Source organism: Plecotus auritus, assembly GCF_963455305.1.
Source record: "Plecotus auritus genome assembly, chromosome: 6".
In the NCBI taxonomy this organism is placed as follows: Eukaryota; Metazoa; Chordata; class Mammalia; order Chiroptera; family Vespertilionidae; genus Plecotus; species Plecotus auritus.
The window spans coordinates 90378106-90445233 of NC_137773.1; the positions used below are offsets into that span (position 1 = coordinate 90378106).

General features: G+C 44.1%; 1 protein-coding gene across 1 annotated transcript; it reads left to right on the top strand.

The window, feature by feature from the left end:
• The first annotated feature begins 11797 nt into the window (after nucleotides 1–11797).
• On the top strand, nucleotides 11798–47260 carry LOC308252262 (uncharacterized protein). Its single transcript, XM_080676619.1, has 4 exons — nucleotides 11798–11924; nucleotides 41868–41994; nucleotides 42883–42955; nucleotides 43792–47260. Exons 1-4 carry the CDS (start codon nucleotides 11922–11924, stop codon nucleotides 45410–45412), a joined length of 1824 nt encoding a protein of 607 aa, XP_080532745.1. The 5' UTR covers nucleotides 11798–11921; the 3' UTR covers nucleotides 45413–47260.
• The last annotated feature ends 19868 nt before the right edge of the window (nucleotides 47261–67128 follow it).

A 67128-nucleotide genomic window follows, 5' to 3' on the forward strand; every position in this document is an offset into this window, starting at 1 on the left:
TGATTTTCTGTCTGGGTGATTTAGCCATAGATTTCAATGGGATGTAAAGTACCTTACTAATACTGTCTTACTGTCAGTATCTCAATCCTCCCCCTCCCCCATACTCCCTTTCTATATCATTTAGATTCATAAAAGTTTCCAAGGCTTATACTTTCTTGTTGGATTGATCACTTTGTCATTATGAAATGTCATTCTTAGTCTCTTGTTATAACCTTCGTTGTAAAATCTATTTTGTCTGATATAAGTATTACCGGACCTGCTTTTCTTTCATCCTCACTTACAAAAAACATCTTATTCCATCTTTTTACTTTTAGGTAGTGTGTGTCTCTTTCAATCTCACATGAGTCTCTTGTAGGTAGCATATATATGTTTTGATAAAAATCCACTTAGCCATCCTATGGAGCATTCAAAACATTTACATTTAAAGTAATTATTAATAGAAATGTCCTTATTACCATTTTGTTATACATCTTTTTATTTATTTTCTTTAAAAGAAGTCCCTTTTGCTTTTTTTGTAAAACTGGTTTCATGGCATTCGACTTCTTTAACCTTTTGTTGTCTGGGAAAGTATCTGTTTTTGTTTTTTTTTTAAAGTTCTGAATTATAGTCTCACTGGGTAGCATAATCTTGATTGTAGGTCCTTTCTTATCATTACTAGGAATATTCCATGGCGGCCCTAGCCAGTGTGGCTAAGTTGGTTGGCCATTGTCCTGCACATGGAAAGGTTGTCAGTTTGAGTCCTTGTCAGAGCACATACCCATGTTGCTGGTTTCATCCCTGGTCAGGGTGGGTGTGGGAGGCAACCGATTCATGTTTTTCTCCCACGTTGATGTCTGTGTCTCTCTCTCTGTTGGTCTTCCGCTCTCTCTCTCATCAATAAAAATATATTCCAGGCTTAAGAATCCAGCTGACACTTTTATGGGATTTCCCTTGTATGTAACCAGCTGGTTTTCTCTTACTGCCTCTAAGATGGCCTTTGTCTTTGATCTGTGGCAATTTAATTATGATGTGTCTTAAAATGGGCCTTTGGTTCACCTTGTTTGGGACTGTCTGTACTTCCTGGACTTGTGCCTATTTTCTTTTGCCAGATTACAGAAATTTTCAGTAATTATTTTTTCAAAAGGGTTCCAATTCTTTGCTTCCTTTCTTCTCTTCTGCTATCCCTATAACACAAATGTTGTTTTGCCTGATGTCATCGCAGTGCTCCCTTAAACTATTTTCACTTTTCAAAAATTGACTTTAGAGAGAGAAAGACAACATCGATGTGTTATTTCACTCATCTATGCATTCATTGATTGCCTCTTATTTGTGTCCTGACTGGGACTCTCACCTGCAACCTTGGGGTAGCGGGACAACTCTCTAACTAGCTGAGCTCCTTGATGAGGGCTGTATGCACATTTTTCTAAGAAAGGAACACTTTTCCTGTTTTATTAAAATATTTTATTGCCCTAGCTGGTTTGACTCAGTGGAGAGAGCATTGGCCTGCAGACTGAAGAGTCCCGGGTTCGATTCTGGTCAAGGACACATGCATGGGCTGTGGGCTCAATCTCTCATGGGGGGCGTGCTGGAGGCAGCTGTTTAACGATTCTCATCATTGATGTTTCTGTCTCTGTCCCTCTCCCTTCATCTCTGAAATCAATAAAAATATATTAAAAATAATATTTTATTAACTTGTACTAAGCCATAATGTTGCAGAAGACCAAAGAAATACCAAGTACGGGTGGGGTCCCTAGGCCTAATGGGTGATCAGGGCTGGTCAGGGCCAGGCCAGTCGGGGCCCAAGGACCCGGTGGGGTTGGGAGAGGAGGTGACAGTCACTGGGCCAGGGGGGTAAGGAACAGAAGGCAGACACCGATGCTGCCCTCGGTGCCCTGCCACCCTGCAGTTCCCAGCCTCCTGCCCTCCTCCTTCCCTTGGTGCCGTGCCACCACTAGGGGCCGGCTGGCCAGGGGAGGGCCAGGGGGAAGGACCAGGGGAGGTTTCAATCCCCAGTTTGGAACATGCAGGAGGCAGCCAATCAATGATTCTCTATCATCATTGATGTTTCTATGTCTATTTCCTTCTCCAAAATCAATCAAATATATATTTTTAAATGCATGGTTTTTAGAGGAAGAAAAGTAGGTCAAGGGAGCTATTGACAGTGGGGCATTTGAGATCTGCTCACATTTCAGATAGGATAACGTAAGCTGGTCCTCAGGTGGTGACAGGTGAGGAGTGGCAGTGGGTGGAGCAGGGCACTGTGGGCTGAGGAAGGGCCTGTAATGACTGGGAATGTCTGTGACAGTGACCCCGAGCCTGTGTTAGGGCCATCCCTGGGATCATTCATCCCCAAGAGGTTTTGATTCCAGAGGGGAGGAGAAACACGGAGATTAGTGGGCCTTTCTTAGCCTAGAAGGTGTGGCTGGTGGCAGGAGTGGGCTGTCCTGCTTCCCTACAAATGTGAACACACAGTGTCACTGCACATGGATGGTAGTCAGCAGCCAAATCAATACCCAGCCAGCCCTGGTGGCTATGTCCTGCCACTCTCTGGCTGTGCTGCGGCGCTATTGGCTGGGGAGGCCAAAGCCACACCCCCAAACACATGTAGTATACGAAGGGCGGGCAGGAAGCCAGAAGCTAGAAGTCAGAGCTGAGGCAGCTTGGCAGTGCTGCATCCGCTATGGAGCTGGATGGGAGCAGATGTCGGTGCAACTGGCTTTGGAGTTGGAGGGGCTGCGCTTCCTGCACGTCTCCAGTGAGTTCCAGGGAGCCCACAGTGCACCAGCTGGGCCAGGCAGGGGCTGGGAGGCCTTTCCCTCCTGTAACCATTCTTCCCAGGGTGGCAGTGTCAGGCTGCTTTTTTTTCAGTTTATTTTTTTTTATTGGAAAGCAAGCTCTGGGCTTTCGGTGCCTGGAATCCCTGGTCCATAGCATGGGCCTCCAGGCCTCACTGCATCGCCCCCTAGCCCCCGCCCACTTCTGCTTTGAGCATCTGGTTCCTGGTGGTCAGTGCGCATCATAGCGACTGGTCAACTAGTCGTTCTGGTTGTTCCTCCATAATGGTCGCTGGGCTTTTATTATATAGATAGAAGATTGTTCTGGTTAAAATCACCAGTAAATTGCCAAATAGAAGTGGAAAGGACTGGCATCCTGGTTTTATTCCTCATTTTCATGAGAAAACATCCAGACTTTTACCATTAAACGTAGAATTACCTATGGATGCCCCATATTCGCTCATTCTCAGGTTCAGAAAAATCTCAAGTCCTGATTTGCTGAGTATTTGTATCATGAAACGGTAGTTGGGTTTTGTCAAAAATTTCCTCTGAGTCTTTTAAGATGATCATGATATTTTCGCTTTTTACTCTATTAATCTGATGTATTACATTAGTTGATTTTGAGATGTAACCCACCCTCACATATCTACCTGGTCATGCTGCATACTTCTTTTCCGATGTTGCTGGATTAGGTCCTACTATTGATTAAGGTATTTTCTTTTTTAAAAAATATATTTCTTTATTGGTTTAAGAGAGAAAGGGAGAGGGAGGAAGAGATAGAAACATCAATGATGAGAGAGAACCATTGATTGGCTGCCTTCTGCAGGGCCCCTACTGGGGATCAAGCCCGGGCATGTTCCCTTGGCCAGAATCGAACCCGGGACTCTTCAGTCCACAGGCCAATGTTCTATCCACTGAGCCAAACCGGCTAGGGTAGTATTTTCTTTTTTTATAATCTATATTCACAGAAGAAATATGTCTGCAGTTTGTTTGTTTTTGTGTTGATGAATCTGAACTGCCCTACTGACAGCCTATGTAAGTGAGACAAGTCATTTAGCGCCTGAAGTCTCAGTTGCCTCTCTAACCAAAGGTGAACAGATTAGTGCTTCCATGTTTAGGAGTCTGTGAAGATGAAAAGTACTGAGCCAGTCCTGGCAGATTTGACTATGTGGTTAGAGCATCAGCTTGCAGACTGATGAGTCCCGGGTTTGATTCCAGTCAACGGCACAGGCCTGGGTTTCAGGCTCCATCTCCAGTTGGGGATGTGCGGGAGGCAGACAATCAATGCTTCTCTCTCATCATTGATGTTTCTATCTCTTTCTTTCTCTCCCATCCTCTCTGAAATCAATAAAAATATATTGAAAAAAAAAAAAGTACTGAGCCAATCCTCCCATGGTGCTGAGTGTCTTACACTTAGTAAGCCTCTATTAATGCATTTATTTTAATTATTCATTTTTATATATTAGTTTGGGTGTACTGCTCAGTGGTTAGATGTGGGGAAGCACAGGACTTGGTTGGAATGTCTATAAGTATAATTCTCCAAAAGGTCAGGGGGCCTTGCTGAAGGTGGCAGCCCCTACCTGGACTTTTCCAAACAAATCCGATTCCCTGGGGTGTTTTGCTAGAATCTCTATGTTTAGTCATTTAGACCCGACCTTGTAGAAGCATGTGCTTTCTCAAGGATGCTTACCTTGCTGATTGTATCTAGAGGTTAATTTTAGTTCAAGCTGTTATGACAATGAAGGCCAAAGGAGGCAGGCGAACGGGGCTACTTGGCACCGATAGCCCAGTAGTGCCTTAGCCCTCTCTTGCTCAGGGGCTGCTGGTCAGCCCTGCCAAAGTGGTGCTCCCATGAGGAACCAGGAATGCAACGAAATGTGAGGGAACCCTTGAAAACTAAGCATAAGAAAATGAAAGTAACTGTGCAGTAAGTCATTGGGGCGCCCTTGGGATTTCCAAGTTGGAGGGAATTGTTTTTTAGCTAAGGAAGACAGGGTGCTTACAAGCATTAAATCTTGCCTTCTAACAAGGCGTAGGGGACAGGATGATAAAGGGGAAGGTACTAGGGTGAGGAATGTAGCTACCTGCAGGCCTGGGGTCTGTAGGCATCAGGTATTGTTAGGCGATGGGATGATGTTGATGAGATGATGTTGACTCCTGGTGGGTTGGTCTGACCAAGCTTATCAGTTCTACTTGCTGGATTCACAGCTGAATTACTTCCCTAATTACTTCACACAGGCCTTGAAAAGAAAACTTTAAGAAAAACTTAATCCCTTACTCACATATAAGTATATGTGTTCTAGGATTTAAAAGAATACGATTACTTTTCAGATTAATTCAGGTGCTCTATCTATTGGATTTATTATTCAGTATATTTCTAATTCCCTTTAAGATTTCTTTTTATAAACATTTTATGACCTTTATAAACATTCTTATAACTTTTATAATAAACATTCTTATAACTTTCACAAAGTATTCCTACTCTAATATCCTTTTTTCCTGTTATATTTCTTTCTTTATATCCCATCTCACAATTTTTATTTCCTCAACTTGAGTTATTTTTTACTTGTACAGACCCTTTGTAACTTATACATACCTTTTACAATTTATATATACTTTCTGTAACTTATATATACCTTTTGTGACTTACACTTACTTTCTTTAACTTTCATTGCTGTCATTGTAATTCTCTTTGTTTTTCTTAGAGTCTACAAAATCAGAACTTGAGCAGTGAATGCACTTCACAGACCCTGACCTTCCAAAGCAGAAAGTTCACTGCCTCGCTCTGTCTTCTACAGCCAGCAAAACAAAAGGGGGGAGATGTGGGGAAGCACAGGAGTTGGTTGGAATGTCTGTAAGGAGGATTCTCCGAAGGTTGCGGGGGGCCTCTGAGAGGACCTTGCCGGAGGCGGCAGCCCCTACCATGACTTTTCCAAACAAGTCCGATTCCCTGGGGTGTTTTGCTAGAATCTCTATGTTTAGTCATTTAGACCCGACCTTGTAGAAGCATGTGCTTTCTCAAGGATGCTTACCTTGCTGATTGTATCTAGAGGTTAAGTTTAGTTCAAGCTGTTATGACAATAAAAGCCAAAGGAGGCAGGCGAATGGGGCTACTTGGTGGTGATAGCCAAGTAGTGCCTTAGCCCTCTCTTTCACAGAAAAAAGGGTCAGAGTAATCATTCATCCCTCGCTCAGGGTCTGCTGGGTCAGCCCCTGCAGTTAGACAGTCATATACCATACAAGTGTTTGTGTCTTAAATTGTCTTGATTATTAGTGTTAGTATTCCTGTTCCTATTCTCATTGTCATGGTCATTATCCTATATAATAAAGAGGGAATATGTAAATTTACTGTCACTTCGCTGCAAAGATGGTGGCACCCACAGTGGGGGGGGATGGTTCTGTAACACAAAATGGCTGCACCCACAGCGGAGGCTGAGTTCCTGTGACAAGCCTTAACAAGCAATCAGCAGAGACCTGAGGCTGCGCTCCCCCCCTCCAAACACTCTCCCCGTGGGGCTTGACAGGGGACCTCAGGCTGCTCCCCCTGCCCTGGTGCCAGGCCGGGGGACCTCAGGCCATGCTTGCTGCCTGGTGGGGCTTGACAGGAGACCTCAGGTTGCGCACCCCCACCTGGCAGGGCTTGACAAGGGTGGGACCGGTTGGATCTAGCCCAATGGGGGTGAGGACGGCCGGGTCTGGGTATCTTGTGATTTTGAGGCGCATGTGGGTGGGTGGGGACTTGACTCTGGATCCCGTGGTGTACTCCGGACTCTGACAGGAGGAAGATTTCCATATTCATTTTACTAATTTTCTTTTATCTCTGACACTTCTATTATAGAGAAAGGGCAAATAGCAATATTAAAATATTTCCTACAATGAATCCCCTTTTAATGTGCACTAATTTCACAAAGGCCTGGTGCATGAATTTGTGCATGGGTGGGGTCCAGCCAGCCTGGCCCGGGGAAGGGGACACGGGCAGTTGGCTGGCCTGCCTGCTAGTCGAACTCCTGGTCAAGGGGACAATTTGCATATTAACCTTTTATTATATAGGATATACACTGAGTAGCCAGATTATTATGCGTTCAGAGATCATAAAAATCTGGCCACTCAGTGTGTGTATATATATACTGTCGGAAACTGCCCATTGTCCTCACTGGCAGAGAACCCGGAAGGCTGGTCAACCTTGAAGCTCTGAAAGGTCAGAGCCAACCACTCCCTGTCTAATTGAGACAATGATAGCTGAAGCAACTTCCCTACCAAACAATGATGTAAATCCTTGCTGATTGGCTATTACTGGAATTGCCTGCCTCTATGGGTGGATCCCAAACCTTAATAAAAGGGGTAGCAAGGCTGGAGCGCGGTGTATTCCTTCCACCTGGCCCCCAATATCGCCAAATTAATACTTCTCTAGTCTTTTTCATTTGTGTGCAGCCTTCTCTAGAATCCTAACCCTGAACCTGAATGCTGAAACATGCAGGACGTGAAAGGGGTTCCTGCAATAGACATACATATATATCATTTTCGAAACCTAAATCGAAACTGGCCTGTAAAATAACTATGAAGTAATGCTTTTATTTTTATAATTTTTATTTTTTTAAATAAATCTTCATTGTTCAGATTATTACAATTGTTCCTCTTTTTTCCCCCCATAGCTCCCCTCCACCCGGTTCCCACCCCACCCTCTGCCCTTACCGCCCCCCCCCCCTCCAATGTCCTCTTCCATAGGTGTACGATTTTTGTCCAGTCTCTTCCCGTACCCCCCACACCCCTTTCCCCACAAGAATTGTCAGTCCACTCCCTTTCTATGCCCCTAATTCTATTATATTCACCAGTTTATTCTGTTCATCAGGTTTTTTATTCACTTGATTTTTAGATTCACTTGTTGATAGATATGTATTTGTTGTTCATAATTTTTATCTTTACCTTTTTCTTCTTCTTCCTCTTCTTAAAGAATACCTTTCAGCATTTCATATAATACTGGTTTGGTGGTGATGAACTCCTTTAGCTTTTTCTTATCTGTGAAGCTCTTTATCTGCCCTTCAATTCTGAATGATAACTTTGCTGGTAGAGTAATCTTGGTTGTAGGTTCTTGCTATTCATCACTTTGAATATTTCTTACCACTCCCATCTGGCCTGCATAGTTTCTGTTGAGAAATCAGCTGACAATCATATGAGTGCTCCCTTGTAGGTAATTAACTGTTTTTCTCTTGCTGCTTTTAATATTCTCTCTTTGTCTTTTGCTCTTGGCATTTTAATTGTGATGTGTCTTGGTGTGGTCTCTTTGGATTCCTTTTGTTTGGGGTTCTCTGCACTTCCTGGACTTGTAAGTCTATTTCTTTCACCAGGTGGGGCAAGTTTTCGGTCATTATTTCTTCAAATAGGTTTTCAGTATCTTGTGCTCTCTCTTCTTCTGGCACCCCCATAATTCGGATGTTGGTACGCTTAAAGTTGTCCCAGAGGCTCCTTACAGTATTTTCATATTTTTGGATTCTTTTTGCTTTTTGCTTTTCTGGTTGGGTGTTTTTTGCTTCTTTCTATTTCAAATCTGGAGACACCCTTATGAGACAAGAGTGTGTCCCTTATGGATTTGAGGAGTTGTAATCTGGATGGTCCCCCTCTGACCCCTGAGTACACTGGCTCTTGGATCTCCAAGGAGGTGCTAATTTAGCCTCTGCCTGAGGCCACCCAGCAGGAGCTACAGAGAGATCTGCAGATTCCTCTTCTTTGTTTGGGTTTTGGAGGTGCCCAGATGAGGCCCAGCTGTGAAGCAATGCAAGCTGCTGCGGGGCCTTGGGCCTTCTTTTGGATGTTCTGGGTCTCACTGACTCAGCTGCAGTTTGTTAGGTAAGATTAGAATTCAAAGGACCAGGCGATTCATATGCAAAAGCCTCTGTGCTCACCTTGGATGGGACACAGTCTCAGGGCAGAGCAAACAACAATGGCTTCGTGGGGCGGGATCTCAGGGCAGAGCACACAGCAATGACTTCCTGTCAGCCCTGCCCTAAGAGGCCCCTGGGTCTCAGTGTCCTGCGTTAATTGCTGCAAGCACCTCTGAGAGAAAGCTGCCCTCGAGTTTCCCCACTGCCAGACAGTCCAGTTTCTCCCCAAATGAGTCTGGGTCCCCAGAGTCTCACCTGGAACTGGAGTTCAGAGCAGTCAGAAGCTTTTGTCTCCCTCCTGATTGAGAAAGCCAGCTGTGTACTCAGTTGCCAGCCCTCTCTGTGTGCATGCCTCCGTATCTCTCCCTTCTGCAGCTCCTGTGAGTCTCAGTGTGCTTTTCTCTTTCCTTCTAGTTGTAGAATTTCCACTCAGCCAGCCTTCCTGTAGTTCTGTATGATGTCCGTTCTGTCTTTTAGTTGTAGTTTTGAAATTGTTGTGCGAGGCAGCAGTTTAGGTGTTTACCTATGCCACCATCTTGGTTTCTCCTCTCTGAAGTATTGCTTTTAATATAATTCTGTGATGACTGTTTTGATTTCATCTATGGGTGGTTATTTTTCCTCCTCTGAAATCTTCAAAATACATGCTGTGATTAGGATGTATTGCCTTCTTAACTAGATAGAAAAATGTCATTGATTCTTCCACTACTGCTTCAAACACCATGTCTACATTTCAGTCAGACCACAAGGAAAATATTTTTAAGTACAAACAAATATCTGTTCTTCTGCCATTTAAAGGATCCATTGCTTCCTTATTTTCACTCAGATATAAGAGATGTTGGTGTGCAACTTGGGAGTTCTTCAGTGAGCACTGAGACTGGCCCTCACACATGAAGGAAAAGGAAAGACCAAAGAAAGAGACAGACCACTCCAGATTTTTAAGTGGCCGTTCTAATAAGCAAAGGAACTTGCATACTAGGGAGGTCTTGGGTGGCCATTAGAGCAGTAGACCTCCACACTGCCCACCAGAATCTTCAAAGTTTACCTAGAAGCCTTCATTGGGTCACTCAGTCAGATGGGGTCAGCAATGCATTGTTCTCTCAAAGCTCCATCCTTGAAATGGCCCTTAGTTCTCCATCAGTGGGCAGAACATATATCCCAAGGACAGGGGTGGGAGGAAGGAATCTGATTGCCCAGTTATAGCTCATTGGTTGACCAGCAGTGGCATCTTCTCAGTGACCCTCCCACAGAGCAGCTGCTTGAACCGTGTGTGACTCTTTCCATTAGAGCCATATGCCAAGGCTACGGGGAAAATCTCTCTATACATACAGGAACTCCTTGTGCCTTTTCAGTGGAGCTCTTTGATGAAAAGATCATCTTGTAGGGTGAGTCTTGAGACCTCATGGTTTCCATGGTGCAGGTGGATATAGCAACACTAAGTCTACTCTGGCCCTTGTGTTTGCCATGATGGAGACTACAGGAACCACCTGCTCTTACCCCCTAATGTATCACCAATGGGTTTCATGTAACCCACTTGGATCTTCTCTTCTGATTATAATATATAAATCTAGAGGCCTGATGCACGAAATTTGGGCAAGAGTAAGGCCTTCCTTCCCCAGTTGCCGATACTGGCTTCCCTCTGGTACCTGGGACCCAGGCTTCTTTCTGGCTGCCAACAGGCACCTGGGACCTTAGCTTCCCTCCCAGCCCTGGCTTCATTGGGAAGGACATCTGGTCTAATTAGCATGTTTTTATTATTATAGATAAGGTACAAAACTTCATTCCCCAGAACAATATCTCAATCCATTGACATTTTGCTTCCTGACAATAAACTCACAAAAATTCTCTTTAGGTTTGAATGATTCTTATATTGACAGATGGAACCAAGTTTTCTGATGAATCTCATTATTGCTGGATTAAACAGTGTAACTGTGGTAGGCAACAGGAATGGCACCAGGTGTCTGACTGGGCTCAGACCAAATGTGGGTTCAGCAGCCTGGGTAGTTGGGTTCTGGCTAGGAAAGAATTCAGAACAAGATCAAAAGTGTGAGAGAACATTTTTTGTGTAAATTACAGAGGTGTGAGAAGTAATTCTTAGAATAAATGGGCTTAGGAAAGGAGTTAAAGAGGTAAGGAAGGGCCCTTGGAGCTTGGGAGTGCAAGCTAATGGTAACCTGCCTGGGGGGGGGGGGGAGAGGAAAAGGAGGGGGGAGGGAAAGGTACAGGTGTGCTCCAGGGAGGGAGAGCCCACTGAGTCCTCCTTCCTAAAGGCTTTAAGGGTGGAGATTTCAGGGGAGGTCGAAGGGGGAAGAGTGAATGGAATATTCTGTAGCTTTCCAGGTGTGTCCATTCAGGGATGTGGCCTCCACTGATGGATTGGCCGGCACCAGAGCAAGGGTCATTATTCTATACAGCTGGTCCTGATGTCAGCCCTGGCATTTTGTTCCTTATCTGGGCCTGGAGCTAGAGGAGGAAAAGTCACTCTGAGGACAAGGTCCCACCCTACAATTGATTGTCCATTGCTAGACACCTGGCCTTCCACACTGGTGACCTCTGTACCTGGCCCATCTCCCTGCTCTGCGTAGGTCTGTGGAACTGCCTACAAGATAACCATAAGTAAGGGGTGGCTCGTGACCTCAGAGGACCGTGACTGAATCACCAGTGGGAACACATTTTTTATGTGAAAAACATTTTCTAAAGGTAACCATTCTAAATACGCAGAAGTCACTTTTCCCACTGGACATGATGGCTTGTTTCTGGTTTCAATGCTCTTTCTGGGAATCTGGCTGTAGTTCTGGAAGGATACCACCCTAAGGCATCCCTGGTCCCTGAGCCTGGGCACCTTTTTGCAAATGCACACGTCACACTCCAGTTATCAACAAAGATCAAAATGGAGCCAGATTCATTAGGTGCCTTTTAAGTGTGTGTGTTTGCAAGAAAGGAACCCTGTTCCCTGGGGACTCTCAGCCCTGCCTCTCAATGCAAACATCCCTAGACAGCAGATCTGCTTGCTTTGGGCTCAGGCCTGTGCACCTCAGGCGCTAGGGGGCGTGTGGTGCGAAGTGTCTGTCATGTGAGCTGGGCGCCAAGTGGGTGGTGCTGCTGTTGCGGTGGGGGGTGGGGCTACGATGTGGGTGGGTCTACTCGGGACAGGTGGGTGGGGCTATGCTCTGCTGACACGCGGAAGTTCACCGAGATCACATTTCCCTTGCACTTCCGTCTTTCGTCCTTCCGAGATCTGTTAGGTCCTGGGAGCTGCAGGCGGGACTCAGGGAGGCCCAGGAAACTAGAAATGGTGAGTGTGCGGCCGGGCGCGGAGACGGGCAGGAGGGGCGGGTGGAACCGCCGTGGCTGGACAGTCTCTCCACGGTCAGGTCCGGAGCCTGCGGACCCCAGGCGCCCGGGGGCTCCGCTGAAACTGCAGGCCTCTCAGGCTCGCAGTGTGGGGCCCAGCCGGGACCCGGGCGTCCAGTTTGTCCCCGCGGCAGGGCCTTCGGCTGCGGAGCGTGTCTGGGCAGCTCTGCACCCACATCCCCGCGGCTCCGCAGTTGGTGCGGTGACCACGGGGAGGGTCATTGGGGACAATGGTGACTCGGTCTCCGCGGTTCGTGCATGGGAGGAGTGTGGTCTGTGGGGTCCCCTGTCCCTCCTTTCTCCCCAGAAGGATCCCGTTTTCTCCTGAGTTTTGATGTTTGTGGAGCAGGCTCTCAAGTCCACTCCCTGTCCTCCAGGCCTAGCTCTGCAGCAAATGCCTGCATTTCCAGTCTCTCCCCCGAATCCTAAACGCCATCTTCCCTTCTCTGAGTCACAGCATCTTTATCAGCTATTTGTTTTGTGGTGCTTTTCTGTGGTGCGGTGTTTCTTCCTTTTCCGGTCCCGCACGGAAAGGGAGAAAGACAGGTTCCTGAGGGGAGGAGCTGGGAATTAAGAAATTAGAGAAAGAAAGAGACAAGAGACAGAAATAGATTCAAGCTGGGTGCCGGGTGGCTTCCCGCCCTCTGATAGAGAGACAGTCACACTCACCTCAGACAACACAGCATATTTATTGGTTTCCAAAAGGGATTTTATGATAAAAGGGAGTTTCGGGTGTGCCCAAATCCTATTTATCAGGATCTGAGTAAGCTCCTTATTTGGAGTGGGTCAAGGTCCTTTTTGTTCCTCATTCCAAGTACATGGATAAGGATACTGATAACAGGATTCTGCCAGTGCCCTTGGGCTCAGCTGATAAGAATTAAAAAAGTATCCATGTGCCTTCCCAGACGGCTCTCTACATCTCCCCCATTTTAATTTTTTAAAAGAAATCTTGCATTTATAAACATATAAGAACAAAAAATGTTTAGGTCCCAATTTCAATGTTCAAAAGTTCCGAGTCCAAATTTTAATGTCCAACAGTTCTGAGTCCAAGTTTCAATGTCCAAAAGTTCCAAGTGTACACTTCAGCAATGACATCTGGATGGTGGACAAATGGTGGCAATGCAGGTTTGACCTCTGGTTTGGTCCTGGGAAACCTGCAGTGACAGCTGCTGACTGCTAGCATGGAAAGGTGTCGTCAGCATCTTCCATATCTGGACTGTTTCTCCTCTTGTCTTCATGGCTGAATTATTTCCTGCTAATTCCTCTCTGTTGCAGGAATCCACATGGTCTTGGAGTTTTTGGAAATATAAACATATTCTCGTCCAAAGGTTAATAAATAAATCTTTTTTATGAATTTTGCTTGGGATCCTTTTAATTTTTTGCCCAAAATTATGACTGCTTTAGGGTTCATTGCATGTTAAGCGATTTTAACATGAAATGAACTACCAATAGAAATTTTGGTTAATACTTTAGGAACAGCCTTTTGTACAATTAGATTTTCTTGAATATTCCCTTATTTCATTTAGCCAATTTAAATTAATCTGAAAACTTGACTATTTTACTGTCAAATTTAATACTTTAACAACAATTTTAGTTAATGGAAAGGATTATGTGCATCCTTGAGAAAGCCCTGAGCACTCCTGGATTTAGGCTAGATTTAGGTATAGGGCAGCTGCCATCAACCACTTCTCTGTTGCCTGGGTCTCGGTCTTAGCTGGGCCAAGTCTCTTGTTTGTAACTGGGTCTCAGTCTTAGCTGGGCCAAATCTGTTTGTTGCCTGGGTCCCAATCTGAGCTGGGCATGGGAAGCACAAAGCAGCCATGGGGCAGGAGACCTCTCTCAGAAGGGGCGAGTGTTCAAGCCCCTGTAATGTTGGGGGGTGAGGATCTGTGCCACACCTCTGTTGACCCCCAAGTTCTCTCCTGATGGCCCCCTGCGACTGTGCCTGTCTTAGGTTACCCCTCCCTTGAGGAGTCTTACCTGTCATTGACCAACCAGCCATCCTCCCGCGCCAAGCAGGGTGATGTAAGGTTCAGTTCTGTCTCCTTGGTAGCCTATGCCCCTATGGCCTCCATGCCCAGCACCTGCCTTGGGATCCCCCCACTGGTGGGGGGCCCTGGCATTGATCATATATCTTGGGGAACCCAGGTTTCTTCTCCAGGGAGGGCCCAGCTCACACCATGGTGCGAGAGACAGATCTATGGTACCATCCAACATGAGGTTTCAACCTCAAAATGAACTGAAGACTCAAGCAACAGCTGTGGGCAATTGAATTGTGAGAAGAGGGTTCCTTTTGACAAAAAGGGCCAATATAGAATGCTCAAGTACCTTCCCAAGGGGCCTTTCACACAGTGGAAGGAATTGAATCCTTTCATGTCCCTTTTAAATTGCCGCCAAACATTAAAAAAAAAAATTAAAAATTTTTAAGTTTGTTTGGATTAATTGTACAATATGCTGTTTGTAAAATAGCAAAAATTATAATGACACTGTAGAATAATACCATGCAATTTCAAGTATATTAGATGTTTTAAAAGGATTTCTTTTAAGAAGAGAGAATAATTTTCTTGTATTACTCTGGGCCCTTGGAGCTTTACAAGAATCATCTCTGTTAAGGCCTTGAAATTTTAACATGGAAAAAAACCATCAAACAAATATTTATATTCATATATGATTTACTAGTTTTTGCATCTGCCATTCATATGCAAACTTGTTATCTACTTCCTGCTGGTTACTTGCCTCAGCTCGGGAATTTCAAAAGGGGCTGCTTAAAATGCCTTGGGAAACTAGCTTTAATTTGTCTCCCAGTTCATCTTCGCCATCTTTAAAGCTAAAATCTCTAGGGTTTTTATTCTGTACACAGAAAAGTGTCAAGCCCAGCTCAAAAACTATGCGCACTCGTTTTTAAACTGGCCTTTTCGCTTTACATGAGCACAGAAATCCCTGATGCATTTATGAATTTGTAAAAACTTTAATTCATTAGCTGGTAAAAGGAAAGATGGCGAATATGAGGCCTCTTATGGTGGCTTTCTTGGGGAGTGGTATCTATATAGGATTGCCACATGTCTCTCCCTTCCCCTACATCCTGCTTACTTTAGGGGAAGTTTTTGCAACAGATCTGGCCACATTTTTTCATGCTTAAAAGACAGATCTCAAATTTTTTCTTTATAACTAACACCCAATTTGGCCAAGATCAGAATCTTCCTGCGGATTATTTTTTAGCAGGATAATGACTTCCAATTTGACCAGGATAATTAGCAAGAGCTGTTTGCCAATTAATAGAGTATTGCCATAGCCAACTTTGCTGTGCGGTGGGAAATGGCACTATAATGAGGGAAGGTTCTTGCCCTTCCAATTGAACTAGTCTGCCGTACTTTTGCTATGAGCTGAGAAACCAAATCATGGAAAGGTGTTAATACTTTGGCTGGAGAATAAGCCAGGTGAAGCCATTCTATTACACCTGGGTCCTGCCAAATGACTCCTGTGGGAGTATGAGTAGTAGGGAAAATCAATACCTGAAGGGGTTTAGTTAAATCTACTCTTGGAAGCTGAGCAGCTTCAAGGGCAGCTTCAACTTTGGTTAAAGCAATACCAGCTTCTGCAGTTAATTGTCTAGGAGAAGATGGTGAGGAATCTCCTCGAAGAATACTATACAAAGGAGCTAAATCTGCAGTAGTCAATTTTAATGATGGACGAACCCAATTAATGTTCCCAAGTAATTTTTGAAAATCATTCAAAGTTACCAATGAATCCATCCTAATTTGTAAGCGTTGAGGACGCACAGTACGTCCTTCAATTAAACTACCTAGATATTGAAAAGGAGAACTTTTCTGTACCTTTTCTGGTGCGATACACAGTCCCAGAGTTAAGAGATAGTGTTGTAAATCTGCAAAAACTTTATGAAGAGTGTCCACATTCTCATGAGCCAACAAGATGTCATCCATATAATGGATGATGTATGCTTGGGGGTGCTGCCGTCTTATGGGGCGGATAGCTGCATCTACAAAATCCTGGCATAACGTAGGACTGTTAGCCATTCCCTGCGGCAGCACTTTCCAGCAGTATCTCTTTGCTGGCTCTTTAAAGTTTATTGTAGGGACACTAAACGCAAATCGTTTACAGTCATCTGGATGCAAAGGGATAGTGGAAAAATAATCCTTTAAATCTAGAATGAGTAGCTCATAATTAAGAGGAATAGCAGTAGGTGAGGGCAGCCCCGATTGAAGGGGGCCCATAACCTCCATGGTTTTATTTATTGCTCAGAGATCTTGTAAAAGTCTCCATCCACCTGATTTTTTCTTAATTACAAAAATAGGTGTATTCCAAGGACTATAAGTAGGTTCAATATGACCAGCTTCAAGCTGTTCTTGTACTAGAAGTTGTGCTGCTTGAAGCTTCTCTCCAGTTAAGGGCCATTGATTAACCCAAACAGGGTCGTTAGAGAGCCATGTAATCTTTGCAGCAGTCTTCTGGGTTGGAGAGATGACCAAGGCCCCTAATGAAAAAGCTGCGGCTCACTGTATCCTAACACTCTTCCCCCTGGCTGGGTAGACGTGGGGATAGGGGATAGGCTGCCTTGCCGCCTTTTGCCTGATCCTTTAAAGGGATAACATCCTTGATTTAATGTTTGAGTTGTGAGCATTGGGACTCATTAGTAATACTCCCATTTGCTCTAAAACGTCCCTTCCTCAGAGGTTAATAGGTACATGATCAAGCACATAAGGTGTAAAATATCCCGTATTTCCTTCTAAATCTTCCCATTTGATAAGCTGCGCACTCTATTGAGGCTGAGAGACTTGGCCAGTGCCTTGTAGATTGGCAGTAGCTGTATTAAGAGGCCATGCAGGGGGCCAGTGCCTGGAGGCAATCACGGAAACATCTGCCCCGGTATCTATTGTTCCTCGGAAAAATTTCCCATTTAATTTTAACTCTAGCTCTGGCTGCCCTTGTTTAACTAGCTGTGCCTAGTACATTTGATTAGAGGATCCAAATCCTCTTTCTCCCCGAAGCTCTGAGGAGAGAAGTTTCCCAGCCGTACAATAGGGCAAGATTACAATCTGGGCTATCCTAGTTTCTGGAGAAATTTGAATTATGGTACTTGTTATCTGTGCTATAACTTTCATTTCACCAGTATAGTCTTGATCTATCACACCTGGTAAAACTTGAAATCCTTTCATAGATAAGCTACTTCTTCCTAAAATAAGTCCCATGGTGCCCTTAAGTAATGGTCCATAAATCCCTGTAGGGATTGCTTGTGGACCCGTATCAGGAGTTAGTACATATTTGGCGGTGGGACAGAGGTCCAATCCTGCACTTCCTGGGGTGGCGCAGTAGAGTTCCCTGATAGTGGACCGGTTGTTGGCAGGCTGATATGGTACGACAGTGCCCCCACTGTTTGGCGGGGCCCGGGCCGGCCCCATTTGCCGTTTCCCTGATGTGGGTCAAGAGGCTGGCCATCAATGCCTCTCTGGGAGCGGCAGTTATTGGCCCAGTGTCTTCCCCTGCCGAAGCAGAGGACAAAACCCCAACTGCGGAGCAGGGAGACTAGGAGCTGAACTTCCTTGTCCCCTTGAGGCAACCTGTTGCCAGCAATTCTTTGCAATATGGCCTGGCCTTCCGCAAGTGAAACAAGTCCGTTTTTCTTTGCTCCCTGAATGGTCCCTTTGCAGAGACTCCTTCAATGCAGCAGCCAAAGTCACTCCCTGAACATAGGATGGCCCAATATCAGCACAAATACGGAGGAACTCAGAAATTGACCCCCTTTTTCTGTAGGGGCATAGAGCCTCCTGACATGTTCTATTGACATTCTCAAAAGCCAGTTGCTTCACTAACAGGGATCCCGTATTGGAATCTCCAACCACTCTGTCTACTGCCTGAAGCAACCGTGCCACAAAGTCCTGATAGGGCTCCTCTGGCCCCTGTATAATTTTTGTAACGTCCATGCTTTTTTCTCCCTTAGTGGGCAACTCCCTCCAAGCCTTAGTGCCACAAATATTTATCTGCTGATAAGCTTGCAAAGGGAACATCATCTGAGCCTGTAAGCTGCTACATGTTCCAGTTCCTATTAACATTTCAAGAGTGATAGGCACACCTTGTTGTTGATTTTTAGCTGCCTGTTTTTCACTAATTTCAGTCCAATTGGATTTCCACAGTAAATAATCTCCAGCGGAAAGACATGCCTTAGCCAATGTTTGCCAGTCTTGAGGAGGCAGAGCTTCACTAATTACAGTGTCAATCAAGCTCAAGACAAATGGAGAAGTGGGGCCATATGTGGAGACAGAGGTTTTAAACTCCTTGAGGGTTTTAAAAGGAATGGCCTCGTGCACTCTCAGTATCTGCCCTGGGTTGGTAGGGTCTGGCCTTTCTAGGATCGGATACATTGAAAATCCTGTAATATCCTCTCCAGCTCGTCTTGCCTCCTGTAAGGTCAGCTGTAAAGGGGATAGTACCGGTGGCACAGCAGTTGTAACTTTCACATTTGGCTGTGTGCCAATTTCTGGCCGTAAAGGCCGGGGGGTTAGGGTTGTTTTTTCAAAACTGTGAGCAAGATCTTCCTCATCATCTAAATCATCTCGCTCATGGTAATGTTTGTATCTCCTTTTCTCAATCTCTGGCTTCCGCTCATATTTAGGAGGTAAATACCGTGTTTCCCCGAAAATAAGACAGTGTCTTATATTAATTTTTGCCCCCAAAGACACGCTAGGTCTTATTTTCAGGGGATGTCTTATTTTTCCACGAAGAAGAATACGGTACACATTTATTGTTAAATGAAAATAAAGGAAATTTATTACCTGTATGCAGTACGGTAGTACGGTAGTTGTCAACACAAACCAGACAAACTGTGAATCCTACAGTATCAAGAATTTACTCATTTATTCAATGACAATCATGTCATCATCTTCTGGAACATCATCATAACAATGCAATTCCTGAATTTCCTGGTGAATTTCTTGTGACTCCATTTCTTTCAGAATCAGTGGACCAAATCTCTCATGTTTAGCAATAGCACTGTCTTTAAATGAGCACTTCTTGTCAAGGTAGCCTGCTCGCAGTGCATTTGCAATGCAACTGTCAGTAATTTTCTACCATGAATTCTTCACCCAAGTCACAACTTCTTGCAGTTTAGGTTTCACAAAGTTTCCACGCTGATTTCTCTCCATTCTATTTTCAATGTAGTCATTAATTTCCATGCGCAAATTGTCTTTGAATGGCTTGTTTATTGCAATATCAAGAGTCTGGAGATAGGCTGTCATTCCTATGGGAATCATTATCTGATCTATTTTTCTTTCATGAAGAAATGTCTTCATGTCTTTAGCGTGGTGAGTGCTGGCTGCATCCCAGACTAGCAGACCTCTTTGGCTCCCTCGCATAACAAGCGGCAGCATTAAATCGACCCACTTCCTTATAACTGCTTGTGTGGCCCAGGCTTTTTCAGTTTCAAGAATAAAAATGCCCAAAACACGTTCAATCTTTTCCTTCTTGCCCTTAGAAATGATTAAAGGTGGGATTTTAGTGCCATCCAGACGAATTGCCAAAATACAGGAAACACGTGCACTTTCGTAAGCAGTGGAGGGAATGTACGCCAAGGAGGCACCCCGCTGTTCAATTGTTGTTTGAGATGATTGGCCCATAAACACTGCAGTTTCATCCATAGCAATCATGTTGGAAAGATTGTATTTAGAGAAGTCAGCATCATCAATAAAGGACTTGAATGCAAGTGCTCGCTTAATAACTTGAGTATCTTCCAACCTAAACAATGTTGTAGATCTTCTTAAAGACAGTTCACTTCGCTGAAGGAAATTATCCAGCCAGTGTTGTGATGCTTTGAAGTCTTCGGGGGCTATGTCAAACTGTGGTGCCATTGCAAGGGCAAATTCTTGAATCTGAGCCCTATTCACAACCAAAGCCTTTGCTCTCCTGTCAACAACCCATTCACAGATCAGGTCTTCCAGCTTGGAAAATAATGGTGGCCGACCTGATCCACACTTGTGCTTTTTAGCATTTCCCTTGTCCACTTGTTCAATGAGGTTACCATACTCTGCTCGCCATTTTTGGACCAATCGGATACTCAACATCTTCTCTTTGCAGAAAGCAGTAAGATTTTGGCCCCAAGAGTCTTCCACGATTCCTTTCTTGTACTCCACGGAGTAGCTTTTTCTTTTTGCGCTCATTTCTAGGGGTAAAAAAAAAGGAATTGGGGTATCAAGGTTGGGGGAGGGGGATCACTCAAAATGACACAGGGGGGATCAGAGGGGGGAATCAAAATGGCACAGGAGAATCAGAGGGGTGATTACCATTTTAGTAACCCCTTTTGATCCTCCTGTGTCATTTTGATTGTCCCCTCTGATCCTCCTGTGTCATTTTGATTGCCCTCTCTGATCCTCCTGTGTCATTTTAAGTGATCCCCCTCCCCCCACACCTGTGCCACTGAACACCTTCACCAGACATCCCCCCTACCCCTTTATCAGACATTTACCCCCTGGGGCCTGCCTGGGGACTGTCACTGGGCTTGCTGGTGCCTGGATCTGGGCTGGAGCAGGGTCTGCCACTGACTGAGAACCTTCAGTCATCATGAAGGCGGCCGCGAGCATCAGGTAGTGTCACCAGAGACAGACCAGCACTCAGCACCTTCGCCGCGTCCCGTCCGCTCTAATCCTCCTGTTCTTCTACACGCATCTACGAAAGTCTCCTCCTCTCTCCCGCCCCACGCTCACCGCTCACTCCGACCTCCGCTCCGCCTCCACACAGCAGTGACGTCAGGACTCCGTGTAACGTCACTGGTCGCTAGACACCAGTCGGGGCGGCCCTAGCGACCAGTTTACAGTAAATTAATTTTCATTCTGAGACAGAGCCTGGGGCCTTATTTTCAGGGGATGCCTTATATTTCACTCAGAAGGAAACCTGTAAGTAGGTCTTATTTTCGGAGGATGTATTATTTTCGGGGAAACACGGTACTTGTTAGTCCAACTCTTAAGAGCAGCGGCAGGAGCGGCAGTGGATGAAGTGGGGGAAGGTGGGGGTAAGGAGAAAGAGGAGGAGGAGGAGGAAGAATCTCCTTTCCGAGACTCTGAATTACCCATGTTTATACCCGGTTATTCAAGTGAATTCACAATTCACAATACACAATACACTTTCCAAAAACTTACCTTAACCTGCACGAATGTCGTGGAAGTGACCCCCTCGCCTATTTTTCCTCCGTACTCAGGTCCCTGTTTGGGTGCCAAATGTGGTTTGGTGTTTCTTCCTTTTCCGGTCCCGCACGGAAAGGGAGAAAGACAGGTTCCTGAGGGGAGGAGCTGGGGATTAAGAAATTAGAGAAAGAAAGAGACAAGAGACAGAAATAGATTCAAGCTGGGTGCCAGGTGGCTTCCCGCCCTCTGATAGAGAGACAGTCACACTCACCTCAGACAACACAGCATATTTATTGGTTTCCAAAAGGGATTTTATGATAAAAGGGAGTTTCAGGTGTGCCCAAATCCTATTCATCATTATCTGAGTAAGCTCCTTATTTGGGGTGGGTCAAGGTCCTTTTTGTTCCTCATTCCAAGTACATGGAATCAGTACTGATAACAGGATTCTGCCAGTGCCCTTGGGCTCAGCTGATAAGAATTAAAAAAGTATCCACGTGCCTTCCCAGACGGCTCTCTACACTTTTCAAACTGTTAAAAACAAAATTCAGCTGAACAAATTGAAAAGACTAACTGGCTTGATTCCCCATTCAGGAATCAGGCAGCATCCCATCTAGGAAATAGAGTCTGAGCGGCTGTTCAAAACGGAAGGTTTTTACTATTGTAGGCCGAAAGGAAGTGGCTTTGAGAGGTTGTTATTGTCCCCTTTTTTAATAGAACAGACTCAAAATTTTATTTATTTTTTTTATTTTTTTTTAAATAAATCTTTATTCAGATTATTACAATTATTTCTCCTTTTTCCCCCCATAGCTCCCCTCCACCCCTTTCCCACCCCACCTTCTGCCCTTACCTCCCCCCCACTGTCCTCATCCATAGGTGTATGATTTTTGTCCATTCTCTTCATGAACCCCCCCATACCCCTTTCCCCCTGAGAATTATCAGCCCACTCCCTTTCTATGCCCCTGATTCTATTATATTCACCAGATTATTCTGCTCCTCAGGTTTTTAATTCACTTGATTTTTAGGTTGGCTTGTTGATAGATATGTATTTGTTGTTCATAATTTTTTCTCTTTACTTTTTTCTTCTTCCTCTTCTTTAAGAATACCTTTCAGCATTTCATATAGTACTGGTTTGGTGGTGATGAACTCCTTCAGCTTTTTCTTATCTGTGAAGCTCTTTATCTGCCCTTCAATTCTGAATGATAGCTTTGCTGGGTAGAGTGATCTTGGTTGTAGGTTCTTGCTATTCATCACATTGAAAATTTCTTGCCACTCCCGTCTGGCCTGCATAGTTTCTGTTGAGAAGTCAGCTGACAGTCGTATGGGTGCTCCCTTGTAGGTAATTAACTGTTTTTCTCTTGCTGCTTTTAATATTCTCTCTTTGTCTTTTGCTCTTGGCATTTTAATTATGATGTGTCTTGGTGTGGTCCTCTTTGGATTCCTTTTGTTTGGGGTTCTGTGGGCTTCCTGGACTTGTAAGTCTATTTCTTTCACCAGGTGGGGGAAGTTTTCGGTCATTATTTCTTCAAATAGGTTTTCAGTATCTTGCTCTCTCTCTTCTTCTGGCACCCCCATAATTCTGATGTTGGTACGCTTGAAGTTGTCCCAGAGTCTTCTTACATTATCTTCAACTTTTTGGATTTTTTTTTTTGCTTTTTGCTTTTTCGGTTGAGTGTTTTTTGCTTCTTTGTATTTTAATTCTTTGACTTGATTCTTGTGTTCCTCTATTCTGTTTCTGGGTCTCTGTATAATATTTTTTATTTCAGTCAGTGTATGTTTAATTTCTAGTTGGTCCTTTTTCATATCTTCGAGGGTCTCGTTATATTTATCGGCCTTTTCTAGGATATTCTTAAAAAGTCTTATAACGGTGGTTTTGAATTCTATATCCAGTCGTTTGTTTTCCTCCATTTCTTTCATTTGTGATCTGATTCTTTGACCCCGCATTTTCACTGAATCCCTGAGTTGGTAAGGTAGATATTTGTGCTAGGTTTCCAATATGGCCCAGTGGGTCTGCTTCCCCAGTTAACCTGAGGTGGACACTCTTGGTGCACCCCTTTGTGGACTGTGTGTACAGCCTTGTTGTAATTAAGTCTTTATTGTTGTTGGTATCACTGGGAAGAATTGACCTCCGGGCCAGTTGGCTGTAAGGATCAGCTGTGTCTATGCTGGGAGAAGCCCGGTGCTGGAGACAGCCTTATAGGATTAGACTTGCCAAATTGCAATAGCCTCTGTGCTCAGCTTGGATGGGGTGGAGTCTCAGTCTTGGCTTCCTGTCAGCCCCGCCCCTGCGCGCATGTGCGCTTTCAGTCCTCCGCCTTCCCCAGCTCGAGTCTCCGCCTGAGAGTCCAGACTCCCCCCACAAGAGCGTGGGTCCCCAGGGGCTCGCCTGGAACTGGGGTTCACTGCAGTCAGAACTGGGGCTCGGTGCAGTCAGAATCCTCTGACTCCCCTCCACTAGGGAAAGCCTGTGGCGACCCCCGCAGCCTTTGTGCGCACCGGCGCGGCGCGTGTGCGCACTTTCAGTCCTCCGCCTTCCCCGGCTCCTGAGTCTCCGCCCGAGAGTCCAGACTCCCCCTACAAGAGCGTGGGTCCCCAGGGGCTCGCCTGGAACCGGGGTTCACTGCAGTCAGAACTGGGGCTCAGTCAGGATCCTCTGACTCCCTTTCACTAGGGAAAGCCTATGGCTACCTCCGCAGCCTTTGTGCGCACTGGCCCGTGTGCGCCTTCAGACTTCTGCCTTTCCCAGCTCGCGGTCCGAGGCTTCCTTCCCCCTTCCTCCAGAGGAAGTCAGCCAAGCTCTCAGCCACCCTTCCTCTCTGCGCGCACAAAGCCCCTTTGTCGTACCTCCAATTCTCTGTGAGCTTTTCTCCTTCCTTCTAGTTGTAGAATTTTCACTCAGCCTGCTTTCCTGTGGTTCTGGATGGTGTCCGTTCTGTCTTTTAGTTGTAGTTTTGAAATTGTTGTGCGAGGCAGCAGTTTAGGTGTTTACCTATGCCGCCATCTTGGTTTCTCTCCAGACTCAAAATTTTAATTGCTTATTATTTTTCCATAATCAATGAATGGCTGTCTTTAAAAAGTGTATTGTGTGTGTATGTATTTACAGGTAGCAAATAACCACCTGGAAGTAATTTGCATCAAAGCTTTGTGCTTGTCTTTCCAGGATCTTTCCTGGGGAACAGAAATCCTATGAGAAGTCCTTTGGGTGGTTACTCTTGGGTAACTTTCTGGATGTTGTACATCAGCCCTGCTTCTCCCCAAGTTTGTCACCTTTAAACATTTTTTCACTTGATTTGAAATAAAATATTTTATTGTTACACCAGGGGTCCGGTGCACGAGATTCGTGCACTGTGCTGGGGGGTGGTGGTGGTGGTGGGTGTGGGTGTGTCCCTCTGCCTGGCCGGCATACTCACCATCTGGGACCCCTTGGGGGCTGTCTGCCTGCTGGCTCCAGGTGTTGGGCCTAAGCCAGCAGTCAGAAATCCCTCTCTCAGTCCAGGTCTCTTGCAATCTGAGACCCCTTGCTTCTTACCGCCTGCCTGCAGCGGAGGCGGGAGAGGCCTCCGCCACCGCTGTTGTGCTTGCCAGCCATGAGCCTGGATTCTGGCTGAATGGCGCTCCCCCTGTGGGAGCACACTGACCACGAGGGAGCAGCTCCTGCATTGAGCATCTGCCCCCTTGTGGTCAGTGCACGTAATAGCAACCCATTGGTCTGCTGTTCCATCAATTTGCATATTATGATTTTATTATATAGGGGGATTGCATGTAATAAATTATTGTTTGGCTTGTTTCCTCCTAGTGTGGGTAGGAATATTTTAAGGTCTATTATTTTGAGTGAGTCAAATGGATTTTTAGAACTTAGACTAGAAGTATCAAAGTATGATTAATCCTATCTATACCAATAGAAGGGTAATATGTTAATTAGACCGGACATCCTTCTGGACAAAGCTGCAGTGGCTGCGAGGGCCAAGGGCAGAGGGCAGGCAGCTATGGTGGCGGCTGCCAGGGCCGAGGGGAGGCAGCCATTGCGGCACCTATGAGGGCCAAGGGCAGGCCGCCCCAGAGGCCGGCAGTGGCAGCAGCAGCGGGGCAATGGGGGTAGTGCCTCCCCTGATCGCCTGGTTGCCTCCCACAGAGGGAGGCCAGAGGCAGCAGCAGTGGCAGGGTGATGGGGGCTGTGTCTTCCCCTGATTGCCTGGTCGCCTCCCGAAGAGGGATGTCAAAGGTAGCCTCAGTGGCTGGGGTCATAGGGGCAGTGCCTTCCCCTGATCAGCCCAGTCACCTCCAGCAGAGGGAGGCCAGACTGCGGCTTAGGCCTAAGCCATAAGTAGGACTCCCCTATGGGCTTCCAGACTATGAGAGGTGGTAGGCTGGGCTGAGGGTGCCCCAGGTCCTGGGTGCCTGTGGCCGGCCAGAGGGAGGGAAGCCCAGGTCCTGGGTGCAGGGGCTGAGGCAGAGGCGGTTAGGGGTGATCAGGCATGCTGGAGAGCAGTTAGGGGCGATCAGATAGGCAGGAAGGTGAGTGGTTAGGAGCCAGCTGTCCCAGATTATGAGAGAGATGTCCGACTGCCAGTTTAGGCCCAATCCAATCAGGCTGTAACCAGCAGTTGGACATCCCCCAAGGGGTCCCGGATTGGAGAGGGTGCAGGCTGGGCTGAGGGACATCCTTCCCGCGGCATGAATTTCATGTACCGGCCTCTAGTATAATAAAAGTTACTGAGTGAAATGGTGGTATGACCAGAGATCATAATGACCACGGCCCCTCACCTCGACCGGCCGCCCCCTAACAAGCAGTTAGGGGCGATCGGGGAGGCAGGCAGATAAGTTAGGGGAGATAAAGCAGGCAGAGTGGTTAGGGGTGATCAGGCATGCAGGTGAGCAGTTAGGGGTGATCAAGGAGGCAGGCAGAGTGGTTAGGGGTGATCAAGCAGGCAGACAGAGGCAGTTAGGAGCAAGCAGGCAAGCAGGTGAGTGATTAGGGGGATTAGGAAGGCAGGCAGAGGCTGTTAGTGGCGATCAGGCAGGCAGGCAAGTGTTTAGAGGTGATCAGGCAGGCAGGCAGAGTGGTTGGGCGGTCAGGCAGGCAGGCGAGCAGTGGTCCCAGATTGTGAGAGGGATGGCCGACTCCCAGTTTAGGCCTGATCCGCAGGGATCCCTGTGGCATTGGGCCTAAACCGGCAGTCGGACATCCCCCGAGGGGTACTGGATTTCGAGAAGGTGCAGTCTGGGCTGAGGAACCCCTCCTCCCATGCATGAATTTCGTGCACCCAGCCTCTAGTAGTTGATAAAACAAATTCTTGCCATGGGAACAATAATAAATTAGCATCTTTTTTTGAAATGCAATAGTAGATACTTGTGGATTTTCTTGTTGAGCTAGCAAAGTACCTTAACCATTTTAATATCTTCTTTACACATGAACACTGGGTTTAAGCCTGTTTGCTGATTGTTCCAACACTGGCTTTGTGTCGCTTGAAACATCAGTGGTGGCCCAAAGCAACATCAGGGGAAGCAGAGGTCTGAGGCCAGGTGCTTTAAGCTAAGGAAGCCCCCCCCCCCCCCACCACGCCCTTGAGCCTGCCAAGGGAAGTACTTGAAGGCCCACTGACCTTCCTGGGGAGCCTCCCCCTGCAGGTGTCCTACCTGCTCACACCCACCATGGAAGGAGCCTTTATAGTGAGAGAAGCTACAGCCCTGGAGAGCTGGGGAACTAGTGCACCTGTGGGAGGGGGTGATGCCCCTTCTGAGGTTTTAGCTGTGATCCCCCTGGGCCTGTTTCTAGGCATCGGTTGAAGTTTTGCATCCAGGGTGTGGGTGCACATTAAGAAAATCTGGGAAAGTCAGGAATGTGTGTCCTGGGTTAGGGATTGTGAGATTGGGAGTTCATCTGGGTCAGAACCTTACACTGAATCCAGCTGAGCACCCCCTCACTGTGAGCTGCAGCCTGAGAGAGGGAGCACGTCTGTTGGCGCTGGCATGGTGGGAACAGCACCTCGTGTTACACATGCCTGGGGGGATGGGTGGGTGAAGAGAGGTTGGGACATGCTCCCAGGAAGGAGAACAAGCTGGGTTCTCTGTCCTAGGGGTTTAAGGGTGGAGATTTTAAGGGAGGTACCGGGGAGAATCTCAGAATATTCAGCAGCGTTCCAGATGTGTCCCTTCACGGCTGGGTCTCCACCGATGGATTGGTTGTGGCCAGGGCCCAGGTCATCATTCAATGCAGCTGATCCTGAGGTCAGCCCTGCATCACTTTTTCTGGGCCTGCAGGTAAAATAGAAGTGTGGCCTAGAGGTTATTTCTAGGGGGAAAAGGTCTGGGCTCTAAACTGCATGACCAGCAATATGCTATGGGATGAAAGGTCACCCTGGGATGAGGTCCCAGCCTACAGTTGTCTGCTGCTAGGTATGACCTTCTGTCCCTGGCCCATTCTCCTTGCTCTGCTCATGTCTGTCTAACTGCCCAGCACATTTCCATTATTCCCCAGGGAGGGGAGGGTATGGGAGCTCCCAGACTTCATTCCTGGGGTGGCTGCTCAGTTGTCCCTCCTCTGCTTCCCCAGGGACTATAACACTCCAGGGGTCTGTCTCAGTCAGGAGAGTCTAGAATGTGGAACCTTCTGAAAGTGGCTTTCCTCTGTCCTGTGGGAAGCAGATTGCTCATCTGAGTTGAATCCAATGTATGTGTTTCTTTCCTTCAGACCCTGTATCCAGTGACTAGGGAAGCCCTTTCACTCTAGTTTCCCTGAGAATGAAAAACGTCAGTTGATTGAAAATACAAGAATACAAGGTAGGGGAGAGAGAGAGAGAGGAGAGAGAGAGAGAGAGAGAGAGAGAGAGAGAGAGAGAGAGAGAGAGAGAGAGAATGAAAAAAGCAAGGAAACTTGTGAAAGCAAATAATTTGTCCCGTTGCCCCCCCCTCGCCATCCCGCTTTTAGGAAAGAGAAACTTTCAGGCACTTTTTTTTTTCTTAATCCTCATCCAAGGACATTTTTTAGTTGGTTTTTAGAGAGAGTGGAAGACAGAGGGAAAGACAGAAAGAAGCGCTTCGATTGGTTGCCTCCTGCATGAGCCCGGACCAGGATGAGCCGGGGAGGATCCTGTAACCAAGGTACATGCCCTTTGGTTCACAGGCAGAAGCTCTATCCACTGTGCCAAACTGGCTAGGGCCAGGCACATTTTTATTTTTTTAAATATATTTGTATTGATTTCATAGAAGAAGGAAGGGAGAGAGAGGGAGAGAGACATCAGTGATGAGAGAGAATCCTTGGTTGGCTTCCTCCTGCATGCCCCCTACTTGGAATTAAACCCAAAACTCAGACTTGTGCCCTGACTGGGAATCTAACCATGATCTCCTGGTTCATAGGTCAACACTCAACCCCCTGAGTCACACCCACTAGGCACTTTTTTATTTTTACATCATTGTTTATATGACATGTCTCTAGAGAACATTAACATTAAAAATGGTAACATCATTGAATTTTTATTGTAATTGATGTCACAACTACAAAAGCATTATATAGCCCTAGCCGTTTTGGCTCAGTGGATAGAGCATCGACCTATGGACTGAAGGGTCCCGGGTTCGATTCCAGTCATGGTACATGCCTTGTTGCCGGCTCAATCCCCAGTCCGCAGTACAGGACAGGCAGGAGACAGCCGATCAATGATTCTCTCTTTTCATTGACTATAGGCCAGTTGTACAAAATGCACACACGGGTGTGGTCCCTAGGCCTGGCCTGCGATGAAAGTGCGAGCATCTGGCAGGGCTGCGGCCTTGCTCACCTGGAAGAGGCCACGTGGGTGTGGGTCGGGCTCCTCTGGCTTCCCAGGAGAAAGTAGGGGGAGTGAGAGCGAGCTTGGCAGACACCTCGCATTCTCACGGCACCCTTCCTGTCACACACCCCCCCCCCCCCCCGCCTTCCCCCGCCCCAGGTAGCTGGCCAGAGGTTGCAGTGCATTGCCGCCACCATGTTCCGCGCTGCCCCCTGGTGGTCATCATAGGTCAGTGAGCTGTCGAACTCCCAGTCAAACAACCACCTGAGGGGACAATTTGCATATTAGGATTTTATTTTATAGGATGTTTCTATCTCTCTGACTCTCCATTCCTCTTGGAAATCAACATAAAACATATTTTAAAAGAAAGTTACATTTTATAAAATTCAATACATTTTGGGGCTAAATTGTTATTTAAAGGAATTAAATTCTAGCTGGCTTCTTCAGTACGTTTTTATTTATTTATTTATTTTTTAAATAAATCTTTATTCAGATTATTACAATTGTTTCTCTTTTTTTACCTCATACCTCCCCTCCACCCCGTTCACACCCCAACCTTTGCCCTTAACCCACCACTGTCCTCATCCATAGGTGTATGATTTTTGTTCAGTCTCTTCCTGCACCCCCACACCCCTTTCCCCCTGAGAATTGTCAGTACACTCCCTTTCTATGCCCCTGATTCTATTATATTCACCAGTTTATTCTGTTCATCAGATTTTTTATTCACTTGATTCTTAGATTCACTTGTTGATAGATATGTATTTGTTGTTCATAATTTTTTATCTTTACCTTTTTCTTCTTCTTCCTCTTCTTAAAGAATACCCTTCAGCATTTCATATAATACCGGTTTGGCAGTGATGAACTCCTTTAGCTTTTTCTTATTTGTGAAGCTCTTTGTCTGCCCTTCAATTCTGAATGATAGCTTTGCTGAGTAGAGTAATCTTAGTTGTAGGTTCTTGCTATTCATCACTTCGAATATTTCTTGCCACTCCTGTCTGGCCTGCATAGTTTCTGTTGAGAAATCCGCTGACAGTCGTATGGGTGCTCCCTTGTAGGTAACTAACTGTTTTTCTCTTGCTGCTTTTAATATTCTCTCTTTGTCTTATGCTCTTGGCATTTTAATCATGATGTGTCTTGGTGTGGTCCTCTTTGGATTCCTTTTGTTTGGGGTTCTCTGAGCTTCCTGGACTTGTAAGTCTATTTCTTTCACCAGGTGGGGGAAGTTTTCGGTCATTATTTCTTCAAATAGGTTCTCATGTATCTTGCTCTCTCTCTCTTCTTCTGGCACCCCATTAATTTGGATGTTGGTACGCTTGAGGTTGTCCCAGAGGATCCTTACACTCTCTTCATATTTTTGGATTCTTTTTTCTTTTTGCTTTTCCAGTTGGGTGTTTTTTGCTTCTTTGTCTTTCAGATCTTTGACTTGATTCTTGCGATCCTCTAGTCTGCTGTTGGATCTCTGTATATTATTTTTTATTTCAGTCAGTTGTATGCTTAATTTCTAGTTGGTCCTTTTTCATATCCTCGAGGGTCTCACTAAATTTATCGGCCTTTTCTAGAAAATTCTTGAAAAACCTTATAACAGTGTTTTTGAACTCTATATCCAGTTGTTTGCTTTCCTCCATTTCTTTCATTTGTGACCTGTTTCTCTGCATTTTGGCTGCTTCCCTATGTTGATAGAGTAGCTTTGTGTGCTAGGTGTCATATAGGGCCCAGTGGCTCAGCCTCCCCAGTTACCTGAGGTGGACACTCTTAGTGCACCCCTTTGTGGGCTGTGTGCACAGTCTTGTTGTAGGTAAGCCTTGATTGTTGTTGGTATCACTAGGAGGATTTGACCTCCAGGCCAACTGGCTGTGAGGATCAGCTGTGTCTATGCTGGGAGAACTTCTGTGCTGGAGACACCCTTATGAGACAAGACTTGCAAAAGCCTCTGTGCTCAGCTTGAATGGGACAGAGTCTCAGGGCGGAGCAGACAGCAATGGCTTCCGTCAGCCCTGCCCTAAGAGGCCCCTGCGTCTCAGTGTCCCTTGGTAATCGCTGCAAGCATCTCTGAGAGAAAGCCGCCCTCGAGTTTCGCCCGCTGCCAGACAGTCCAGTTTCTCCCCAAATGAGTCTGGGTCCCCAGAGTCTCACCTGGAACTGGAGTTCAGAGCTGTTGGGAGCTTTTGTCTCCCTCCCGATTGAGAAAGCCAGCCGCATACTCAGTTGCCAGCCCTCTCCACATGCGCTCCTCTGTACCTCTGCCTTCTGCAGCTCCTCTGAGTCTCGGTGTGCTTTTCTCTTTCCTTCTAGTTGTAGAATTTCCACTCAGCCAACCTTCCTGTGGTTCTGGATGATGTCCGTTTTGTCTTTTAGTTGTAGTTTTGAAATTGTTATGTGAGGCAGCAGTTTAGGTGTTTACCTATGCCACCATTTTGGTTTCCAGTTTCAGTACATGTTTTTAAAAGAGAATGTAAATTTCTGCACTTATTTCCAATTAATCTGTAAAATAGAAAGGTCCAAACTTAAGGCTCACAGCCCACATATGCTGATCCCTCCAGCACTGTTTCTCCAGTCCCCCTCAGTCCCCCCCAATACAGTTTTGATCATTTCTTTTTTTTTTAATATATTTTATTGATTTTTACAGACAGGAAGGGAGAGGGATAGAAAGTTAGAAACATCGATGAGAGAGAAACATTGATCAGCTGCCTCCTGCACACCCCCTACTGGGGATGTGCCCGCAACCAAGGTACATGCCCTTGATTGGAATCGAACCCGGGACCCTTCAGTCCGCAGGCCGACGCTCTATCCACTGAGCCAAACCAGCTAGAGCAGTTTTGATCATTTCTTAGCAAATGTCCCAACATATACCAAGTCTAGCCACTATCACTGGATGCTCCACACCGTTGTGGTGGGGCAGGGCCTGAGGAAGTCCTCAGGATGAGGCCAGAAGTTTATCAGGCACAAACAACCCAAAATTTGACCATGTGAAGGGAGTGCTCTGTACAGGTGGTGCCTGGGAAGGAAAAATGGCCCCAGACCTAGAGCCGCACAACTCAGTCTGTGCCAGATTCTCCAGGAACCTGATCTCTGCAGGACAGGCCCACTAAGTGTGAGGCAGGTGAGGTTCGGGGTCTCCCTTGAGAGGGAGGTGCCCGTCAGGCTTGTGGGAAGGTGGGTGGAGGGGCACTCCGCCTTGAGCACCCAAGTCAGTCTGTCCTGGATTCTGCCCACACCTCAGCATGGTGGAGCCACCAGGAGAGGCGTGCTGCTGGGAGTCCAGAGGTGGGACTAGGGCATCTCTCTTGAGGGGGAGGCACCAGTCAGGTTCACAGGAAACTTTGGGGAATGACCCCTTCCCTGGAGCCACACAACTCAGTCACTGACACCTTAGAGTCTGCCCACACTCAGGCCCAGGCAGCTGACTCCCCAGTAGAGCACAAGATCCACAGGGTTTTTCTTACCTTGTAATTAGCACTTGGACTGTTCATTTTAAAAAATATATATCTTTATTGGTTTCAGGGAGGAAGGGAGAGGGAGAGAGAGAGAGAGAGAGAGAGAGAGAGAGAGATTGAAACATGAATGATGAGAATATTCCATCGGCTGCCTCCTGCAGGCCCTCCACTAGGGATCAAGCCTGCAACCTGGCCCTGAACAGGGATGGAACTATGACCTCTGGTTCATAGGTGGATGCTCAACCACTGAGCCATGTGGTTCAGGCAAACTATGCATTTTTTTATAGTTGCCTGCTGACAGCTTGAGCCTCAGCCGTTGTCCCTATTGCCTCCCACTTGAACAAGCTGATAAGAAAGCCTGGGTGGTGTCTCCTATAGAGCAGGCAGGTGATTCAAACCACAGAATCCCTGCCCGTGCAGAACTCTTGCCCAGGACCCATCTTCAAAGCCCCACATGACCACATCAGGCTCCATTTCTGGCTCTGAAGCCAGGTCTCAGCTGCTTGAGAGGCCAGCCCAGCCCTCCTTTGTGACCTCTATGTGAGTCTTAAGGCTTTTCCTGCTCTCTTGGTGTGGGTGTGAGGGGTGACACACCAGCATCACTCTCATCCACACCTCTGCTGGTGTCTCTTTGAACTTGCTGCCGGGAACAGCACATCCCAACATACCAACCATGTGGGTCTGTCTTCCGTTTCTCAGACTTGCTCACCTGTGGCTGCTGGGCGCTGGGCGGATGGTGCCGGGAGCTGTGCTGCCCCATGTGGCATTGCTGAGCCTGTTGTGCCTCACTTCTATGTACCAGAGTGGGCAGTTTCATGCAATTGGCAGGCAGAGTATGGTATTGGGCCCTCTTTAAAGTGGTCCTGGAATCATTTGCTCTGGCTCTGCAATAAATGTGTGACGAAAGATAGCAGGCTAATTTTTAAGGTGATGATATTGTATGCCCATGAATGATGTTATAACTATTCAGATGGCCCTTGGCTGAAAAAAGGTTCCCAAACCCTGTTGTGTAGAAAAAAACAATTTGGGCTCAACCAGGAGCTTCTCTTACTCCTTCCTCTCCCTAGACCTAAGACAAGAGAGGTTTTCCTATTTTGTCATTGCTCTACAGATCATTGTTTTCTCTGGCATCACAAGTGGTGAGTGGGAGCAGCATTTAGGGGAATTATGCTGTGGGCAGGTCCTATGCCTGGGATAGACTGTCCTCCTGCTGGAACTCACAGGAGAGCTTAGAAATGAGACCAGTTGGGAGAAGAGCACCTAGAGTAGCATCAAGTTTGTGGTGTGATTTTTTTTTTTTTTTACAGTTTCAAAATTTTCAACTTAATAAAGTTGCAAGGGTATGTATTACAAACCTAACAAAAATAACAGAAATTACACTACAGGCTATTTAAGTAATGAGTAACAAAGACATAAGCACACTTCTAAAAGACTCAAGAAAAACTAATTATGAAACAGGAAGGAAGGCACCTTGGATCATTTCCACATCTGCAGTAATGTGGGATGTGGGTCATTTTGGAGTGTAGGATGGCATCGGACTGATGAGTGATACATGAACCATGGTAACTTTTTAAAAATATGGGGACTAAATGGATTTTCTGTCAGTAACACTCTGTATTTATAATTTTCTTGAATCAAGGATAATTGGTCCCTCAGAGATAACAGAATGTGATTCAGTTTTACTTACCTTTTTTTAAAATTTAAGTTCTTTATTGTTTAATGTATTACATTAGTCTCTTTTTCCCCCATTGACCTCCCCCAGCTGCCCCAACCCCCAGCACATGCCCTCACTCCCACCCCCACACCCGTCTGTGTTCATTGGTTATGCTCATATGCATTCATACAAGTCCTTTGGTTGATCTCTTCCCCCTTACCTCCTGCCTTTACTCATAGATTGGACAATCTATTCATTGCTTCTATGACTCTGGTTCTGTTTTTGTTCATCAGTTTATGTTGTTCATTATATTCTACAAATGAGTGAGATCATGTGATATTTATCTTTCTCTGACTGGTTTATTTCACTTAGCATAATGCTCTCCAGTTCCATCCATGCTGTTGCAAATGGTAAGAATTCCTTCCTTTTTACAGCAGTGTAGTATTCCATTGTGTAGATGTACCACAGTTTTCTAATCTACTCATCTGCTGATGGGCACTTAGGCTGTTTCCAAATCTTAGCTATTGTAAATTGTGCGGCTATCAACATAGGGGTGCATATATCCTTTCTGATTGGTGTTTCTGTTTTCTTGGGATATATTCCTAGAAGTGGGGTTACTGGGTCAAATAGAAGTTCCATTTTTAATTTTTTGAGGAAATGCCATACTGTTCTCCACAGTGGCTACACCAGTCTGCATTCCCACCAGCAGTGCACGAGGGTTCCTTTTTCTCCGCATCCTCACCAGCACTTGTTCTTTGTTGATTTGTTGATGAAAGCCATCTGACAGGTGTGAGATGATACCTCATTGTTGTTTTGATTTGCATCTCTCAGATGATTAGTGACTTTGAGCATGTTTTCATGTCTCTTGGTCTTCTTTATGTCCTCTTTCGAAAAGTGTCTAGGTCCTTTGCCCTTTTTTGATTGCATTGTTTATCTTCGTTTTGTTAAGTTGTATGAATTCCCTATAAATTTTGGAGATTAAACACTTATCAGAGATAACATTGGCAAATATGTTCTCCCATGCAGTGGGCTTTCTTGTTGTTTTGTTGATGGTTTCTTTTGCTGTGCAGAAACTTTTAATTGTGATGTAGTCCCATTTGTTTATTTTCTCTGTAGTTTCCATTGCCCTAGGAGCTGTATCAGTAAAGATTTTTCTACAACAAATGTCTGCTATTTTGCTGCCTATGGCTTCTTCTAAGATTTTTATGGTTTCCCGTCTTATGTTTAAGTCCTTTATCCATTTTGAGTTTATTTCTGTGTATGGTGTAAGTTGGTGGTCTAGTTTCATTTTTTTGCATGTATCTGTCCAATTTTTCCAACACCATTTATTGAAGAGACTGTCTTGACTCCATTGTATGCTCTTGCCTCCTTTGTAAAATATTAATTGAGCATATTGGCCTGGGTCAATTTCTGGGTTCTCTGTTCTGTTCTATATATCTATATGTCTGTTCTTATGTCAGTATCAGGCAGTTTTGAGAACAGTGGCTTTGTAATATAGCTTGATATCTGGTATTGTGATCCCTCCATTTTTGTTCTTCTTTCTCAAGATTGCTACAGCTATTTGGGGTCTTTTTTTATTCCAGATGAATTTTGGATAGTTTGTTCTATATCTTTGAAGTATACCTTTGGTATTTTAACAGGGATTGCATTGAATCAATAGAATGCTTTTTGGTAGGATGGACATTTTAATGAGGTTGATTCTACCTATCCATGAACACTGAATATTCTTCCATTTGTTTATGTCTTCCTCTATCTATTTTTTTAGCGTCCTGTAATTTTCTGAATACAGGTCCTTTACTTCCTTGGTTAAATTTATTCCTAGGTACCGTAATTTTTATGTTGCAATGGTAGACGGGATTGTTTTTTAGTTTTCTTTATGTGAGTTCATTACTGGTGTATAAAAAAGCCATAGATTTCTGAGTGTTAATTTTGTATCCTGCTACATTGCCGAATTCATTTATTAAGTGTAGTAGTTTTATGATGGAGTCTTTTGGGTTTTCTGAGTACAATATCATGTCTTCTGCAAATAATAACAATTTTACTTCTTCTTTTCCAATTTGGATGCCTTTTATTTCTTCTTCTTGTCTGATCACTATGGCTAGCACTTTCAGTACTATGTCAGACAAGAGTGGTGAAAGTGGGCATCCCTGTCTCGTTCCTGTTCTTAGGGGAAATGGTTTTAATTTTTGCCCATTGAGTATGATGTTGGCTATAGGTTTGTCATATAAGGCCTTTATTATGTTGAGGTATGACCCCTCTATTCCCACTTTACTGAGTGTTTTTATCAGGAAAGGTTGTTGGATTTTGTCAAATGCCTTTTCCGTATCAATTGATATGATTATGTGATTTTTGTCTTTCAATTTGTAAATGTGATGTATTACGTTTATTGGTTTGTGGATATTGTACCAGCCTTGTGTCCCTGTGATAAATCCCGCTTGGTCATGGTGTATGGTCTTTCTAATGTAATGCTGGATCCAATTTAGCATCAAGTTTTTGGAGAAAATCACTTTTGTATGTTTTATGTTTTCAAACCTATTGGGATGACATTGGCTAGAAAAATTGTATGTTTCAAATGTACAATTCTATAATACATCATGTGTACATTGTATTGTGTGTTCCCCACCCAAAGTCTCCTTCCATCACCATTTAATACTCCCCTTTACCCTCTTCTACCTCCTCACACTCCCCTTTCCCTCTGGTACCCCATACTGTTGTCTAAGAGTTTGTTTGTTTTGCTTAATCTCTCCCCCTTTTTTCATCCAGTCTCCCAACCCGCTTCTCCTCTCACAGTTGTCAGTCTGTTCTCTGTAGCTATGAGTCTCTGTAGACTTTGTTAATTTCTCTTCTTTACATTCCAAATATAAATGAAATCATGAGATATTTGTGTTTTTTCTTACTGGTTTACTTCAGTTAGCATAATGCTCTCCGTGTCCATCCATGCTGTCACAGAGGGAAAGATTTCCTTCATTTTTTTGGCTGAGTAATATTCAGTTGAGTTGTACCATAGCTTTTTTATCCACTCACTTACTGATGGGCACTTGAGCTTCCTCCAAATCTGGGCTATTGTAAATAATGCTACAATGAACGCGGGGGTACATATTTTCTTTTGCATTAGTGTTTTGAGGGTTGTTTTTTTAAATATATTTCCAAAAGTGAAATTGCTGGTTCATTGCCGGGGCTGACCAGCAGACCCTGAACAATGGATTTATGGATTACTTTGAGACAACATTTGCTGTGAAAGAGAGGTTAACAGACTGCCCTGCTAAAGGAACCAGATAGCCTCGATTGCCTGCCTCGTTAGGCTTTTATTGTAACAGCAATTTGAGATAAAATTTATCTTTTAGATACAATTAGTAGGGTAAGTAATGTTGGGAGGACACATGTGTTTGTAATGTCCTTTAAGTAAGAACATCCAAAGATTAAGTATAAGGATTCCTGTAAACACCCGGGTGTCGGCACATGCACAGTCTTGTTTTTGAAAGGTCAAGAAATAATTAGAAGCATCGCCTTTGGCACTCCCCTAAGTCAGAATTCCAATAAAGGCAGGCGGCCTTCTGCACAACTTCCCGTTTTTCAGGGTGTCCTCCTTTCAAACTTTCCAACCAAGTCTTGTTGCTGCCCAACATCTCCCCCTTTTTTGTTTTGCTGAATGTAGAAGACAGAGGGAGGTGGTGAACTTTCTGCTTCAGAAAGGGGCCCGTGGAGTGCATTTACTGCTCCAGTTCCAATTTTACAGATTATAAGAAAAACAAAAAGAGCAATGGTTAGTTATCTGGAATGGGTGGAGTGTGAATATGATCCAGTAATTGCTCAGCCTCTGCCATCAGCTTCATCATGATTTCCCAGGTTATTCTGGGGGCCACCTGGGTCCGGAGAAGGTGCATCGTTCGGGGCTGCAGAGTCCACAGGTCCAAATTCTTCATTTCTGGAAGAGGATTGGTCCCATGCCATGCCATGGCAAGTTTTAATCTAGTGAGCTGGAATCCACAGCGGCCCTGGGGGATTGAAACACATGCATATCCTCTCCCCCATGTTAATAATTCATTGGGTCTTATCCAGTTATTAGTGTCCACACCTCGCCACAAGACTTGTGGTTTCTGAGGTGGGGTTATTGAGGTAAAGTGCTGTTCTACAGAGGATTGGAAAGTATTATTCAGATTCAAAAAATTAAGGGTAAAGAATGCTTTAGATAGTATTACAGCAGGGTCTTTGAGTCCCATATTCTCCCTTTTTTGTTTTACCAGCATACCCTTCAGGGTACCATGGGCATGTTCAATGGTGGCCTGCCCTTTTGAATGTAAGGGATTCCCGTGGAATGCTGGATGGACAAAGTTCTGCAAAAGGTGGTGAAGCCAAGGCTGCTATAAGCAGGTCCATTATCAGTTTATCTTGATATAGCTACAATTGGAAACAGGTCTTATTGAATTCATGCAAAGAACTGTATTGCTATTTATTAAAAATTGCCAAATACTGTAGGGATGGGTAAGGAGAGAAATATATAATTTACCAAATTGCTTTAAAAATGCTTTCTTATATCTGAAACACAAAAAGTTTAAGAATCAGTAATACTTGCAAATGACATGGAATCTTGTCCTTTCTGCAAAACACAATATTCTTGAATAACAGAGCTGCAAATGAAAGCATAATATAGTTATTATTTGACAGAGCTTCTCATGTTCTTTAAGGAGAAAATTTTCCTTCATGAGAGGGAAAACAAATACTTGAGGCATTCCAGAGCCAATTGTAGTGATCTAAAGCCAATTCTAGGTAAAGAAAAAGTTTCTTAAAATTCAAACTCTGGAAGGATTGTCAAATTTATTTTACCAAAAGTTCATATATCAAAGTATATTAGGCACAAACATAGTCTAGCAAACTTCAGTTTCCATAATTAAAAGATGGCTTTTAAGAAACTTCCTGGTTAATACAACATATAACCATTTTAATAATTTATAGAACTTTTGCTTCCTGGGTAAAAAACAGGAAAGATCTTTTCCCCTTTAACAGACTAGAAAAGGACTACCCAAAATAAGGTTTATTCTCTAACTTCATTTGTCCTTGGGTGTGGTCAGCAAATGACACTAATTGGATTTCTGCTGTCTGTCTCCCTGAGTACATTGATATAAGCTGTTTACCATCTGGTTATACCCCCTGGTTAGGGAGTCAAAATGCAAATCATTTACTCTTAAGTGTCCTTGGTTTAGGGAAGATGGGATTTACTAGATGGCTCCAAATTGCTGTTTAACCATCTCAGTTTCCTATTCCACCCGTCCTGCTTACTGGCCTGTGTCATTTATACAATTTCCTTTCCACATTTCTCTTCACAAAATTCCACAACTTCCACAAACTTTCTACAACTTTCACAAGTCTTTCTTCAGACACCTTATAACTCAAAATAACCAGCTTTAGATTCCACTTTCTTTTCCCTTCAAAATGCATCTCCATGCCTCATGCCTTCCATTACACCAAAGCCATACTTTCTTTCCAATTAGTTAGAATGCTTCACCCTTAAAAATCTTAATGTTTAGGTAGCATGTAATTAACATTCCTCAGATTAGCAATACATTCACATTTTAAGAGCTGTTTCAAATAAAATACAAGACTTATTCTTTAACAAATTCAAACCCATCCTCTAGATTCCCCATATGAGGCAAATTCAGATTAATATTTCAGTATCTTGTTATTTCAAAATACCTACATATTTAATAATTTTTACTATTTAATCCAGCAAACTCTAAAGTTTTAAGTTACCAAAGACTTTGGAAAACTATGTTTAGGCATATATAATTACCACTGAAAAAGCTTTATCATATACCCTTCATTTTAATTATATTTATTTTGCCTTATCAACTTTTGAGGTTTTAAAGCCAATTATTATTATCAAAGGCATTTCTTGGTAAATTTTGTAACAGTGATAACTCATTGGCCTTCATTGGCTTTAATGTTTTGTTTTATTTTTACAAAAATGGGAGTGGCCTCTCCCTCCCTCACCCTCACACCCTATGCTATTTCTGCAGCCTGCTGGAATCCTCCTAGGAAAAAGACTTGGGGAGGTTTAAATGATTATTTCTCATATATTTTTTTTTCTGAGTAGTCTAACAACATGAAATCTTACATATAAGAAGAGATCTTAAAAACAGAAACAGAAAAAATTCTATAATAAATAAATGAGTACTCATAAAAGAGTGGACTGGGACATTAGTCTTAGAATCTTATCTCAGACTAACCCAGCACAGCAAATGGGTTCTGAGTGGCACAAACCCAAACAGCAGAGACAGAGGATTTATTTCTGAACTCTCTGTTCCATTCCACTGATTTATATGTTGTTTTTATGCCTGGACCATGCTGTTTTGATTACAATGGCTTTGTAGTACAGTTGGATATTAGGGAGTGTGATTCATCCACATTTGTTCTTCTTTCTTAAGATTGCTGTTGCTATTCAGGGTGTTTTGTGGTCCCATATAAAATTTTTGTATATTTGTTCTAGTTATGTGAAAGACACCATTGGTATCTTGAAAGGAATTGCATTGAATCTATAGATTGCTTTGGATAATATGAACATTTTAATGATCTTAGTTTTTCCTCTCCATAAACACCATATATGCTTCCATTTATAGTTTACATTCCAATTATAGTTTACATTTAATTTTATTTTGTATTAATTTCAGGTGTAGAACATAGTGTTTAGACAAACTTTACAGTTTTCTGCCTGATATTTTCAGTACCCCAACACCCCTTATGGATTTTGGAATCATGTGCCACTTCAATATGAAAATATTACAGATTTCAATAAAGGGCCTTGTACATGCCAAGTCTTAAATTATTCCTCAATGTCCAGGCCCTGGTTACAGTGTTACAATTCTACTGGAAAGAATTCTTTTGAGTGTGATTTTATGATTTCAATATACGTGTCTATGTGTCCTAAAAATCAGTATGAAGTAACCCTCAGGATCATGAGTAGGGGACTTTTGTAGAGGGCTAAGTTGTCCTGCCTTGCTCATGCCTGAGCTCTAACTTCCTATCTCCATGAAATGAGAGAGGCAAAAGGTCCAACTGAGTTACTAACAAATATTATAAAAACAAATGATCATTCATACTCCTTCACAAGAATATTTTCATTCATTCAGGTGTATCTGACTACTTCTAATAATCTGGAGTACTTCAGGACAATATGGCCAAGTACATTTTGTTCCAAGTTGAATTTCCACACACCTCCTGGTCTCTCCTGTTTGGTGATAAGTATAGAAAAGAAAGCTACAAGGCCCTTATTGTATTCATAGTCATTAAAACATTATGCAGATATGACAGCATGCTTCATGGATTGCTGCATCAAATGGTGGTTATAATGGAGATGAGTTTTCTCACAAGGAATTGATGGGCTTAAAATAGAAGTATTTTAATGTATTAATATAGAAGTTGTTTAAGGTGCTCTTTACCCTGACATTAGAGAGCAATGAAGACTTGAAGTGATCACAGTAAAATCATATCAATAAATTCCATGTGTGCCCTAGCTGGTTTGGCTCAGTGGATAGAGTGTCGGCCTGCATACTGAAGGGTCCCAGGTTCGATTCCAGACAAGGGCACATGCCCAGGTTGTGGGCTTGATCCCCAGTGAGGGGTGTGCAGGAGGCAACGGATCAGTGATTCTCTCTCATCATTGATGTTTCTATCTCTCTCTTCCTCTCCCTTTCTCTCTGAAATCAATAAAAATACACTAATAAAATAAAATAAAATAAATTCCATCTGTTCTTTTGGAAGTGATTGTGGCAAATTCATAATAGTCTTAAAATCATGCCATAGTCTGAATGTTGGGGACCACGTGTCCTATGTGAACTTTCTATGAATTATGTATAGATCCTCAGTGCTGTCTGTCTGACCCATTCTCCTATATGCATATGTGGGATGTTTTAGGACTCAGTGGCCTTTGAGGATGTTAATGTGGAGTTCACCAAGGAGGAGTGGGCTTTCCTGGATCCGACTCAGAAGAAACTCTACACAGATGTGATGTTGGAAACCTTCTGGAACCTGGCATCAATAGGTAGTTATGACAAATTCTTTTTTAAAAATATTTTTTTATTGATTTTAGAGAGGAAGGAGAGAGAGAGAGAATGAGAGAGAAATCAATGATGTGAGAGAGTCACTAATTGGCTACCTCCCCTCCTGTGTGCCTCATGTTGCAAAAGACCAGAGAAAAACTAAGCAACGCTTTAGAGAAAAGGAGTGACACTGTTTATTTATGCCGGCAGACTCAGGGAATAACTTTCCAAATCTGAGTAAAGTAATATGCAGGGGGCTTCTCTTTTATATCTTCCTGGGGTCTTTGTCCCACAAATATGGATTATGCTTCCAGTCTTTTTCGTGGACTTTGCAAGAAGGCCCCCAGGTGTTGGGGGTCTCCAGGCCATATCTGATGGTCTGGTCTGGCCCCGGTGTTAATAACCCTCCCTCTGGGGCAGTGCACTGTTCACAGTTTTATGGCCTCTATAACAGGTTCTGCAAAACCAGTTTCTGGGAAAGAGGTAGTGACTTAATTTTAGATTATCAAGAATGTACATTGAGCTTCCTGGCATGGATTCAGAAAGTCCCCCCACTCCCCTCCAGATATCAGGTTACATTGGAATTAGGCTTTTAGCCTCCTCACTCATACTAGGGATCTAGCCTCCAAACTGGTCCTACTGGGAATTGACCTGTGACCTCCTGGCTCATTGGTTGACCGTCAACCACAGAGCTACTCTGGCCTGCAACAGCTTGTTACTTATTTAGTCAATTGGAAAACTAGTGTTGCTTGCTCATCAATGCTGTTTCAAGAACTGAAATATGGAAAGGGAGTACATTGGTAATTAAACTAGGAATGATCACAGCTCATTGTGTCCCTAAAATCTAATCATTTTTAATATTCTTTAATAGTTTATAATGTTCTTTCTAGCATGTATTTTAGAAGAAAAATGTGAAGACCATGATAGTGAAGATCAGTATGAAAATCATGGGATGAATCATAGGTGAGTCACATTGACATGAGAAAGCATTAAGAGCATCTTTGTTGTTTTTAAATGTTTTTATATACTTATTTTATTTATTTATTTAATATTTTTTAATTTATTTCAGATAGGTAGGGAGAGGGCAAAAGAGAGACAAACATCAGTGATGAGACAGAATTATTGACACCTGCCTCCTGTATGCCCCTCACTTGAAATCAAGCCCAGAACCTGGGCATGTGCCCTGACTGGGAATCGAACTGTGACCTCCTGGTTCAGAGGTTGGCGCTCAACCACTGAGCCACGCCGGTGGTGTGAAAATATGTTTTTATTAATTTTAGATTCTGGAGGTGAGAGGGAGAGGTAGAAACATCGATTAGCTGCCTCCTGCATGCCCTATACTGGGGTTAATAAGTCTATAGTCGGGCCATGTTCCCTTTTGGGGAATTGAACCATCAATCCCTGGTGCATGGGTCCATGCTGAATCAGTGAGCCACATGGGCCTGGTCCACAAAACAATCTTAAAAACAGAAAATCCAATTGTATCAGCCCAGTTTTAAATGTATTGATTCTTCTAATAATCTCTAAATGTTTTTTTTCTGAAATATGACCTAATTTTTAGTGTATAAAAAATAATTACACTTGGAAACAATATACAGAAGTACCATTAATGAATATAAGTGTTTTCATAATATCTATGATCCAGACTATTTCAGAGGTTTTAGGATATCCACTTTCAAAAATTGGAATTTACAGAAACACCACACTTTTCTTGAAAACAGTAAAAATGTCATTGTCATATTATTAATAAATATTAAATCATTAACCGAGTATTAATAATATGCTTCTGATTTTTACAGCAGTCATACAGTAGAGAAACTCTGTACAAGGAAAGATGGTAGTGAATCCAGAGAAAACTTCAGCCAGATTCCAAATCATAATGAAAAGAAGAAAACTCCTACTGAAATAAAACAGCCTAAATCCAGGTTGTGTAGGCAAATCTTCATGGGTTATTTATCCTTGAATAACTACCTGAGCTCTCAAATTGGACCCAAACTATACCTGTGTCAGGAATATGAAGAAAACTCTTATAAATGTAAGGAACCTGATGAAGCTTTTAAGCATCACCAACGTATTCGAAGACATAAAGGCAGCCCAAGTGGGAAAGCTTTCCACTATTCAACTTCCCTTAGAAATCATGAAAGGACGCATATTGCTGGGAAACTGTATGGGTGTGGGAAAGGCTTTAGTCATCTCATTTACTCTAAAGTTCACAAAAATACTCATAGTGGAGAGGAACCATATCAAAGTAAGCAATGTAGCAATGCTTTCAGGTCTCCCAAGTACTCTGGAGAAAATAAAAGAAGACACAGTGGAGAAAAGCCCTATCAATGTAAGAAATCTGGTAAAGCTTTCAGTTCCACTTCTCTTAGAAATCGTGAAAGAACACATACTGGCAAGAAACCTGATGAATGTAAGCAATGTGGGAAAGCCTTCAGTTCTCTCAGCTCTCTTGGAAATCATAAAAGAAGTTGTGACAGAAAGAAGCCTCATGAATGCAAGGAATGTGGTAAAACATTTCCTTATCCCTCTTTACTTAGAAGGCATAAAAGAATTCATACTGGTGAAAAACCCTATGAATGTAAGCAATGTGGTAAAGATTTCTCTCGTCGAGCTTCCCTCCAACGTCATGAAAGAATTCATACTGGGGAAAAGCCCTATAAATGTCAGTATTGCGGCAGAGCTTTCTGTGATCTAGGTGCCCTGCAACGTCATGAAAGCATTCATACTGGGCAAAAACCCTATAAATGTCAGCATTGTGATAAAGTTTTATCTAATCGAACTTCCCTCCAACGTCATGAAAGCATTCATACCGGGGAAAAACCTTATAAATGTGAGCATTGTAGCAGAGCTTTCTGTGATCTAGATGCCCTCCGACGTCATAAAAGCATTCATACTGGGCGAAAACCCTATAAATGTGAGCATTGTGATAAAGATTTATCTAATCGAACTTCCCTCCGACGTCATGAAAGCATTCATACTGGGGAAAAACCCTATAAATGTCAGCATTGTGGCAAAGCTTTCTGTGATCGAGGTGCCCTCCATCGTCATGAAAGAACTCATACTGGGGTAAGACCCTATGAATGTAAGCATTGTGGTAAAGGTTTTGATTATCCATCTTCTCTCCAAGATCATGAAATAATTCATAGTGGGGTAAAACCCTATGAATGTAAGAATTGTGGAAGAGCCTTCAGTTATCTACAGTCCTGTCGAAGGCATGAAAGAACACACACTGGAAAAAAGCCCTATGTATGCCAGCAATGTGGTAAGGCTTTCAGTCTTTCCGTATATCTTAGAATTCATGAAAGAATTCATACTGGGGAAAAACCCTATGAATGTAACCATTGTGGTAAAGCTTTCTCTGATCCAAGTTCCCTCAAACGTCATAAAAAAACTCATAATAAGGAAAAACCCTATTAATGTAAGCAATGGGGGAAATCCTTTAATCATCCCAGTTACCTTCGAATTCATAGAAACATTCATAGTGTAGACCAGTGGTCGGCAAACTCATTAATCAACAGTACAATTGAAATTTCTTTTGAGAGCCAAATTTTTTAAACTTCTTCTAACGCCACTTTTTCAAAATAGACTTGCCCAGGCCATGGTATTTTGTGGAAGAGCCACACTCAAGGGGCCAAAGAGCCGCAGTTTGCCAACCACGGGTGTAGACAAATCATAATGAAAGAACTCATACTGAAAATAAGCCCTATCATTATGAAGACTGTAGAAAAGCCTTTGAGTATTCTAGTTCTTTTTTTTTTATCCTCACCTGAGGATATTTTTCCATTGAGAGAGTGGAAGTCAGAGAGAAAGACAGAGAGCAATATTGATGTGAGAGAAACACATCAATTGGTTGCCTCCTGCACACGCCCAGACATTAAAGCACACATAGTGGAGACAAGCTCTATGAATGTAAGGAATGCGGTAAAGCTTTCAGTTTTCGCAAGCCTCTTAGAAAGCATGGAAGAAAGAACACATATGGGGGGAAAACCTTATGAATGTAAGCAATGTGAGAAAACCTTCAATTGTCTCACACATCTTGGAAGACAAAAAAGAAGTAATAGAAAGAAGCCTCATGAGAGGGGCTGGTCCCGGGTGGGGTTGTAGAAGGCACCAGGGTGGGGTGGGGTCCCTGACACACTGGCTTTGGCCTTATTTTCCTCTGTCCCCACTGGGATGGGCTGCTGGGTGGTGGCTGCGCAGGTGCCAGATCCAGGGAGGTACCCAGCCCACATGCAGTGCGCATTTGCTCTGGGAACTGAGCACTTCACCTGATGTGCACTTGGCCTCACAGTCCTGGCTGTGTGCATCCTGGGCGCCCAGCTGCTGGGCTCTGCTCTATCCCACTGGGGCACCTGGGGCGAATCTGCTCTCTTTGAAGGTCCTCTGCCTTGGCTCTGAAGGGCTGTGGGACTTGGAACAGCTGCAACAATCAGGCCAGCCACCAGAATCCCATGGGCAGACCTATGGCTATCATCACAAGGAAACTGACTGAAGAAAAACAATGGGACGTTTTGAATTTAGGCACACATGTTAGGAATGCAAGAATTTTTGAGTCTCCTTTCTTAGATGGATTCAAAGCAGATTACTAGAATACAGTGCCTTATTTTACAATGTACGGAGTGATAGCATAATTACAAAAAATCTTTTCTTAAGTATAATACAACATATTTAGGGGAAACATATTTGTACCTAGAATTAACTGAGTTACCCTACTGGCACAAAATAAAATTAGTGACCTTGAAAAATGCCAAGTTGAGAGACATTAAAGCACTAATTTGGATTAATAAATAAAAATATTACTGTGATCTTATCACTGAATGAGCTCCATCAGGCAAGACATGAAACACAGTTCCAGCCCTACAAGAGCTTTGATGGTAGTTACCATTGTTAAATTAATTGAGTAACTAATGGCCAAGCAATTCCTAATGAGACTAAAAATTACTCATTTTTTACCTGGAAGTAGATTTGAGACTCATATTTAAAGACAGTTTGGCCCTAGCTGTTTTTTTTTGTTTGTTTGTTTTTGTTTTTTTGGCTCAGGGGATAGAGCGTTGGCCTGGGGACGGAGGGTACCAGGTTTAATTTTGTTCAAGGGCAATTGCCCAGGTTGCAGGCTCCAGTAGGGGGCTTGCAGGAGACAGCCAATCAATGATTCTCATCATTGATGTTTCTATCTCTTTCTCCCTCTCCCTTCCTCTCTGAAATCAATAAAAATATATTTTTAAACAGTGTATCTTCTAGAGAATAAAATAAACTTTAAAGACAATTTGATTGTTTCTAAGTTTTTATGGGTGGGATTCATGAACTGACAATGTATGAAAATAAAATGAATAAGTAAATTGGGAGACTTAGAAAAATGAATGCAGTAACTGGTTCTGCTTCTTGGTTGATGCTAAGCTACCCCAGAGTTCTTGGATCTGTAGATTTTAGCTTTACAATGAGTACAATCCTAGAAATCTGTTTTACCAACAATTACATAGCTAAATCACTTTCAATCTGAGCAAGTTGCCTGCTTTGGTGTTTTGTGGATGTGAATCCTACCATTCAGTAAAAAGCTAAAAAGGATCTTCCATGTCATAGGCCTAGACCAGTAGTCGGCAAACTCATTAGTCAACAGAGCCAAATATCAACATTACAATGATTGAAATTTCTTTTGAGAGCCAAATTTTTTAAACTTAAACTTCTTATAACGCCACTTCTTCAAAATAGACTCGCCCAGGCTGTGGTATTTTGTGGAAGAGCCACACTCAAGGGGCCAAAGAGTCGCATGTGGCTCGTGAGACGCAGTTTGCCGACCACTGGCCTAGACAATTCAGTGACTTCAAAAAGGAAGGCTTTTTAATGGAGGTTAATTGTTTGCAAGCAGTGAGACCAACTTTGGCTAATTTAAGGAAGGCAGGCATTTCTCTGAAATGGCGCAGATGAACACAGGCCTCTCAAAGGGCCCAACAAGGGCAGCTCAAGTCCTGTCAGGGTCTGCCCTGGAATGGATCTGCGTTAACCAGGGTCTCCCTTGGCTTTACTACCCACAGAGTTGAATTGCCCAGATCTCTCTAGTTCCAGGACCACCCCTCAGCCAGAGGAGGGGGAAGAGTATTGACAGATGTTCCCATTGAGACTTAATGCAGAGGTAGATGGTGGGTCCCCAACGAAAATAGTGTTATTGTCACAAAAGAAGAGAGAAGAGATATGCTGTGGGCAAAAACAAGAGATATGTTCTACAGGTAGGAATGTAGTTATTAATGGTGAAAATGAAATTAATTTGTCTTCAGGAGGCATTTTCCCTTTCACTTGCAGATGTGAATTAGAGAATGATGGGTGCTATTTGTATGGATTTACTATATTTCCTGTCGAATCCATTGGACAGTGTATATGATATAGACATTATGTATTTATTGAACATCAGATGGGAGACAGAAGAAACTGTATTGTAGGACCCAACACCTTCAATGTAGTCATGCAAAATAATACAAGGCAGCATGAGAAATATTGCAACTAAATATTAAGGGTAGTATGTTTCATAGGAGTTTTCAAGTAGATAAAAAAGACTTGTCTGGACAAGTTTTACAGAGAACAAGTTTTGTTTTGGCTGGGATCTTGAAAGATGAGTTGGATTCTAAAAGGAAATAAGAGTGTATTTGTGGGGCACTCCAGAAAGCTCATTCAGGTTAGAGGAGAAGGAACATGAAAGGAAGTCGTGGAAAATAAATAAACCGCCATTCCACTTCCCTTAGCGCAGTGCACTCTACTACCTTACTTAGTAGGTCTTTGGATGTGGAATTGTACTTTGAAAATGCGGTTATATTAGTGCTGAGTTTCTTTTCAATAGCCTTTTCTTCATCAGCTAATCTTGAAAGATCTGCTTCTTGATCATGGTCTTAAAAACCGCTCAGGGGCTCAAATTCAGAGAGTAATTCCAGCCTTTGGTTTTCCACCTTCTCTACATTCTAAGAGTTTTTTGCTTTGAATGATTATTAATTTCTGAACATCTGTCACCTGCTTCTTCAGGGGCTCAATGTAACTGTTGAGCCTTTGCTTGTGATGACAGGCAGCCTCCTCCAGGGGCCTCACCTGGTGGCCCCAGTGATCAGGGGGCTGAGTGTACAGGGGCCAGAACAGCTGTAGGTCCTCCTCACAGAAGAGGGTCAGGACCTTGTTGTGCTTGTCCCACAAGCACCCCTCTTCTTGCCCCTGGTGGTCTGGAGGAGCTTGGTGATATCCATCATCCTTCCTGCTGGGTGTTGCTCCTCACATGCCTCTCTTTGCATGGGTGAAGGCACACAGGGCAAGGGAACCTGTCCTGTAGATCAGCCCAGGACTGCTGGATGCAGGAGTGACAGACATGTCCACCTTCGATGGTGACAGGCTTTTTCAGGTTATCCAGATAGATGGGATAGTTGATTTCTGCTGGGAGTCCTGCCAGAGCTGCTTCAACTACCAGTGGGCCCTGAATGAAGGACTGGACTGAGGTGGGTTTCTTCGGGAAGATGGGCTCTGTAGTGAGAAGTGGATGCCCCGGAAATCTGTCCTCACTTTGATCTTGGTTTATGAGTCCTTCGAGTCCCCTGACCTTTTAATTCCACCTGCCAAGAGAAGCCCTTCCCCCAACCTGTAGCCAGTCACAGCTCAGCTGGACAACTGCTTATCCGGATTTGGAAGCTCAAAAACAATGAAGCCATCTAAACAGCTTTCTTGGTCAGAAGAACAGTCGTTACCTGAAATCATTAGTTGCTGTGTGTGAGAAAATATTTCTTCCTTCAATCCCTGAGTTTATTTCAAGTGATTCCAGTCAAATGCAGATCTCTCTCTCTCCTAACCCCAATCTTTCATTCTCATGTTTTTAATCATCAAGCCCATCTACTTCCACCCACTGGGCACCACCATCCATGAATCCCATCAACTTTCCACTCACCCACATGGGGCTATGGAAAGGGCACAGGCTCTGGGACAGAGGGATGGACCACACCCAAATTACAATGCAGCCTTGGTCACCTATCCATGTAACCTGGGAGAATTTATTTTACATCCTGAAGGGGTTCAGAACATGCCACCTCAAAATATGCCATTGAAACGCGAAAGTTGGACTAGAAAGCATGGTAGTCTTCTGGGCAGGATGATTCCCAGGTCCTTGTCCAGGTGGAGTTGAAGAAGGAAACCATGGACAAAAAGTGGTATAGTAAAGGATGGAAATTTATTGAGAAACAAGCACAGACTCCCATGTGGGGAGGGGGAGAGAATCCCACTATGTACCTTTTTACTGTGGTTTATAAAGGCTGTAGTTCTTTGTTCCTTGATATTCCCTCTGATTGGTCACTATTCTCGGATTGGTCACTATAGCAATTCCAGAGCTCGAACCACAGGTGAGGTACCTGAAGTTCTCCTCCTCTTCTCCCTTATTGTCTTCCTATTCCCTTGGGCTTTCCTCTTCCCTCTCTGAAGGAGGGGCTCCCTTCCCTTTGTTTTGTAAATGTAGACCTTCTGCAGCTCTCGGCTCCCTTATTCTATGGAAATGTGTAACTTCTGGCAGTCCCTTATTCTGTGAATGTATACATTTTGCAGCTCTGTGCTTTCCCTATGGACCCCTTCATTTTAAAAAAATTACCTAAATCTGCCTATTTTGCTCCCCAAAGCTCCTTTCACCATTTTGGATGGGGCTTATTTTGAGTTGAAGGCAATCAAAACCCAATAGACTCATGAAAAGCCCTTAGCTCTTCCTCCACTGCCACTCAACCCCCAAAAAAGTATAACATTCCCCATTTGTGAGATAATCAGCAGTTATAAAGGAAATTTACATTAGAAAAGGGGCCTTTGTACCTGGAAAAGAACTGTTGTCAGAGACAAGAGGCCCCGTGCACGAATTTGTGCTCCAATGGGTCCCTCAGGGTGGCCTGCAGGGATCGGCTCCTAGGATCACAGCCCCAGCTTGGCCCATAGCCCTGCCTAACTCCATGCCTGGGAGCTGGGTGCTGACCTCACCCCCCACCACCACCTCTGGTCTCCATGTACAGGGTGATCGGGCATCTGCTCGCACCTGCTTTGGCATGGCACCACCCGCTCACCTGCTCCACCATGCCACCATGGTCCCACTCTCCTTAGGGCCCATCGGGGCCAGCAGTGCCTCCACTGCTACCTGCTGCCAGTGCATCATTGCTGACACCTGCCATGTTCTGTGCCACCCTCTGGTGGTCAGTGCACATCATAGCAAGCTGTCAAACTCCCAGTTGAACTCCTTTATAGGGGACAATTTGCCTATTTGGCTTTTATTATATAGGACTAGAGGCCTGGTGCACGAAATTCGTGCATGGAGGGGTGTCCCTCAGCCCAGCCTGCACCCTCTCCAATCTGGGCCCCCTCGAGGGATGTCCGACTGCCCGTTTAGGCCCGATCCTACTGGGATTGGGCCTAAATGGGCAGTCGGACATCCCTCTTACAGTCTAGGACTGCTGGCTCCCAACTGCTCGCCTACCTGCCTTCTTGATTCCCCCTAACTGCTTCTGCCTGTCAGCCTGATCACCCCCTAACCACTCCCGTGACAGCCTGATTGATGCCTAACTGCTCCCCTGCCAGCCTGGTCACCCCTAACTGCCCTTCCCTGCAGGCCTTGTCACCCCTAACTGCCCTCCCCTGCAGGCCTGGTCCCCCCCCAACTGCTCTCCCTTGCAGGCCTGGGTCCCCAACCAACTGCCCTTCCCTGTAGGCCTGGTCGCCCCCAACTTCCCTCCTCTGCTGGCCTGGTCACCCCTAACTGCTCTCCCCTGCAGGCTTGATTGCCCCCTACTGCCCTCCCTTGCAGGCATGGTCCCTCCCAACTGCCCTCCCCTGCTGGCCATCTTGTGGTGGCCATCTTGTGTCCACATGGGGGCAGCCATCTTTGACCACATGGGGGCAGCCATCTTGTGTGTTGGAGTGATGGTCAATTTGCATATTATTCTTTTATTAGATAGGATAGAGGCCTGGTGCACGGGTGGGGGCCAGCTGGTTTGCCCTGAAGGGTGTCCTGGATCAGGGTGCGGGTTCCCTTGGGGCATGGGGCAGCCTGGGCGAGGGGCCTGTGGTGGTTTGCAGGCCGGCCACAGTCCCTGGCGACCCAAGTGGATGCCCTGGTATCTGGGATTTATTTATCTTCTATAATTGAAACTTTGTAGTCTTTTTTTTTTTTTTTAATAGCATAGACCTGGAGAGTATTTTTTTTTTAAAATATATATTTTATTGATTTTTTACAGAGAGGAAGGAAGAGGGATAGATAGTCAGAAACATCAATGAGAGAGAAACATCGATCAGCTGCCTCCTGCACACCTCCCACTGGGGATGTACCCGCAACCAAGTTACATGCCCCTGACCAGAATCAAACCTGGGACCCTTCAGTCCGCAGGGTGACTCTCTATCCACTGAGCCAAACCGGTTTTGGCGAAACTTTGTAGTCTTGAGTGGAGGCCAAGGCAGGCCAGGGCTGCCCTCCATCGCCAGGGGCAACTCAAGCCTCCTGCCCTCTCCAGCTCCGTGGCTGCCACCATTTTTGTTGGGATTTATTTATCTTCTATAATTGAAACTTTGTAGCCTTGAGTGGAGGCCTGGGCCCGCCAGGGCAGGTGGAAAGCTTGGCTTCCTCCATTGCCAGGGAAACCCAAGCCTCTTGCTCTCTCCGTGGCTGCAGCCATCTTGGTTGGGTTAATTTGCACACTCGCTCCTGAGTGGCTGGTGGGCGTGGCTTGTGGGTGTAGCGGAGGTATGGTCAATTTGCATATTACTCTTTTACTAGATAGGATACTGTTTTCATCTAAGGGACTTACCTATTGACTGGACCACCTTTGCTTAACAAACATTTCTTCCTCTCACCTTCCAGTGAATTGCCTCCCACAACCCCAGAAGCTCCATACTTCTAGCCTTTCCTCACCGCCAGATGGCATAGAAATCTCACTTCTCTGACTGCCAGTTGAGTCTCAAATCTTTGTAAAATTCCTGCATATAAAAAATCCTAATTAAGAAGTTTTTGTTTCTCTTTAACCCGTGTTCGGCAGTTAGATAGGCATGAGCGGAGTAAGGAAGAAGGGCAGTACAGAAGGTCATCAGGGTGGAAAAGCCCCAGGTGCCTAGCAAGGAACAATCCGTTATAGGGTGGGACCCTTCCCCCAGGGTGACTTCCTCACCCTGCATATCCACACAGTTTGGACCCCCTGACCTTTCCTCCCTGTAGACAACCTCTATCCCTCAGTATTATTTCAGCTCCAGGCCCAGAAAAGCAATAAAATCAGCCTCAGGACCACTGCATTGAATAAAGAGCCCTTGCCCTGGTGCCTGCCAATCACTCATTGGCAACCTCAACCCTGAAAGGACACACCTGGGAAACTGCAGAATATTCTATTGAGCTCTTCCCCTGGGACCTCCCCTAAAATCTCCACCCTCACCCTAGCCCAGTGGTGGGCAAACTCATTAGTCAACAGAGCCAAATATCAACAGTACAACGATTGAAATTTCTTTTGAAAGCCAAATTTTTTAAACTTAAACTATATAGGTAGGTACATTGTTATTAACTTAATTAGGGTACTCCTAAGCTGGCCTTTGCTAAAAACTCAAGGGGCCAAAGAGCCGCATGTGGCTCGCAAGCCGCAGTTTGCCGACCACTGCCCTAGCCAGTCTGGCTCAGTGGGTAGAGTGTTGTCCTGTGGACTGAAGGGTCCCGGGTGTGATTCCGGTCAAGAACACATACCTGGGTTGTGGCCTCAACCCCCAGTAGGGGGTATGCAGGAAGGAACTGATCAATGATTCTCTCATCATTGGTGTTTCCATCTCTCCTTCTCCCTCTCTGAAATCAGTAAAAATATTCTTTTTTAAAAAATCTCTACCCTTAAAACCCTTAGGTCTGAGAAACCTCCTGAGAACATCCCATCCCTTTTCCTTCACCCTTCCCTGCCCCCCTCCTCCTCACCCCTCCCTCAGGAATGTTACCATTAGCTTCCTCACTCCCAAGATCCAAGGGACCTTCCTTTACCTCTATAATTTGTTACCTCAGCCCATCTGTTCTAGGAATTACTTTTTCTATATCTATGATTTACCAAAGAAATGTTCTCTTATAGTTTGGGGTGTTGGCTCCTAATTCTTTCCTAGCCAGAACCCAAGTACCGAGGTTGCTGAACCCAGGTTTTGTCTGACCCTACTCGTCAGACATCTGTTGCTGTTCCCATCCCCTGCAACAAATGTGTTTAATGTCAGTTTAATTCTTAGACCATCCTAGAATGGTATACGGAAAATTTGTTCCTCCCATACAATCCCAAACTCTTAGAGTCAGGTATATAAGAATAATCATATCACTATAGTTTTTTGTTTTATGAAGCTATAGAAGTTTAAGAAAGCCCTGGTCTTGAGACAGTATTTATAATGGCTCCAAATTCACATTTACCAAATTTAGTTTGCTTTTTCAACCTTACTCCTCTACAGTATATTGTATAAGGAAATACAATTGTCCCTCTACCCTCCTAGGTTCTGAGTTGAGAAATTCCTGTAATAAAAAGACATACTAAGCCTGAGCCAGTTTTGCTGAGTGGATAGAGGGTCAGCCTGGGGAGTGAAGGGTCCCAGGTTCGATTCTGGTCAAGGGCACCTGCCCGGGTTTCGGGGATGATCCCCATTAGGGGCATTGCAGGAGGCAGCAGATCAATGATTCTGTCACCATTGATGTTTCTATCTCTCCCTTCTCTGAAACCAATAAAAACATGTAAATAAAAAACTATTCCAGTGTTAGAAACCAAAATCTTGGATAATATTTGGAAATTATTTGAGAGCATTGGTAGAGAGTTAAAGACAAATGGCTTCTTGACAGGAGAGGAGACAAAGAAATAGGTTCTTTACTTCTCTTGGTCCAGAAAACTTTTTTAATGTGGTAATAATTGTTTTTTGGAAGATGATGTCACAGGTAAAATAATCAGGTTTCTGTGTTTTATCATAGAGTCATTGTATCTAGTTTCTCTACTATATTATAGATGAAGGAAATGATCCTCACTTGAGGTGGTAATAGCTATCATGTAATTTGTTCTTTCCAAGTTCCAGGCACTGTTTTTAAAAAGTTGGCATATATAGCCCATTCAGTGTGGCTCAGTGGTTGAATGTCGACCTACATACCAGGAGGTCACGGTTAGACTCCTTCTCAGGGCATATGCTCACCTGTCTTGATCTCCAGGAGGCAGCCGATCAGTGATTCTCTCTTATCATTGATGTTTCTATCTCTCCCTCTCCCTTTCTATTTGAAATCTACAAAAATATATTTAAAAGATATAAGACAGCCCTAGCTGGTTTGGCTCAAGGATTAGTGTCGACCTACAGACCAGGACCTAAAGGATCCTGGATTTGATTCCAGTCAAGGGCAGGTACCTTGGTTGCAGGCTGTTCCCTGGCTGGGCCATGGTCAAGGCTCTTGCAGGAAGCAACCAATCGATATCTTTCTCTCATATCGATGTTCTCTTTCTTTCCCTCTCTCTTCCTATCTCTAAGAAATCAATGGAAAAATAAGAAAAACATTACTTTGGTATTTCTCTTTTTTAAAATATATTTCTTTATTGATTTCAGAGAGGAAGTGAGAAGGAGAGAGAGATAGAAACATCAATGATGAGAGAGAATTAGAATCGGGCCCACAACCCAGGCATGTGCCCTTGGCTGGAATCAAACCTGGGACCCTTCAGTCTGCAGGCTGATGCTCTATCCACTGAGCCAAGTCGGCTAGGGCAACTTTGGTGTTTCTTCATTTTGTCCTATGGCCTCCCGTGGCAAGCATTGAATGAATGTGCCTCACCCATATATATATTCTACCTTAACAGAAAAATGACCAGAAGAGGCTTCAGTGACCAGAAGAGGCTTACTCCATTTTTTTTGTCAATAAATGTTTTTGTAATATTTCAATTGCAGATGACATCCAGTATTATTTTAGTCAATAAATATTTGCCATATATGTGTAAGTACGCAAAGTGCACTGTAGAGTCCAATGTGAGTTATTTTCCTCTACATCCTTTGCTTGTCATTGCTTTTGGCTGGGTTTGGACTATGAAGTTTGCATTAAGAGGAGAGTACCTGAGATTGGACAATAAGATCTAGAGTCAGAGATGACCCTGACTCTGTTAGGTCAACGTGAGGAATGTTGTGAACTACATTTTCCACAATCTGGTGCCTTTATGGTTCCGTGTTAGAAATCATCAAGGCCCCATTTCCATGAAACTTGAATGCAGAGGTGAAACAGGATTAGATTGACTTTGAATCTACTTGTATAAAGGAGATGGCCAGAAGCATAGAGCTTTTGTATACCTTTGCTTTGAGTTTGTTTTCCTCCATCTTTGCCCTGCCAGCCAAGAATATCCTCAAAACAGCCAGCCACTGCTTCACTTCCCTTGATTTCAGGTGGAAGCTTTACAGATGTTCACAATTCAACATTAAAGCTCAAGCATAGGTTGGCTTTTCCTGCGATCCCATAGGTGTCCACCAGGCAACAAACATAGACTGTCATGATTAGGGCTGTTTTCTGAAGGGTGCACACTGTTCTCTAGATTACATTTGCATGAGGTCTAATTTGACTAGTAATCATCTTGTCCTGTTGGTACTACTACTGACTGTGATTCAGATCCCACTGTGACAGCTGCAATGGTGCAGTGCCAAGGAGCCCCGTGACAGTTTGCTCTTGTGCTACCCGCTGCAGTGAGGGCTCTGAGCCAGTCCTTCCATGTGAGAATCGCCACTTTCCTCATTTCAGGCAGACTCTGGATGTTTCCTGTCTCTCAGTGCTGAGTGTAATCTCTCAGTGTTTTCAGTTATCTTGGGTTGTATGTGATTAAAATTATGTGCATTTTTTCTCTCTAATCAATGCTTCTGTACTTTTATATATATTTTATTGATTTTTTACAGAGAGAAAGGAAGAGGGAGAGAGAGTTAGAAACATCAATGAGAGAGAAACATTGATCAGCTGCCTCCTGCACACCTCCTACTGGGGATGTGCCCACAACCAAGGTACATGCCCTTGACTAGAATCGAACCTGGGACCTTTCAGTCCACAGGCCAACGCTCTAACCACTAAGCCAAACCAGTTAGGTGATGCTTCTGTACTTTTAAAAGAAATATGAACTGTTTGCCAATCACTCTTCCACTAACAGCTATTGCATTTTATTGTTTCCAGAGAGATGCTTAAATATCCCATTGTAATTATGTATTTTCAGATCAACATGCAATCTTTCCACTTAATCATACAATCTGAGTCACAATTATGGGTGTATAAATTCAGACATGTTTTCTCAGAAAAATTTTATTTTTTATTTTTATTTGGCACAGACAGCTTTCTTATTCATTAAAATATTAAAAACTTCAATCATGTTTTTTTTTTAGTCCCTTCCAACCAGATACCAGCAAAATCACATCTGTGGTGAAAGAGACATGGAATGGAATGAATTTGAATAGTAACAATAACCACAAACCATAAATGGCTGTGGGGTGTGACAGCAACAGCACACTGAAAAGGGTTTCCTGTTGTATTTTGTCTTGTGATAGATCATTTGTTTGCCATTCAGGGAAGCCAGACATTTTTCTGCATTGGATTCTTTTGTATTTTTGGAAACCTGTTTTCTTATCAGGTATACAGACATGATTGCCTTTTTTTTATTTATTTTTTGCCTTAATTCATTGTGGTCATGGAGTAGCTCTGTGTGCTGATGGACATGTGCGACCTTTTCTTTTCTACCAGGCTGGCAGGGAGTGCAAGGCCTGCAACTCCTCTGGAACAGCTTTTGTCTTTCTTGTTATCTGAATACTGAAATATTTCCTAGAGGGTATTGGGTGCATTTTCAAAAGTTATATATATATATATATATATATATATATATATATATATATATATATATATATATAATTTCTAATCATTTACTCCTTGAAAAGTTACCTCCCCTATGAGTCAACTGAAGTTCATAAATTTAGGAATCTTGTCAAAGAATACAAACCAAGTGGGAAAGCAAAGTTAGAGTCTCTCTTCCAAAGAAGCTGTTCTTGCTGATAGAGTATGACTTTGCTTTACTGTTTATTTTTTAAAATATTTTTATTGATTCCAGAGAGGAAGGGAGAGGGTGAGAGAGATAGAAACATCAATGATGAGAGAGAATCATTGATTGCATGCCTCCTGCATACCCCCTATTGGGGATCAAGCCTGCAACTTGGGCATGTGCCCTTAACTAGAGTCTTACCCAGGACCCTTTAGTCGCCAGGCCGATGCTCTATCTACTGATCCAAACCAGTTAGAGCTCTCTTTTATTTTTTAAAAAATATATTTTATTGATTTTTTACAGAGACGAAGGGAGAGGGATAGAAAGTTAGAAACATCGATGAGAGAGAAAGATCAATCAGCTGCCTCCTGCACAGGTTTTACTGGGGATGTGCCCGCAACCAAGGTACATGCCCTTGACCAGAATCGAACTTGGGAGCTTTTAGTCTGTAGGCCAACGCTCTATCTACTGAGCCAAACCAGTTATGGCTAACTTTTTTTTTTAAAAAATATATAATTGATTTGGGAGAGAGAGAGAGAGAGAGAGAGAGAGAGAGAGAGAGAGAGAGAGAGAGAGAGAGAGAAACATCAATCTGTTCTCCTTATTTCTACATTCATTGGTTGAATTTTTTGTGTGACTTGGGATTTAACCTGCTATCTTGGCACAATGGGATAATGCTGCAATCATCCGAGCTTCCTGGCCAGGTTGAAAAACAACATGGTGATCCACTACATGACATTCTGGCAAAGGCAAGGGTTTGGTTTTGCTGGTGTCCCTCAATGGTTGAGTGTCGACCTATGAAGCAGGAGGTCATTGTTCTATTTTGTCATGACACACACCTGGGTTGCAGACTTGATCCCCAGTAGGGGGCATGCAGGAGGCAGCCAATCAATGATTCTCATCATTGATGTTTCTATTTCTCCCTTTTCCTCCCTCTCTGAAATCAATAAAAAAAATTTTAAATAAGAAAAGAAAAATGGTAAAGGTTTAGAGGAAGCTCTAACAAATCCAGTATAAAAAGCCACCAAAATTGTGTTCCTTTGGGTCAATGGAGAGTCCTTCATCTTGGTGGTGGTGTACCTGCATTCCTGAAAACTCAGAATTGCTCTAGAAACAGTGTGTGCAAATATTAAAAACAATATGAAATAACAAAAGTGGTCCTAGCTGGTTTGGCTCAGTGACTAGAACATTGACCTGCAACTGAGGGGTCCTGGGTTCAATTCTAGTCAAGGGCATATGCCCGAAGTGGGCTTGATCCCCATAGGCAGCATGCAGGAGGCAGTCGATCAATGATTCCCTCTCATCATTGATGTTTCTATTTGTCCCTCTCCCATCCTCTCTGAAATCAATAAAAATATTTCCTAATAATAGACAAACATGTAATTTGACCATACCTCCACCACGCCCACCAGCCAATCAGGAGTGAGTATGCAAATTAACCCAACAAAGATAGCGGGTTAATTTGCATATGCAGGCACGGAGCGAAGACCGAAGACTGAAGACTAAAGGCTCCGCCTGTGGCTGGAGCCAAGCCTGAAGGATGCAGGCTTGGCTCCACTGTGGCCCAGGTCCTGCGTGCTGGAGGAAAACTGGTGCCGGCAGTCAGGGGAAGGAATGCCTATTGCACGAATCTTTGTGCAACGGGCCTCTAGTATATCTATAAATAAATAACTAAAATGACAAAAGTGTTTTCTCCTGCTTGGAGAATGCTGAACTGTCCTGAACTTGGAGCACTACATGTGCAACACTTCCTTCCCCCACCTTGGGGTTCTTATAAAGAACTGGGAGGTCTGGAGGAGAACACAACAGGATAGAATTTCAGGAAACACCCTCTCAGGCAACCGCTGCCTTCATTCACACAACTGCTGAGACAGTGGTAGGGGTCCTGGCCCCCACATTTGAGGTGACGCCAGGGTTCTGGAGTCCTATTCAGGAAATGCTATGATCTGAAATGGGGAATCTAACTGGTCAGCACTAGTGAGGTCAGCCTGGGAATGTCCTAATCCTGGGAATGAGCAGATCTTGAGCCTGTTTCCAGCTCTTAAGTTTCCCATCTCAAGCCAACTCTGCCTGCTCTCTGGGAAACATGTTTAAAGGCAGCATCGGTCCAAGTCTGGAAGGTTTTTTTGTCACCTCAGGTGACTGTGGTGAAACAGTGATAGAACCCAGAGCCCATGTCATGAGGAGCAGGCCCCTCAAACACAGTGATCCCCACTGTTGCGTGACTATCACTCCTGTACCAAGAAGCACGTTGTACAGGAGTCTCAAACCCACCAACAATGTCAAAAGGAGCTGTCCTGCCTTTCCTAGCTCTTGGAGTCCCTCAGGAGCCGGGGCGTCCCTAAAACGCCCTCCCTGGGTCCTGTGGGCCATTCCACCCTGTGGTTTGAGAAGCGAAGAGGCTGACCACACCCATCCCCCTCTCCTCAGAGCTGCCTCCAGAGTGAGTGTGGAGCCCACCCACCAAGTCTGGTGCCTACTCTCTGGAACAGGGCTCCCCCTGCACAATGTCAGCCCCAGGGGCTGTGGGAAATAACATCCCAGCCAGGAACTCAGTATCCCTGTGGGATCCTCTCTCACCTCACTTGGCTCCCAGAATACAGTGCAGCACCACACCTAATAAGGGGCTGAGAATGCCAAGTATTTTGCCTCTTCCCTGAAGTGAGCAGGCACAGGAGGTGGCTCCTGGTCCCTTTGCTGGAGCCACACCCCTGTTCTTGCAGGAAGAGTGTGAAATGAGCATAAACTGCCCCCATGGTCTTGCAACATCTTCCAGTGTTCTTCTGGGTCCCCAAGGTCTCCTGTCTGTGGTTCAAGGTCCCCAGGCTGCCACCCATCCACATCAAGGCACATTGAGTGAGAGGAAGAATGAAAGACTGGGTGAGGACAGGCTCAGGGGGGCTGACCCAGGGAGGCCTGTGCACAGGGAGAGACCTCAGGAAGGTGGGGGACACCTTGCCCATGAACTTGCAGCTGAGGACTTGGAAGCTGAGTGAGGACAGGCAATCCTTTGTTGTCCTCCCTGAGCTTCCAGTGGGGAAGCAAAGTGAGGAGGAACCCATGCTTTGTATTGATTGAGATTATCCTGTAGTTTTTGAGGTTTATTCTATTAATGGTATGTTACATTAATTCATTTTCAGATGCAAAACCAACACTTCTTTCCTGAGTTCAATCTCACTAGGTCATGGTGTGTAGATCATGTTATATATTGCTCAGTTCAGTTTGTTCGTATTTTGTTAAGAATTTTGCATCTATATAAAAGGTGGTCTCAAGGAGAAACCAAGATGGCGGCATAAGTAAACACCTAAACTGCTGCCTCTCACAACAATTTCAAAACTACAGCTAAAAGACAAAACAGACATCATCTAGAATCACAGGAAGGCTGACTGAGTGGAAATTCTACAACTAGAAGGAAAGAGAAAAGCACACCGAGACTAGAGGAGCTGCAGAAGGCAGAGGTACAGAGGTGCACGTGTGGAGAGGGCTGGCAACTGAGTATGCGGCTGGCTTTCTCAATCGGAAAGGAGACAAAAGCTCCTGACTGCTCTGAACTCCAGTTCTGGGCGAGACTCTGGGGACCCAGACTCATTTGGGGAGAAACTGGACTGTCTGGCAGTGGGTGAAACTCGAGGGTAACATTCTCTCAGAGGTGCTTGTAGTGATTACCACAGGACACTGAGACCCAGGGGCCTCTTAGGGCAGGGCTGACAGGAAGCCATTGCTGTCTGCTCCACCCTGAGACTCTGCCCCATCCAAGCTGAGCACAGAGGCTTTTGCAAGTCTTGTCTCATAAGGGTGTCTCCAGCACAGAAGTTCTCCCAGTGTAGACACAGCTGATCCTCACAGCCAATTGGCCGGAAGATCAAATCCTCCCAGTGATACCAACAACAATCAAGGCTTAACTACAATAAGACTGTGCACACATCCCACAAAGGGGTGCACCAAGAGTGTCCACCTCAGGTAACTGGAAAGGCTGAGCCACTGGGCCCTATAGGACACCTAGCACACAAAGCCACTCTACCAACTCAGGGAAGCAGCCAAAATGCAGAGACAAAGAAACAGGTCACAAATGAAAGAAATGGAGGAAAACAAACGACTGGATATAGAGTTCAAAACCACGGTTATAAGGTTTTTCAAGAATTTTCTAGAAAAGGCAGGTAAATTTAGCGAGACCCTCGAGGATATGAAAAGGACCAACTAGAAATTAAGCATACACTGACTGAAATAAAAAATAATATACAGAGATCCAACAGCAGACTAGAGGATCGCAAGAATCAAGTCAAAGATTTGAAATATAAAGAAACAAAAAACACCCAACCAGAAAAGCAAAAAGAATCCAAAAATATGAAGATAGTGTAAGGAGCCTCTGGGACAACTTCAAGCATACCAACATCAGAGTTATGGGGGTGCCAGAAGAATAGAGAGAACAAGATACTGAAAACCTATTTGAAGAAATAATGACAGAAAACTTCCCCCACCTGGTGAAAGAAATAGACTTACAAGTCCAAGAAGCGCAGAGAACCCCAAACAAAAGGAATCCAAAGAGGACCACACCAAGACACATCATAATTAAAATGCCAAGAGCAAAAGACAAAGAGAGAATATTAAAAGCAGCAAGAGAAAAGAAGTTAGTTACTTACAAGGGAGCACCCATACGACTGTCAGCTGATTTCTCAACAGAAACTATGCAAGCCAGACGCGAGTGGCAAGAAATATTCAAAGTGATGAATAGCAAGAACCTACAACCAAGATTACTTTACTCAGCAAAGTTATCCTTCAGAATTGAAGGTCAGATAAAGAGCTTCACAGATAAGAAAAAGCTAAAGGAGTTCATCACCACCAAACCAGTATTATATGAAATGCTGAAAGGTATTCTTTAAGAAGAGGAAGAAGAAGAAAAAGGTAAAGATAAAAATTATGAACAACAAATACATATCTATCAACAAGTGAATCTAAAAATCAAGTAAATAAAAAATCTGATGAACAGAGTAAACTGATGAATATAATAGATTCAAGGGCATAGAAAGGGAGTGTACTGACAATTCTCGGGGGTAAAGGGGTGTTGAGGTGCAGGAAGAGACTGGACAAAAGTCGTACACCTGTGGATGAGAACAGTGGGGGGAGGGGTAAGGGCAGATGTTGAGGTGGGAACTGGGTGGAGGCGAGGTATGGGGGGAAAAAAGAGGAACAATTGTAATAATCTGAACAATAAAGATTTATTTTTTTAAAAAAAGGTGGTCTCCGATCCTAGCTGGTTTGGCTCAGTGGATAGTGTGTCTGCCTGAGGACTAAGGGTCTTGAGTACGATTCTGGTCAAGGGCACATGCCTGGATTTTGGGCTCAGTTCCCAGTTGGGGTTGTACAGGAGGCAGCTGATTAATGATTCTCTGTCATCATTGATGTTTCTATCTCTCTCTCCCTCTCCCTTCCTGTCTGAAATCAATTAAAATTTTTTTAACAAAACTGGTCTCTGTGTACTGTATTATAATGTACTAGAGGCCCAATGCAGGAAATTCATGGAAGGGGCTCGACCCTCGCAGCCCCAGCTTCATCCAGAAGGTCGTTTGGCCATCCAGTCTAATTATCATAATATACTTTTATTATTATCATTACATTGTGCAAAATTACTATATATAGTGTGTACCTATGTGTATCTGTGTATGTATATATGATGTAGAATGTAGTGTATGTAATATATTTGTATAGTGTTGGTAATATATAGTACAGTATTATACTTTAGCATATATTTTGGATAATTAGAAAAATTATATAATTAACAAAGAATTTATTTACAGGGTGTTGTATAGCATAATTTTACAGAACAGTATTGCAGTCTTCTCAGCCTACAGTGTAGCGGGGGTCATTTCCATGTCTGTGCACAGAAGTATTAAAGACCCTATTACATCCTCCCATGAAGCACAGGGACACCTCACTTTTTTGATACTACAACCTCGGGTTCTTTCACCCCCTGTTTTTCTCTCTGCTTCTGAGTGAACCTGAAGTGTCAGTATGTTTCAGAAACTTGCACTAATTTATCCGGCTGTGATTGAAATGAAGCCCTGTGGTTTCATTTGTCCCATGTGCAGAGACATGTGACATTCTCTTCTTTTTGAGTAATTGTGAGCAGGGTTATTCCAGAGCGCTTTATCCCAAAGGGTGATCTTCAATTAGGAGTTGCTGCTCTTGGTGCCAGAGAGCTAGACCATTGGCCATGGCCTAAAAGTTGTAAACATGTACAGATGAGGTCAACTATTAGCCAGGGCATCCTGTGGCATGATTGCCTGGAGGTGACTTATCTTGCTGTTCATTGGATCCCATTTTAGAGCAGGGATGGCTGGGTTAGGGACAGTGGCAGCCGCTCTCCATCACGTGTGATGGTGGCACAGCACCATGGACCTGAAAATTAGAGCAGGATTTATTTTTAAATGAATGAGAGAGGAAAAGCATATTTCAAAACATCTCCTGTGCTTGTCAAAGAGAAGAGAGAACAGTATACTTTACATGGTGTCCTTTTGCATGAACACTGAAAGATTTAAAAGAAACAAACTACATTGCTCTCTATAGGGAAACTAGCCCCCTTGGTTCAAGGTCAAGCTAGAAATGTTTCCTCAGGCACACTTCTCCTTCCCAGCTTTAGGTTTTGACACTTGATTTTCAAGTAAACAATTTATGATAAAAAATGTTGTATTACCCATATTTTACTTGTGATTTATGGGTTGATGCTCAACCACTGAGCCATGCCAGTTGGACCACTTCTGAGTTTTAAGCATCAGTTTTAATAAGGAAAGGAACTTCTATACCAGGATTGTCTTGGGTGGACAGAGGAAGAGTAGATCTCCACACTGCCCACCAGAATCTTCAAAGTTTACCTAGAAGCCTTCACTGGGTCATGTACATGGTTCAGGTGGGGTCAGCAACACATTGTTCTCTCAAAGCTGTGTCCTTGAAATGGCTCTTAGTTCTCCGTCCGTGGGCAGAACATATATCCCAAGGACAGGGGTTGGAGGAAGGGATTTCATTGCCCAGCTCATGGGTTGACCAGCAGTCATGTTTTCTCAGTGACTCTCCCACAGAGCAGCTGCTTGAACCTTGTGTGACTCTTTCCATTAGGGCCATATGCCAAGGCTACGGGGAAAATCTCTCTATACACACAAGGAACTCCTTGTGCCTTTTCAGTGGAGCTCTTTGGCTGAAAAGACCATCTCATAGTGTGAGTCTTGAGACCTCATGGTTTCCATGGTGCAGTTGGATGCAGCAACACTTATTCTGGCCCTTGTATTTGCCATGATGGAGACTACAGGAACTATCTGCTCTTACTAAACACAACCCAGTAATTCAAGCACCTTGGAGAGCAGCATGAAGTGGCCTCAACAAAGCAACCAACTCTCACTATTGGTACCTGTAAGAGGCAGAGCGTTTTCTGCCCAGATGGGGCCACAGCTGGAACTATACAATTCCCATAGGTGCAAGTACCAGCAGGGTGTGGAAGGGCAGGGATGGGATGTAATTTCTGCAGCAGCAGGTTCCTGAAGTTCCACCGTGTGAGGGAAGAGACCAAACATGTGCATCTTCCCCAGTGAACACACATTCTTAGTAGAAAGTCATTTATTTGAGGTTGAGATGAGAGAGGAAACAAAACAAAAAACCAGAGGTATTCCAGAGTAGAAAATCAGAATGATTTCTAGAAATAGTGATTGGAGACTATTGTTTTTTTATATCAGTGAAAAGAAAGCTGAAAAAAAGATGATGGAATGCAAATATATTCTCCATCTCTCAGTACTTCATGGTGAATGCCCACAGACCTCTCTTCCTGCTGTGTATGGTGACTGATGCTGCTCCTCCCCGTGGTGGTCCTCCTGGTAAGCTGAGTCCTGGGTGAAACGTGTGCCCTCCTTTCCTCTCTCCATTGAGGTCACCTGTGGTTCTGTGGCTCTGCCCTCAGGCTGCCTGTGTCAGATGGCCTCCAGGTTCTTTTGTGTCCCAGGCTCGATGCGTTATTGCTGCTGTTTGGGTGGGGCTGTTTGTCTCGGATGGTACCAAAGGTGAGCACTTCCTCAGGGACTGGAGAGAGGCAATGGTCGGAACCAGGAAGCTGTGCATACCCTATGGAGAGGCTGCCTGGCAGGGAGTGATTCCATCATGGTTAGAAAGAAAGTTATGCTACTATCACAGACTCACCAATCGGGGGGATTATTAATGAGATGTGGGGATGAAAAGAGTCCACATGCTAACCTGCCAAGTTCAGGGAAGGCCTGTGTGATGGCCTTGCAAATGCAAAGAGCTAAAATAACCACGAGGGATGGTCTGAAATGAAAAGATTTTAACTAGAAGCAGTTTATGGGAGATAGTCATGTCCCAGACTAGAATCTCCCTAACAAAACTCAATCTTTCCCTTTCCTACACTGTCCATTGTCTTTTGCATCTAAGATAGCATTTTTTGGCAATGTCAGGGTGAATCCCCCTATTTCAGACCCCTCAGTGCACAACCAATGCAGCAGGGCTGAGACCATAACTCCTCTCATTGTTATTGTTATCATGCTAATCAGTGACTATTAACTGTCCTGTATCCAGCTATGTAAAATATATATGTATGTCTATCATTTTACGTTTCATCTTATCCCAGGGGTTTCCCTGCTTTGCTTTCTCCCAGCTCCCTAATCTATATCACCAATGGATTTAATGTAACCCACCTGGGTCTTCTCTTTTGATTGTAATGTATAAAACAAGGTACCAAACTGCCTTACTCTGGACATTATCTCAATTCATTTAGATTTTGCTTCCTGACATGAACTCATAAAAATTCTCTATAGGTTTAAATGATTCTTACATTGATGGGATCCAGTTTTCAGTTAAATCTCATTATTGCTGGATTATTCAGTGTAATTGTGCTGGCAACAGGAATGGCCCCAGGTGTCTGACTGGGCTCAGAACAAATGTGGGTTCAGCAGCCTGGGTACTTGGGTTCTGACTAGAAAAGAATTCAGTGCAAGACCCAAAGTATAAGAGAACATTTACTGGGTAAATTACAAAGGTGTGAGGTAATTCTTAGAAGAAATGGGCTTAGGAAAGGCATTAACGAGGTAATAGAAGGGCCCTTGGAGCTTGGGAGTGCAAGCTAATAATGGTAAC

Excerpts from the sequence above, each read along its gene's own strand:
- LOC308252262 (XM_080676619.1), top strand. Across the intron at positions 41,995-42,882 it reads CTGGAACCTGGCATCAATAG|CATGTATTTTAGAAGAAAAA; the intron begins GTAGTTATGACA and ends TGTTCTTTCTAG. Across the intron at positions 42,956-43,791 it reads AATCATGGGATGAATCATAG|CAGTCATACAGTAGAGAAAC; the intron begins GTGAGTCACATT and ends TGATTTTTACAG.